This window comes from Brassica napus, chromosome C9, assembly GCF_020379485.1.
Source record: "Brassica napus cultivar Da-Ae chromosome C9, Da-Ae, whole genome shotgun sequence".
Lineage (NCBI taxonomy): Eukaryota > Viridiplantae > Streptophyta > Magnoliopsida > Brassicales > Brassicaceae > Brassica > Brassica napus.
The window spans coordinates 39,677,975-39,750,063 of record NC_063452.1 but is presented as its reverse complement, the minus strand read 5'-3'; the positions used below and the strand labels follow the sequence as shown (position 1 = coordinate 39,750,063).

Here is a 72,089-nt window from a genome sequence, read left to right as displayed (position 1 = left end):
ATTAAAATTATTAACTATTAATTAGATAATCTTAACTTTATAATTAGATTCTAATCAAATTAGATTTCTAATTCAGTTAAAAGATTAATACGATTGAACTGAATCAATCTTATAAATATATTTGTATATATATATATATATCAACACTTTGATATAATATGGGTATTTTAAATACATATTTTATTTACACAAGTAATCAGCTATTACATATGCACATAAAACTTCAAGTCACATACTTGCATTACGTGACAAAGTCAATAAAATATTCGAGAAACAAATGCACTAATTGATAATTTACAATGAACGAAACCGTATATACTATTATACACGTTCGTTCACAACGAACAGTTTCGTTCAATTATACTAATCAGATTTGATCAAATCAAACAAACTAATTAACAGTACTAATCGCACATGTATATCTTTATACACAGATTGTTTATCTAAATTATTTCAATATTATACAAGCAGGCTCTGATGCCACTGTTGGAATTAATACCGGTTTATAACTATTTATAAATCAATCTATGAATTCGGTTTGCCTAGAATCTCATGTCAATACTGAAATAAATCTAGATCTTAGAATCTCGAATATACCTGGAAGTTTTGCAGCGGAACAATAAATAAAACAGCCAAGGTTTCAAGCACTCCAAACGTCGTGCCTCTACCGGTATTCACACGCACACAGACTAGATCGGAACGGGATGCTAGTGCCGCAAGATCTTCTCAACGAACAATTCGTCTCCTTTGATTTAATATTTAGGTTACGGCCAAACTCAATCATCAACACAACACCTTGTGTCATTATATAATGCACGTACAATAACCTAATTAAAGGTTAATGGGCTGAGCCCAATTTAAGAAGTGATTACATTAATCATTCTTCTCATATATGTGCAGACGAGCATAACACATATATATATATATATACATATAACATTTTATATTGTATATAACATATTACTTTAAACCATAAATATTATTGATCTAGTCTGCTTGGGTGTGTGACCTTTTAGGATCATATAAAATTAGTAACAGATTCTTAACCCATAGACTATAAGCGGTTTCTAGCAAAACATTATAACCACCTAATTTTATATGATTGTCAAACCTTGACGTTGCGACTTTAACAAGAGTAAGTACAAATGATTTTAGGACATTCCCAACATCTGGTCCATCTATATTGTATGAAATATGTGAAGAAGGGAGGGAAGCTAGAAAGATGAAGAAAGGGATGATTGCTTTGATATAATGCTATATTAAACTCACCTAATTAATCTCTGGCGAGTGGAGGCTAAATGTTACGGAGACGGTTATAATCAGACGACGGGGACCGGGGAATATCAATTGACATATGGAAACTAAGAAGAATAGTATTAATAGAAACTATAACTAAATAAATGGGCCTCTGCAAATATCTTAGCCCATTTAGTTGCAGCATGCAAACATCTCTATTATTAAAAGAGAAGTACCCATTAAAAAATACTCCTAAGTTTTCTAACTTATTTACACTTCCATGCCACTGAGAATTAAATTAAACTACATATTTTAATGCTTGTCTTTTCCAGTTAAATTAATGAGTTTTCCTTAATCAAATCTCTATTATTAAAAGAGAAGTACCCATTAAAAAATACCCCTAAGTTTTCTAACTTATTTACACTTCCATGCCACTGAAAATTAAATTAAACTACTTATTTTAATGCTTGTCTTTTCCAGTTAAATTAATGAGTTTTCCTTAATCAAATTTAGACTTAATGTCATTAAATAAACCTACCTATTTTAATGCTTGTCTTTTCCAGTTAAATTAATGAGTTTTCCTTAATCAAATTTAAACTTAATGTCATTAAATGAACCTAAAAATACATCATATTTAACGTAACTTATTACGTACGAGTACGGCCCAATAATGAACTTGAATTTTATTTTTACGAAAACGTGAATCAATTGACTTATGTAATGTTTAAAATATATTAACTACAATATAACAAATGCATATAACCTACCTATACTTTAGTTTGAAATGATCATGTTCAAGTTTTATATAGTCAACTTACATCATGCATCGATCGATGTGCAATATTCAAACCACCTATAATTTTCGTTTTCTTTATAGGATATATCAACCAACCAATCATCCCATTGATTTTCTAGGCTTTATAAAAAAACAAATCAATAAATACAAACTCAAAATCCAATATCTTCTATTGATCAAAACAGAATATCTTCAATGTCGTATCTTTAATGTACCTATTAAATATAGAAACTGTAACCATAATTACACTAATTATAATAATAGATTTGATTCCAACCAATTGATCTATTATTTCGGTAATTGATTTGCTTGCAGAAGAGGAAACAATAAATTTAAAATTTATAAGAATATAAAGATATAGAGATTCTAACCAATTGCCTATATTTGCGTATGATTTCCGCATAATAAGCTTCAAATTGAACATTGAAAAAGATAGAGAGATTTTTTTTAATCTTTTACCGACACAAACTTAAACAAAACGAAAGGTTAAATGTAATTTTTTTTTGTTACACTTCCCGGAAAAAAACGGTTACAACAAGAGCTTTCATAATATGGCCTTTTAACATATTAATGTTATGGACATTTAATAATTATCTTGACGAAAAACAAAGACTATAAATAATTTATTATTAATAAAATTATGAAATTATTTACAATTTGATGACTAATTCATCGCCCTTTTTTATATGTTAAATTTTTCTATAAACATGTATAACTAATTTATAATCTTTTATACCATACTAAGTCATAATATAATATTTCTTCATATTTTACATTAATAACCATTGTTTTTATATATCGTCTACAATTCTCTAATTACGTCTATTTGTTCAATTTTTTATATGATATCAAATATTCATCGTAAATAGATGATTTAAGATGCCAAAAAAAATATTTACTTGGTGAATATAATACATCAAATATTACAAATACATTATTTAATTAAATAAATAACCAAAAACCGAAAATTCAAATCCGCGCTGGCGCGTGGATCAGGGTCTAGTCTATATTATTAAAAGAGAAGTATCCATTTGAAAATGTTCTTACTTCATTAATTAAACTCCTATTTTTTTACTTGTCTTTTTCAGTTGCATTTATGAAATATCCTAAAACGAATAAAACTACCTAATTTATTACTTATCTTTTCAGTTAAATTAATGAAATATGCTTAAATGAATTTAAACTTCCTATTTTATTGTTTGTCTTTTTCAGTTACCTTAACGAAATTTTCTATTTTATTGTTTGTCTTTTTCAGTCACTCCAAACTCAAGCTGACACAAGAAAACCAAGACGAGCACGGATCCAGCCGTGGTTCCTTCACCGGTGAGGCTTTTCTTCCAGGGAATAGAGTATATCGAAGGGAGCTAAGGAGAACAGAGAAGAAACAAAGGGGAAACACAAAGTATTAGTAAAGAAGGGACCACCGACAGCGGCGGTGAAGCCCACGTGCCGGAGAATATATTTGTTCAAAAGCTGTGGTTGAGAAAAGAATAAGATAAGGTGAGAGAAAAGTCGATTGTTTTAACTCTTATTCTTCTAACAAACTAATTTATATCTAATCAAATACAGAATTAAGAATGAGTAAAATGACTCTCCTAGAGCAATCAAAATGTGTCTACAATCATGAATTAAGTGACATGAATGAGAAGCAATGTTAATAGAGAGTCCCACGACAAAGTCCTAAAACAAAAGAACAAAGATGACATAATATTTCCCTTATCACAGATTTAGATTTTGGACACAATACAAGTTACTTTATTCCACTTATATTATGATTCGACACATACTCTAGGCCTGAGACTTTTATCCGAGATCCAGATTCGATTTGAGATTCGATCCGGATCTGATCCAAAAATCCGGATATCCGGAAGGGCCGAATCCGGATCCGGATAGTAAAATGTTGGATCCGTCAAAGCCAGATCCGGATCCGGATATCTTACTTTTTTAGTCCGGATATCCGGATCCGTAAGTTTTATTAATAACTATTTCAAAAATAGTAATATCTATATATAAAAATTAATTTTATTTAATATATTTTCATTTTTATAATAGTAGATATAAATTTTATTTAAATTTTGTAATATTATACATAAAAATAATTAAAAATATTATATATATTTTTATTTTTAATTATTTTTAATATTTTATATATATTAATATTATTTTTTATTTATTTTAAGGATCCAAATCTGGATCCGGATATCCGCCGGATATTACAATTTTTAGAAGGATATCCGACACCCGGATATCCGAGAACCCCGGATCCGGATAAGAATTGTAAAACTATTGTTCCGCCGGATAAGGATCCGGATCCAGATATCTTAAAATTATCCGGATAACCGATCCGTCTCAAACCTAACATACTCTATAGTTTTTCTTTCAATAAAAAAGAGGAATTTTTTTTTTTTTTTGTAACACTATAGAAAAGAGGAATATTAATAAAGATTTCAAATAAACGAGTAAAAGAGGGAAAAAAGAAAGAATCTGCGTGATCTTTAAAAGACGAGGTGGCATTACACAGAAGCTGACTATGATTTGGGAAAGGTGAAAAAGGCATACGTGTCGTAAAATAAATGGTTCGCAGTGGACGTCATTGTACGATAATTTGACACGCCGATCGAAGAACACTATTCTTTGTCTATGTAATAATTATTATTACTACCTCCGTTCCTGAAAGTAAGATGTTTTAGATTTTTTTCTTGTTCCACAAAGATAGATTTTCTATATTGTTAAAGTACTTTTTTATACTTTTGAGGAACATTAATTGAGAATATTTGAATTGATTAAATTTCATTGGTGAAAAATTATTGGAAAGTGTATAATAAAGTAAAAAGTAATTTAAATTATAAACATTTATTAAATTCTTAATAAGCGTGCATACTCTAGAAAATCTTACTTTCAGGAACAGAGGGAGTATTATTCCACCCACTCTTCACACACAGAAGTAAATTATTTTCATTTTCTAATTGCTTAGAGCGTCTTTAAGAGGGTCTTCAACGTGTCAAATATATTTATGTTTTATTGTGAATATTTTAAAATTATAAAATTTGTTTCAAAATATTTAAAGGTTTATAGCTTATTGTATTTTAAGAACTTTTGTGAGAACCCAATTATAAAAGTTGTTCAAAAAATAAAAGTCTCTTCTATTTCCCAAATTTATTTGAAGAAACATTTCTTTTCTAGTAAATTAAAATGTGTCCTTTTGCAATCGATTCTTAATTTTACCAAAAACAGATAAAGTCATGGAGATTTCTTTAATCAAAACCTAGGACTCACTTTTTATTTTTTCAAAAATTATTTTCTCTGTTTAATTGGTGATTAATTATTAAATCTCTGTTGTATTAGTGATCTTTTCTATTAAAAGAGAATCACTCTGAAAAAATCTACTTATACAAGATTGTTAGACTATTTCACTAGACTATTAATATTTTGGTCTTATCTTAAATTTATACTAACAATATATTACTATATATTTCTTTAACAATGATTTAATCAATTTAATAGGTGATATAACTAGATTTCCTAAATTTTCTAAGATTTGCCTTAAATAAAATATTTTAATTTTTTGTGACATGAATCAAAGCCATCTGTGATACTTATATATTTGTCGATCATATCTACAATATAGCCTAAAAGATAATTAGCTATATATTAATTAATAATAAATAATACTCATTTCGTTCATGTAAACAAAACATTGTGAGATTCACGAGTGGACTATCATTATTTAAACACATGACATATAGACTATGCAATCAGAAAATATTTACTTACGGTTTTAACAATTTATGGTTCACGACTTCACATAGTTTTGACTGGTAAAGCTAAAAATACACATATCAGACACATATCAGACCTACTGAATACACAAGTTTAACAATATTGATTTTTATATTTGTATATAGTCCATGGAGTTTATATTAAAATGATTTACAATTATATATTTGTCAACCTTAGAGCAGTGTCCCTAAATGTGTATATATGTAGAAGGATAATCCTAAACTCTAAATCCTGAAAATAATAAATACATATACTGGTGTATAAAATATATGGTCAGTGAAATTTTGTCTATCTTAATATATTTACAAAATGGTTAAACTAATTCCCCTTAATAAAATGGTTCAAACAATATAGGTTCGTTAATACTTCACATCCACGCAAGGTGCAACACCGCTATAACAATCACAAATGTTTTCATCTGTTCAATAATATAGATATTCTTAATACTGAAAAATGTGAATCACTCAAAAAAGTGAATAAAAATGTGAATTATTAATACTGAAAAATACTGAATCACTCAAATATTCTTATAAGAAATATTTAAATTTATCTGAATTATCTGATATTTCATCCAAAAATAAAAATATGACTTTTAGCTGAATTATTTAAGATTATGCTTAAAGCGAGAACCAAACCAGAACCGAATTGAACTCAAGATTTTAACAGGTTTTTAAAATTGGTATATAAAACAAACTAAAAACCAAAACAACTAAACTAAAACGAGACTCAAACTTATAAATAACTAAACAGTTCATATATTTCTTGAATAAAAAAATCAAAAATCAAAAACCAAAAATCGAATCGAAACCGAACTAAAACCTTAAAAAGAACTGAATCGAAACCGAACGCATAGCTTTAAACATATTAGTGAACTAACAAACAATAAGTTTATCAATAAAAAAAAATTTCGCGCTTTTAACCGCGGGTCAAAATCTAGTTAGTTATTAATCCAACTAGCATCACCAAAAGAAGAAAATAAAAATTCTCTTATCTTCCTACTTTCCTTTTTTCTGTCAAGAAAGAGCAAACTTAGACTTTAGGGCTTGTGGCTCTTGTACAAAAACACAGAGGTAAACACGGAGAAACACGAGATCTATAGCTCATGCATTTTTTCAGAAATTTTCGTTAAAGGGTTTTACTTTCCACACCAGTTTTATGCTTTTGTTCTTTATTTTAGTTGTGCTAATTATTCCGCATCTGTAAAGGTAATTTGTCGGCTGATTTTCATCTGAATTTTTTTTTGTGTTCTTTGGTGTTTCTGATACAAATCTAGATAAATCTGGTCTTGAATCTCCTCAGTTTCCTACATATTCCTCACATTGACTTCTGATTTTGAATCTCCTTGTTTTCATAAGAACCCATTTCTTGGTTTTGTCTGAAAGAAATATCATTTCTTGGCTTTAGTAAGAGTCTCAATCTGAATCTTGGAATTAGTATTGTAGGAAGATGGTGAGAGGAAAGATCGAGATCAAGAAGATCGAAAACGTGACAAGTAGACAAGTCACGTTCTCAAAGCGAAGAAGTGGTCTATTTAAAAAGGCGCATTAGCTTTCAGTTCTATGCGATGCTAAAATTGCCGCCATTGTCTTCTCTCAGAACGGAAGATTATATGAATTCTCTAGCTCCGAGTAAGATTCCTTCGTCTACTTATTTTCAGAATTTACATATGTACTAATTCCAATTTTTCTCTACATATAAGATTGACTGGGTGCCTAGAACTTCTGTAGTGAATAGTTCTATCTATTTCTGTCCACATCGTACCTAGAGATTTTGCAATATACACACGTTAAAGATTTGCCCTTTTTTGCTACCTAGTTTCTGACTTTTCTTAGAAATTCATTATTTCTCAAGTTTTAGTTCTAGATGGTTCCTCTTTTAGTATTTCTGAATTTTATTTAATGAGCTAAAACATAAGGATACCAATTAACTGCCAACTTGAAAAGTTTGACTAAATGTTTGTTCTTCAACCACGAGCAAGTGGATTAGGGTTTTTAGAAAAGAGGTTTCTTGATCAGTGAACATCGTACACCTTGGAACTTAAACAGATTCCCACTTGGCTTCTTAGTTAGAATATTTAGAGAGAGAAAAAATCCGACAGTGTAATTGTAAAACAGAAAATCATATAATATAGGTATATATATGTGAATGAGAAAAGATCATAAATTTTCTCTTGGGCTATCCAAAAACTTTTCTGTGGGTTATTTCACGATTATATATTAAAGTTTGTGCTACTTTGCAAAGCCATCTAGATTTGATACATTTTCCGTAATATAATTTCCCTTTGTTTTAATACGTATTCCGTGCTTAACAACCCCTTGTGCATACTTGGATTTGGTGAATAGAGAAAGGAATTAGATACATATATATATATATATATGGTAGTCTGTATTTATATACTTTTGAGAAAATTCACTTATACATTCACGTTTTCAAAACAAGTTACCATCAAATACATGCGGTGTACAACATATTGTATGCAGTAATAATAAATAAATGACCTTGTGGGCCTTGGTAAGGACCTTGTGGGCCAATTGTCATGCTCACGGGTTCGACGCCAAGCGGAGGCGAACTACCCATTCTGTCATCAAATGCGGTACTGGGTGTTGGGCCTTGTCCCCAGCCCAGGTAAAGCCCTCCCGGGTGAAGTGGACCGCTGCCTAACCGGGCCCAGGGGAATGACCCACGTAAGTGGGGAACCCCTGGATTATCAAAAAAAAAGTAATAATAAATAAATAATATATGATCTTTTCTTATTCCCATTGCACATATATATAGTGATAAATGGTATACCATTTTTAACATACGTACTCACGGTTTGAAAATAATGCTATCATTAATTTACCAGTTAAAATATGAACAATACTTAGGTTCACCCCTATGGTGAATGGTTAAATTCACCACACTCTTCGTAACCAACCAAAATGCAATGTAGGAATATCTTAAAAAGATAATAAAAATAAAAAATTAAATAGCTGAAAAAAAAACAAGACCGACATTAATTAGCGCCATCTGCAAAATTCTAAATTATAAAAACCTAAACTCTAAAAACATAAACCCTAAATCTAAAACACTAAACCATAAACCTCAATCCTAAAATCTAAACCCTAAATCTTAAACCCTAAACTCAAACTCTACACAATAAACCTTAAATCCTAAAATCTAAACCCTAAAGCCTAAACCCTAAACTCTAAACCCTAAACTCTAAATCATAAAATCTAAACCTTAAATTCTAAACCCTAAACCCAAAACTTTAAATCTTAAACCCAAACCCTAAACCCTAAACCCTAAATCCTAAACCCTAAACCCAAAACTTTAAATCTTAAACCCAAACCCTAAATCATAAACCCTAAACCCAAACCTCTAAACCGTAAACCTTAACCTTATTAACTAGCAGATGGGTTTACGGTTTAGAAGTTTGGGTTTAGGGTTTAGGATTCAGAGTTTAGGGTTTAGGATTTGAATTTTTGGGTTTAAAGTTTAGGATTTGAGTTTAGGGTTTAGGATTTAGGGTTTAGATTTTAGGGTTTATGGTTTAGAGTTTTGGGTTTAGATTTTAGGATTTAAGGTTTATTGTTTAGAGTTTGAGTTTAAGGTTTAAGATTTAGGGTTTAGATTTTAGGATTGAGATTTATGGTTTAGTGTTTCAGATTTATGATTTATGGTTTTAGAGTTTAAGTTTTTAGACGGCGTTAATTAATGTCGGTGTTGTTTTTTTTTCAGCTATTTTATTTTTATTTTTATTGTCTTTTTTAACTACTAATACATGACATTTTGATTGGTTATGAACACTGTGGTGAATTTAACCATTCACCACATGGGTGAACCTAAGTATTGTTCTTAAAATATCCATCAATTTTCACTTTTCCACTATATTTTACAGCTGTTTTACAAAAATTAGCAAACATCACTAATACTAAAATTAATTTTCAACTTTTTTTATCATTATTACGTGAAAACTGTACCTTGTTCATCCGATTATTCCGCTAATTTTCATTTCAGCTAACAGTCAAACCCATAACTAATTTAGATAAGACTTCAGTCATCTAATAAATATTTGTTTCTGCGTTATAGCAATATATTTTGATCACAATTCTATTTTTAGTTTATTAAGAATTTTCTATTTCTATTGATTTTGCTGTACTTCGATTAAGCTTATTTAACCATTATACTATTCATGTAGCATATCAGTTATGCCCATAATACTTCAGCTCATGATTTTATCATCATCACTCGATAATCGAAGCATCACCTGTGAGTTACCTTTCAGGATGGAAAAAACGATAGAAAGATATGGAGAGTTTAGTAATGAGTACTTTGTGCCAGGGAGGCCCCAAGTACAACCATACCTGGAGGTACTTTGTGTAAACCAATTCTTGATTTAAGTTTTTTCTTCAATCAAACAAAATTTGATTATACTAAATACTCCGCTTTTTTTGGGATGTGCAGGAGCTGAAGAAGGAAATGGATATAATGGTTAAGAAAATTGATCTCCTTGAAGTTCAGCAACGGTTTGTATCTCACTATTACTACGGTTTATTTAAGCTAAAAATATTTTGTTTGAATCCTAAAATCTATTTGAATGCCACTATATATGAAGGAAGTTAATGGGGCAAGGTTTGGGTTTGTGTTCAGTGGCAGAACTTCAAGAGATAGACATTCAGATTGAGAAAAGCCTTCGTATTGTAAGATCAAGAAAGGTACAATTACAAAACACACACACACCTATTGGAATAATGCCTTCACTGGTTGATTTTGGTACGTAGACTGAGTTATATGCAGATCAACTAGGAAAGCTAAAAGAAATGGTAAATTTTCACTTAGTAAGATATATAGAGATTTAAATTGATGGGATCGTTTGTATGCAATTTTTATTGATCTTTCTTTATTTGATTCTAGGAGATAGAAGTCTTGGATGAGAGAAGAAGGCTACGTGAAAAGGTAATAAGCATACACTCATCACAAGATACATATAAACTCACATATAATCTTGACGTTTCTAAAGAAGTTTAGTTTCGTAGAAAGTCCCATCTCATTTTTAAACCTTTTTCTTGTGAGAAGAATCATGGTTTACTTAAAGATTGGTTGGTTTGAGTTTTGAGAACTATTCAGGCAGTGATTAATGTTTGTTTGAGTTTGCTTTTAAGTTTAATTTCATCGTTAATTAACTTATTGAAAACTTAACGCTATATGCAAACTGAAGGAAAAACCTTCCATTGGTGTTTGACATTTGAGTTCGCATATTTCAAAACTATTTTGCAAATTGAAGAATATTTAGGTTTTAGAAAAACTATAAAATATTGCGGTAAAAACAACTGAAACCTAGTTTAATCCATATATGACCCTCTATATATAGAGAGAAGGGCTTGATTTCATTAAGAGCTAGTTTTTTACTAATCCATATATGACCCTCTATATAACTTCCCACTCTTGATTCTCCTATTTAATCATGATTCGTCTTAGTACTCGCATCAGTTGGCAGTTGCATTGTTAGGAGTGCTTCCTCTATATCATAACATATACTAGTTAACTCTCTTCAAATTTGATTGTTTCACAAACGCTTGTTTGGTTTGGTTGAGTTAATAACGTACAGCAGTGTTTTAGCCATACATGTTACGAAAAAATACTATGTTTTCAGGAAATCAAAGAGAGGTTGCTACGACCACTGCTGCCAGTAACATTTCATACTGAGAAAGGTGAACCCGAAGGTGGTTACAGAACCAAACATTCATCAGAGGTCGAAACCGATGTATTTATTGGATTGCCAGTGGCTCCACCATAATATTACACACTTTCCTTAAGTTTGCTTATAGTTTTATAACTTCGATTTGTTGTTTGTAGATTACCCTATAATTTATGAGCGATATCACCATCTCTTGTGTATAAAACTTGAAATAATTTGACCTGTATAACATTTTAAGTTGTCACTTTATTTTATTTTTTGGAATTAAATTAATGATACATTTTGTTTCTATGCAGATCAATCGAGAGCCAATAAGATGGTAAGTCCATGTGTATTGTGTCAATTTGGCGTCAAAATTATTCGCCCCACAAACTAATTTCTCCAGAAATTGTGTCAATTTGGCGTCGTGTTAGCTCAAAAACATGAGTGAGTAAATGAACTTTTTAGTTAACAAGAGTCCAAATTAGACAACCAAACAAGAGGACAGCTTAGATCTCAGTCTTAGATATTGTCGCGCCAATCGAGACGGTGACCATTTTTCCTTTTCATTTTTGGCAAAAACAGAATATCGACTCTTTTGAATTTAGTGCAGTTACTCATCCAAATTATAACTCATCCAAATGCAGGTTAACACATTTTCAAGACCTAATTTCATTAAAATCTTGTTTTCTAATCTGTTAATTTTTTACAGTTTCTTTCGGTATGTGGTAGACTTTTTTTTTTGCTAAAGTATTTGGCAGACTTAACATTCCCTCGCCGGGGAGCGGTTTACCGTATTTGGTAGACTTTATCACTACAAGAAAACAGCGGCATACTGAGGGAAAAAATCGTCGGTATGTTGTCGGAATAAGGCTATTCCGACGACATACCGACGAAAAAAGTCGTCGGAAATAACTCTTCGGAAATTCATTTTTTCTCGGAAATCCCTCGGAAATTTCCGACGGAATTCCGAGGAACTGAATTTCCGAGAAAACTCCGAGGACCACTAGATCGTCGGAAAGTTCCTCGGAATATACCGAGGGAGGACTTCCTCGGTATATTCCGAGGAAATTTCCGATGGTCCAATCCTCGGAAGTTCCGACGAAATCTTCCTCGGAATTAGCATCAGGAATTTCCGAGGAACGTGGCCCTCGGAAATTTCTGAGGAACGTAGTCCCTCGGAAAATTCCGAGGAACGTAGTCCCTCGGAAAATTCCGAGGAACATTCCCTCGGAAAATTCTGAGGAACATTCCCTCGGATTTTTTTTAAAAATTCCGACGACTTATTCCGAGGAAAAGGTCGTCGGAAATTTCCGAGGGTGCTTTTCCTCGGAATTTCGAAAAAATTAATTTTTTAAAAAAAATTAATTTTTTTTTAAAATTAAAATTTGTGAAATTTAAATTCAAAAATATAAAATTAAAATTAAAACTGAAAACATATTAGATAATTCAAAGTTCTACAATTAAATAAAAATAAAACATTCCGAGTTTTTGGTAAAAAAAAAAAAAAACTACGGGTCTTGAATGTTCGGGAACACCTCGTTCGGGTACATCATCTTCATCATCTCCATCATCTGTTCGTTCAGCCTCTTCTGTGTCTCATAGCCCGCCTGTTGAGCTGCCATCTGGGTCTCCAACGCAGATATCCGATCATCCTTGTCCTTCAGCTGAGCCGTAAGAACTTTTGGATCAACATATGGCGGTGGTGCAGAAGAAGGAGCAGCCGACCGGGAGCGACGACCCAAACCGACCAAACGTCCTTTCTTCTTTGGAACCGACTGAAATATAAATAGCCAAATTTAAATAATATAAATTGATGATAAAATAAAAATCAAGAAATAAATAAATTGAACTTTAAAAAAAAAAGAACTTACCGATTCAACGATTTCGTTGATTCGAAACCGGGACAAGTTGGTCGAAGCCGTCGAAGCGTCGTCCTTGGTTTGAAGCTGAGACACTTCGTCTATCACCTGAGTTTGGACCAGGTCGACCACGTCCCTCACAAGACCGTCATCAATCTGGTCGGTCTTCTTGTTGGTATACACCCTCCTCATTAGGGCGAGATCATCAACCGGCTCGCCATCATTTTCTTCCGCCTTGAAAAAAAACATAAATTAAAGAAACATTAGAAATTAGAAGAAATGCACAATAAATTAAAATTTTGAAACTCAAATAATTGAAGAAAAAGCGGTTGAACTTACCATGCGATCTCCCAGAGTGGCAATAGATTGAGCACCCAAGTTATGCTTGTAGATGCCCTTCCCTTTACGGTCGCTCCTGCGGTTGGTGGAGTTGGTGGAAGAAGTTTCTTTCGTCTCTTCCTTATCCCAATGCGCACACAACTCCTTCCAGACCGTGTCGTTCATCGACTTTGGGACCTTTTAATAAAAAAAAAAATAGTTTAATAAATTAAAAAATAGTTTAATAAATTAAAAAATTGTTTAATAAATTAAATCGAACCTTATTGATTTCCCACTTCTTCTTCCACTCGTGGATCTGCTTCCCATAGTTGTCCATAACTTTATGGACGAAGTGGTGATAGATAAAAAGCGTCTCATCGGAATTCCAGTTGAACTCTTGCTGAAAAAAAAAACACAATTAGTAGAAAATTTATATTAAAGATTAAAAATATAAGTAAAAAATTAGAATACTTACCGCAAACTGACGAAACCACAGATGCTGCTTGTCGGTAGGAAAGTGAGTGAAAGTCGGATGTCCCCTGTCGAGGGCCGAGTACATCATACAGTTGGTCCATGCGCTGATCTCGTTCCCGGATCGGTTGAACCTAATAAAAAGAACAAACGGTTAATAATGAATCCAAATTTAAAGAAAAAAGTTTGACCCCGTCCATGTGGATACGGAGTGTGATAGGGAAGATGGTCACGACCGGGCTGTTGAACCAACTCCGCAACACTCATCACTCCCGGAGGACCCAGAGGACCAGGAGCGGATGCAGCAGCGGGAGCGAGAGGAGCAGGAGCGGATGCAGCAGCGGGAGATGTATGGTAGGAGCTGTGGGGCGAAGGAGAATCCTGAAAATGGCGGGAATCCCGAGACTGGCTCCCCGTACCACCACGACCACGACGCTGTCGAGGCCGGATCTGATCATCATGGGACCTGTAAATTTAAAAAAATATATTTAATAAATATAGAAATATATAAATTAATTTAAAAAAAAAATTCCAAATAATAGTTTTTAATCACAAAAAAAGATTTATAGATATTAAAAATGTTTAATAAATATATAAAAATAGTTCAAATAAACAAAAAATAGTTTTAATAAATTATAAATAGTTTAATAATTACAAAAAATAGTTTTAATAATATTAAAAATGTTTAATAAATATCTAAATTTATATAATATATATATATATATATATTTTTTTTTAAAAAAAAAATCCCAAATAATAGTTTTTAATCACAAAAAAGTTTTATAGATATTAAAAATGTTTAATAAATATATAAAAATAGTTCTAATAAACAAAAAATAGTTTTAATAAATAAAAAATAGTTTAATAATTACAAAAAATAGTTTTAATAATATATATATATATATATATATATATTTAAATCCCAAATAATAGTTTTTAATCACAAAAAAAGTTTTATAGATATTAAAAATGATTTGTAAAATCCAAAAAATCGAATTTATATACAAAAAACATTTTGTAAAATCCAAAAAATCGAATTTATATACAAAAATTGTTTTGTAAAATACAAAAATCGATTTTATATACAAAAATCGATTTTATAAATACAAAAAAAATAAAAAAATTATAAAAAAATTCTATATCAATTCAACAAAACAAATTATTCAACCAAATCACAATTCTAAAACTATTATACAACCAAATCACAATCCTAACCAATCACCCTAACAAAAATCTATCAAAACTACACAAAAACCTAACAAATAGAACCTAAGAGAGTGGGATAGGGTCCTTACGTGATTTGTGTAAGAGAAGGGGGAGATCGCCGGAGATATCGTCGGATTTCAGTGGGGAATCGCCGGAGCAGTCGCGCAGAGGAAGAAGAGAGAAATGGGGAAGAAGAAGCGGCTCGTGGTTATAAAACCTAGGGTCCGACGGATACTATCCGTCGGAATTCCGTCGGAATTCTAATTTCAATTTTCGCGAAACATTTGCCCGGTTAAATGAAAATATTCCGAAGAAATTCCGACAGATAGTAAAATATCCGTCGGAATTCCGTCGGAAAATTCCGAGGAAATACCGAGGAACTAGTGTTTGGGGTTTCAAAACATCGATTTTTTTGCCGTATTTCATTTCTTATACAATTGTAATGCATACCATTAAGGATTCTTTGTATAGATGAGCATAAACCATGAAATAACAAATTTCAAAACGAATTGAAAGTATTCCCTTTACCGTTCATTAAAGTGTATAAGTGTTTCTCTTATGTTGTGGAGATTTCGTTCATACAATCGGAAAAGTGTTTATTATAGGGTAAGGAATAAATTTTTGACTTCATAATCAGTCTAAGACACTTAATAAGGGTTATATAAGTGTTATTCAAACCGCAAAACGTTGTTTTCAGTTTAAAACCCCTATTTCCTCGGAATTTCCTCGGAATATTCCGAGGGAATTCCGAGGAAACCCCTATCTTCCTCGGAATTCCGTCGGAATATTCCGAAGAAATACCGAGGAACTAGTGTTTGGGGTTTCAAAACATCAATTTTTTTTGCCGTATTTCATTTCTTATACAATTGTAATGCATAACATTGAGGATTCTTTGTATAGATGGGCATAAACCATGAAATAACAAATTTCAAAACGAATTGAAAGTATTCCCTTTACCGTTCATTAAAATGTATAAGTGTTTCTCTTATGTTGTGGGGATTTCATTCATACAATCGGAAAAGTGTTTATTATAGGGTAAGAAACAAATTTTTGACTACATAATAAGTCTAAGACACTTAATAAGGGTTATATAAGTGTTATTCAAACCACAAAACGTTGTTTTCGATTTAAAAACCTTGTTTCCTCGGAATTTCCTCGGAATATTCCGAGGGAATTCCGAAGAAACCCCTATCTTCCTCGGAATTCCGTCGGAATATTCCGAGGAAATACCGAAGAACTAGTGTTTAGGGTTTCAAAACATCAATTTTTTTTGCCGTATTTCATTTCTTATACAATTGTAATGCATACCATTGAGGATTCTTTGTATAGATGACCATAAACCATGAAATAACAAATTTCAAAACGAATTGAAAGTATTCCGTTTACCGTTCATTAAAGTGTATAAGTGTTTCTCTTATGTTGTGGGGATTTTGTTCATACAATCGGAAAAGTGTTTATTATAGGGTAAGAAACAAATTTTTGACTACATAATAAGTCTAAGACACTTAATAAGGGTTATATAAGTGTTATTCAAACCGAAAAACGTTGTTTTCGATTTTAAAACCTTGTTTCCTCGGAAAAGCCTCGGAATATTCCGAGGAAATTTTGAGGAAAAACAAATTCCTCGGTATTTCTTAAAAAAAAAAAAAAAATCAATGGTAGTCTGTTTCCGAGTCGTCATCACCAGATGAATCTGAATCTGGATCTTGGTGAAACTCTCCAATCACTGGTTCATCCTCTACGTGAACGACGGCTTTCTCTCCGAAGTCGGTTAAATCGACTACAAGGCCAACTCCAGCTAAATCTTCTGCTGCACTTAAGTTGCCAGATGTGCTTGGTTGTAGTGGGTCTTTCAGCTCAGAACTTCCCTGAACTCGGCCTCTCGGGTTGAGTCTTGTAACAGTAACCCATGGATCATCTCTGTTCCTTACCCGGGGGTACTTGATATAACAAACCTGTAACATTTAGAAAATTATTAGTAAAATTATAAATTAATACACATGATGATGAATCATTCTGAATAATTAACATTTAATTACCTGATCGGCCTAAGAAGCAAGAATGAAAGGATCATAATATTGCAGCTTTCGCCTCGAATTTACTGATGTAACACCAAATGCATCTGTTCTCACACCTCGATCTGGAGTGTTGTCGTGCCAATCACAATAGAAAACAATACAGCGCAATCCAACAATGCCCAAATACTTGATTTCCAAAATCTCATGTATGTGTCCGTAGTATACATCATCTCCTGATGCAGAACAAACGCCAGCATCATAAGTCGTACTCGAACGCCTCCTCTTCTGAGTTGTGAATGCATATCCTCGAGTACAAAATCTTGGATATGACTTCACAACAAAGTTTGGTCCAACGACCATCTCACGTATCCAATCGTCAAATGTTTCACCTCTGGCCAAACCAGCAGACACCTATTAATAGCACATATATATATATATTATATCAATAAATGTGAATTAGTATAAATATGTGATAAAATATATTTTAATTTGTTTAAAGCACTCACATAAGTAAACATTCATCCAGTAAATTCTCTCTGCTTCATTTCTTCTAGTTCGTCCTATGTGGCGTATCTATACTCGAACCGCTTTTCTGCCATGAAAATCCTGTATATGATGACAATAATGTAATTAATTGAGATTTAAATTTCAACTTATTAAAATAAAAATTTGTAAGCTAATTTATTTACCTCTCATATTGAAGAACATCTTCGCAGTTGGTGAGCAAATATGTTTGCAAATGACTGCGCTCCTGCTCAGTAAGTCGACGGTCCTTTGGTTTTCCGCTAAGTCATCCAACGTCTGTGAAAATATCTGGAACCGTAACATGATATGTTGCCCGTTCGCCTCTATCATCATGCCGAGCAGGTCTTCTGTTTTTGGTCTGAACTTCTGTTGGAAAGTAGTACTCGGCAAAGTTTGAAGTTTCTTGATTGATCATCTGTGCGACTATAGAACCTTCCACCCTACTTAAAATTTTCACCATCTTCTTCAAATAGAACATATACCGCTCATACAGATACATCCATCTATACTGCACAGGACCACCAAGTTCCAATTCTCTTGCCAGGTGAATAACAAGATGCTCCATAACATCAAAAAATGAGGGAGGAAATATCTTCTCAAGGTTGCACTGAATCACGGCTATGTTAGTCTTCAAATTTTCAATACCTTCAAGAGTCACTGATCTCGTGCATAAATCGCGGAAGAAACCACTTATCCCTACAATTGCTTCATGAACATTTCGTGGTAATAGTTCATTGAAGGCGAACGGAAGGAGGCGCTGCATCATTACATGGCAATCGTGGCTTTTCAAGCCAGTAAACTTTCCTTCCTTTCTGTCGATACAGTTACGTAAATTTGATGCGTAACCGTCTGGAAATTCCACATCGTTTGAAATCGAATCAAAGAACGCATCTTTTTCCCTCTGCATCAAGTCGGTATATGGGAAAAGGAGCCCTACCATTCTCATCAACATGAAGTTCTGAACGAGCACATATATCGACTAAATCCAGTATTGACTTCAAATTATCCTTTGTTTTACCTTGAACATTAAGGATCGTGTTCATGAGATTGTCAAAAAAGTTCTTCTCAATATGCATGACATCTAAATTATGCCTTAGCAGATGATCCTCCCAGTATGGCAGATCCCAGAAAATACTTTTTTTGTGCCAGTTATGTAGTTCTCCAACAGCATCTACCGGAAAACGCTCATGTCCACCGACGTCTGGCGTCCTTTCTGCACCAAAATCTCTTAGTTGTATCTTCAAATCTTTCCCACAAATTTCCGGAGGTGGATTGTCAAACACCCTCTTGTTCTTCGTAAACAAATTCCTACTCCTACGATATGGATGATCAGGTGGTAGGAATCTCCTGTGACAGTCAAACCAACACGTTTTCCTTCCGTGTTTTAGTTGGAAAGCATCAGGGTTATCTTGACAATATGGACATGATAGCCTTCCATGCGTTGTCCATCCAGACAACATACCATATGCTGGAAAATCACTTATTGTCCACATTAGTACTGTCCGCATTTGAAAGTTTTCTTTACACGAAACATCGTATGTTTCAGCACCTTGAGCCCATAGTTGTTGTAACTCATATATTAGTGGCTGAAGAAACACATCAAGTGATCTCTTAGGATGCTATGGTCCGGGAACGAGAATCGAGAGAAACAAAATGACGGGCCATAGAGAATACTGTCTTCCACTCTTGCCAAACGGACTGAAACCATCAGTACATAATCCAAGGTAGACATTTCTTCTCTCATACGCAAAGTCGGGATACTTTGATTGGAAATGCTTCCACGCTTTTGCATCTGAAGGATGTCTGATCTCACCATCTGTTGAGTGCTCCGCATGCCATCTCATTGGTTGCGCTGTGCGTTCAGACAGATACAACCTCTGCAACCTTTCCGTCAAAGGCAAATACCAAATCCTTTTATATGGCACTGGAACTCTTCCACTCGTATCTTTATAACGAGGCTTTCCACAAAATTTGCATGTAACCCGCTGTTCATCCGCCCTCCAATAAATCATGCAGTTGTCGCTGCATACATCTATTACCTGATACGATAAACCAAGACCAGCTACGAGTTTTTGAACCTCGTAGTATGAACCAGGAGCTACATTATCCTCGGGTAGAATACCTTTTACAAAATCAGCAATCGCATCCACACAGTCTTCAGCCAAATTATAATCTGTTTTAATGCCCATCAATCTTGTAGCAGATGATAAAGCTGAATGACCATCTCTGCAACCTTCGTACAATGGTTGCTTTCCAGCATCCAACATATCATAAAATCTCCTAGCTTGTGCATTGGGTAAATCTTCCCCTCTAAAATGATCATTTACCATCTGCTCAGTACCTACGCCATAATCTACATCCGTTCTAATTAGTTCTTCTAATCTAACTGCTGGCTGAGGTTCGCTAGTACTACCATGTTCATAATCAGTTTTCCCATGATGATACCAAATTTTGTAACTTCGTGTAAACCCACTCAAATATAGATGAGTCCAAACATCCCACTCTTTAATAACCTTTCTATTTTTACAATTAGAGCAAGGACATCTTAACATACCTGTTTTTGCTTCCGGTTGTCGGTGAACTAACCCCATGAATTCGGTTATACCTCGTTGGTATTCTTCCGTAAGCAATCTCGTGTTCGGATCCAAATGAGGTCGATCGATCCAAGAACGAAAATAATTTGAAGAAGACATGTTTTTTTATGAATCAAATTCGTGTGTAAAGAGAGTAAGAGGGAGGATGAAGATATGGAGTGAATGAAGAGGAAGAGGGTTGCTTGTATTTATAGTTGAAATCCTGCCGACGGACCGAAGAAATTCCGACGGAATTCCGACGGAAACGGCTAGTTCATCGGAATTTCCTCGGAATTTTTAAAATCCCCCAACGGCTCTCTAACGGCTATAATATATCCTCGGAATTCATCGGTTTTTTCCGAAAAATACGTTTTTCCTCGGTATTCCATAAGAATATTCCGACGGATTAATATTTCCTCGGAATTCCGTCGGTATATTCCGAGGGAATTCCGAAGAAACCAAATTTTGTGTTTCGTCGGAATATCCTCGGAAATTCCTCGGGATATTCCGAGGATTTCATTTTCCGTCGGAATGTCCATCAGAATACCGCTATTTTCTTGTAGTGTATGAAATTCTTTTATTTTTGAGAAAACTTTATGAAATCTTCAAAACTTACCGGTATATTTAGATTTTTGTTTGCTTTCCTGACATTTTATGCACATTTTGCAGACACTTAACATACTTTCGAAATACTAGGAAGACTCTACCAATATCTGACAGTATTAAGCAAACTCTTCAAGTATGTCTTAAAATTTTAATAAAATCTCCCAAATTGTTAACATATTTTGATTTTTTTTTTTTGAAACAACATATTACTGGCAGACTTTGCAGGTACTTGGCAGACTACATATATATACAAGAACATACTTCAGATAGTTGGGAAACTTTATGTATGTTTCATTTTATATATTTATTTATTATTATTAAAAATAGTTAAATTGAGGAAACAAATGGCATATTTGATAGAAGTAGAACTAATGAATATGAAGAGAGAGAAAAGTATTATATGAGTTCGTAAGCATTTTTACTGTGTTATTGAGTTAGTAAGCATAAGATATTATAGGATAAAAGTAAAACTAATAAAAATTTAGTGTAATATTTATTTGGGGGATTCTCTTTAGTAGCACACAAATTGTTTTTCACAAAATAGCATATAAGGGAAAAAATCCCAAAATAACATTCACTAATTTATTTAATAATAATAAAAACTGATTACCTTAGCTATTTTTAATTTTTTTGTTATCTTATATACTTTTCTCTTGTTTTGTGTAAAACAAATATCATATATCTATATGTCTTACAAATGTTTTTCCTTAAGATGATTTTTCATTTTACTAATTTAACTTGATTTTAAGACCATTTTTATAGTTTAAATAAATGCAGATATTTCATGGTTCGTGAATTTCCATTTCAAAGAGATAAGTACATATATATATACATATATAATATTATGTCTCTTTTATTCATTTGGACTTAACCTTTAGACATACATTATATTACATTAAATGCCATTAGTATTTAACAAAATCATTAGAATTTAATTAAAGATCATTATGAAAACAATATTATATTACTATATGTGTGTCCAAATAATACAATAATTAATATTGTATCCAAACAATATAAAACATAACATTATGTCCTACATTTTTAATAACTTTTTATCTATCTTCTTTTAAGTTATTTGACTAAAACACTCAATTAATTTATAAAACAAATTAAAAAATAAGTATAACTATTTCTGCGGGTTTAAATACTACAAAATTATTTCACTTACTATAAAATTAATGAATTATTTTATTTATTTTTCATAAATAATTAAATTCATTTAAAATTAATAACGATTTCTTATTCGATTCTTATTCTTAGATTGTTTTCATTCTTAAGAGAATATAGTTATATATGCGAGATTATGCTTTGTTAAAGTTGACATCAAATAAGTATTATAAAAATAAAATGTTAGAGTCAAAAAATTGACGTCAAATAAGTTTTATAATTTAAAATTTATCAAGTAAGTATACATCACACAACTAATCAAACCAGTTACTGAGATTTATTAAAAAATCATAACAAAAGAGGTTAAAATAAATAAAAACATAATTAAGTAATATATATTTTAATTTCATTAATATAACTAATATAATTATATAGTTTTCAAATACACTAAAATACAATGTTAAAACATTAATTATCAAACAAATGTCAAAATATATTTATTTTGTGTTTTATTAAAAAAATTCTGGGCTTTTAAGTGCGGATCATAATATGATTTATCTTAAAGCAAGAAATAGAGTCACAATACAGAAGGAAACAGAAAAAAAAAAAAAAAGGAGAAAACATACATAAAAATATTGAACTTTCAAATTAAAGTAAAAAAAATCTTCAACTCATGTTTGAATCAAAAAATACTTTAACTTTTAAATATTAGTCATTTTAACTCTCATTTTTTGTTTACTAGGCCATTTTAGAAACTTGGAAAGTCAAATGTTAAACATGTAAACACATGTTACCTCGTTAAACGTTAATGAAACGCATGTTTTAAAAACTGATTAAACATTAATGAAATGATGCCGTTTTTCATATGTAAACATTTAATCACCTCCTATTTCGGGAAACCTAAAATTTTTAATTCTCTAACCTCTCAATCTTCTAATCTCCAAAACCCAGAGTCATTGATAATGCAAAGGATGGCTAGGACGATGGGGTTACTTTGGGTTCGTCGTAGTGAAAGATCTTAAGTGGAAAGTGTTAGGGAAGCCACGATTGAACAACATAATCAAGTCGGTGAAGAAAGTGATAATGAAGATGATAGTGAGACTAATGAGAATGATAATGAGGCTGATATAATAGTATTGGTGTCGAAGAACAATTTTTAAGTAGTATTAAAAACGACGTCGTTTAGCAAGTTAATAGACGTTTACAGTTTAATAGTTGATTTTTCGAGTTTCTAAAATGGTCAAGTTTATAAAAAATAAAAGTTAAAATGGCTAACATTTAAAAGTTGGAGTATTTTTTAGCTCAAACACGAATTGAAGGTATTTTTACTTTAATTTGAAAGTTCAAGATTTATTGGTAGTTTTCTCAAAAACAAAGAGAAAAAGAGGCCCTTGTGTTTTACAAAATAAAAGGAGGCCCTTTGAGAGAAAAGAGCATAAATCAGTAATAACTTAGAACTTAGATATTTACATATTCAATAAACGAAAGAAAAATATTTGATTCCTTCTTAGCTTGAGACAAAATCATTTTTCTACATCTTCAAAGAAGAAGAAAAAATCCATAAATACACTGACCCACGTTAGGACATTTACAATCCAACTCAATTTTCTACTCCAAACTTCAAAGTGAAGTAAAATATGCTCTAACCTCATTCAATTTTCAATTACAAAATGGAGTTATAGCTAGGTTTACTCCATTTTTGGAGTAATCCTACTCATTACTCTATTTTAGAGTAAAACTTTTTTTCATTAATAGGATGCTCTTTTAAATCTTGAATGATTTTAGTTCATACTTAAATACTATTTAAAAATAATACAATAAAACATGAAAAGAAATATGATATTCTGTAAGAGATTATTTAATAATTTTACATTAAAAAGCATAAATTAATAAAAATACCAAACTAAATGTAAAAAATATAAATAAAATAATTTATTTAGTAATCAAGTAAATCATTTTCGGAACCGCCATGATTGATGAAGTATTGCACAAACGATGAAAATGTACGATTTTAATTTTTTTCTTGCTCAATTTAAGAAAATCATGGTAAAGAAGCTCATTATCCATTATGAAATGCATTAGTTGAGCATTTGTGAGAAAATATTATAATGCTCACTATTGAACCAAAATATGCTATATTATATATATATATAATGATTTATTGTACTTTTTAATAATAATGTCTAATAAATCTATATTATTAAAATTGAAGTACATTTTATCACTATTTGAAAACATGGATATCAATATAAATGAGAATTGTTTGGAAACATGGATATCATTATAAAAAAAGAAGTATAGTGTCATTTTAATAATTTCATTAATATAATTACATTAATTGCATTTTCATATTTCACTCAGTTTAACAATTTTATTAATTATATTATCTTAACAATACATCACATCATTAATTATATTACAATAATAATAATAGTGCAGATTTTTATTTATTAGTTAATCAACATTAACTTTGTGTCAATTACCTTTTTTGTAGTTTCAATCGGTGAAAAATTACGTAGCCAAAATATAATTGAAAGACATGTTTTTGTGATTAAAATAATAACTTAAATCAAAATAATAAAAATTTATTATATTTATTGTCACTTAATTTTTCACTCCAAATATTTATTTTACTAAATAATTTTTTTTTTCTATTTCACTTAATTTAGCCAAACATATAAAAATAGTCTTTTTATTAATTTATAAAGTCAGTTAGGCATGAACATTGACTATCCATTTAGGTACGGGTTGTCCTTTTCGGGTATCATTTTTTTTCTTGAAATTAGGTTCCGCTTGAACATTATAAATTTATGTGTGTATTTTGAGTTGGGTCCTTATGGGTTTGGATGAGTTTGATTCTGATGTATAGAAACCTAAAAATATCTAAATAACTAATGTATCAGAAACGAGTTCAGATATTTGTACAAAAATCATTGTATTACTCTTTCGGTCCAAGTCTTTTGAATACAATTAGTTATATTACAACTCATCTACACTATATAACATTAATTATGAAAACCAATATCAATCTATAAAAATGTAAGAATCCACGCTGGTACGCGGATCAATCTCTAGTTATGTTTTGTAAGCATGACATAGTTGGGGTTAGTTGATAATTTTTTATAAATATATAGTATTAGTAACAATTATTAATTAAATAAAATGTAATCATTTTAGAAAAAAAATTATTTAGAATAAAAAATGGAGTAATACATTGAAATAAAACTCTATTTTATTTTGGTTCTTCACCATTTTAAAATAAAAAAATGGAGTAACGTATTGGAATGCTTTTATACTAGTTCATCAGTGAGGGGCTAAACAAAAGTTGATTTTTAATTAGAATAGACAGAAAAGAAGAAAAGAAGGAAGATTCTTTCTAAAGATTAGGGCTGCGACTCCGCTAATAGCCCATGAGAGGTAAACACGAAGCTTTCTTGTTCATTGTTTCAAGATTTCACTTTCCATTTATTCTCCTTTTGTCCGATTGCTTTTTCTTCACCTTCTTGTGAAAAATATTCCTTATTCATCCTTTTTTTTTCTTCTTTGGTTCAAGCGAATCTCGACAACAGCTCTCAAACGGGCTTTGCGAATTATCTTTAGTTCACCAGATTTTCCCAAAGTTATCATATGAACTAATTTCGGTGTTAGTTTTCTAAATCAAGAAACCATTTCTTGATTTTGACTTTTGGTTTTGTTTCAGTGATCTGTTTTTTTCTTGGTAGACAAAGCAAACTTTCAAACTTTGGTTAGGGTTTCCATCCCTTGAAAGATCTCATTCGTGGGATTCGATTTTGTGAGCACAAATTAAAATGGTGAGAGGAAAGATCCAGATCAAGAAGATCGAGAACACTACAAGCAGACAAGTCACGTTCTCTAAGAGAAGGAAAGGTCTCTTTAAGAAGGCTCATGAGCTTTCTGTTCTTTGTGATGCCCAAGTCGCAGCAATAATCTTCTCTCAGAAGGGAAGATTATATGATTTCACCAGCTCCGAGTAAGATTCTTAATTTCAGATTGATTAATTACGCTAGTCTATGTACTATTCAATAAATTTCTTATGTTGAATGTGTTGTCGAAAATAAAAATTTTGTTGTCGAAAAGGAGTATACTTATGTATTGAATATCTCTCTGACAAAAGTACTAGAGATTTCTCAATATACAGGTAAAAGATTTTGCTCGTTTTTTTGTCTATAGCTTTTTTTTTTGCTTAAGTTTTTTTTGTTTAATAGCTTGTTGCAGTTGACAAAATATGCCTCTTTAAAGTCCATATATAGTTCAACTTCAACATGAGGGTTATCTTATGAATTAATTAGGGTTTTTCTAAATACGGTTTTTTGAATATTGAGCCTTTTATCTGCGTTGGAACTAAGTGAAAATTATTGTATTTATCCAAAATGACTTTAAAATCAAGAACATAAATCAAACCAACAAATCATATATATACGAATCCAAGTGTTGTTGTAAAACAAAAAAAAGACACCAAATGTTAATCCCCAAAATTATAAATTTGTCTACATGATTTTTTTTTGAAGTGTGTTGTTGTTTCTGAGTCCAGGTTCGATATTTAATGCTTCCAGTGGTCTAATTCGTTAAGGTCGGACGACTCACTATGTATGCATAGGGTCGGTTGAGAATACTAAGAATAACATATATATATCAATTCATCAATTGTGGATAATTGATTCATTTGTAGCTAGGTTATGTCTAGACAATTCACATATATATATACATATTTCTTTTGAGAACTGGCATTCTATTATATATGTATACATATATGTTGTCCAACAAAAGTCTAGTTTTTCTAAAGAAATATATGACACATGTGTATGTACTTATAAAGAGCCGTAATGGAATATGATTAGCCATGGGAGAGAGTATTTCACATATTTTCCAACTAAACTCACAAATTAAGCCGTTAATGTCTTGACTCTTGAGAATTCTCTTAGTATCCAGAAGACGATCAAGCGATACGCCGAGTATAAGAGAGAGTATTTCGTTGCAGAAAGTCACCCCATGGAGCAATACGTGCAGGTTTCTTTTCGTATACCTATACTCCTAATTTTTCGTCTCATTACTTACAAACCTTTTGTATTATGTCAAACTCAAGTTGAAAAATGCGTCGGTCACATTTCATTTGATTTTTGTGACACTTGGACTTGGTACAACCACTTTGGGTTTACAGGGACTAAAGAAGGAAATGGCAACAATGGTGGAAAAGATTGAAATGCTTGAAGTGCATAACCGGTTTGTATCTCAGTTGCCTGTTTTCTACATTGTTTATTAACGGCATGGATTTTCAAGTGGTTCCTAAAGGAATTGTGTTGATTTTGAAAATGTGGCTTTCATAGGAAGTTGATGGGGCAAAACCTGGCTTCTTGTTCGGTGAAAGAACTTCAAGAGATAGCCACACAGATAAAGAAAAGCCTTCATATTGTTAGATTAAGAAAGGTAAACATACATAAAAGAAAAATATATATTTAAATATAAAATGACTCGGAACGTTTTTTCATCGTATGATCAATTACTTGTCTTGTGGATCCTATGTTGGATTATTTGTAGGCTAAGTTATATGGAGATGAAATAGAGAAACTAAAAGCTAAGGTTAGAATAATAACAATTTGATTTTGTTTAATTTTTATCCTTTGCCGTGTGATATTTATTGATCTTCTTCTTTGAAAATTAGGAGAGGGAGCTCAAGGACGAGAGAGTCAGGCTTTGTGAAAGGGTATGTACCGTATGGTCCATATCACTATATTACCTATATGTGCATATATAGACATAGAGTCGTCATTACGTACTTATCGATTTACGCATTGCAACTTGAACCCACTACAAAATCAATATAACTTGCGAAGACTAAGTGGAATATGACATATTATGCATGTGTTATATCTTTTCACCAAATAATTTTTTGTTTTATGGTTAGTTACTTAAATATATACGTGAGAATTAGATGATTAATAGTTATTTTCCTTGTGGTCTGGTGGTAAAGGGCTCATGGCTGTGAGTTCTGCCATCTAGATTCGAATCTCGGCCACCGTCGATTATAATGGAATAAAAAATGCAGCTTTCTTGGATGTCTTCGGCGGGCTCCCCGACTCAGCTCTGGTGGACGGTCATTAGGTGCTAGTCGGGTCTCTTTCGAAGACATCGGGATATCAAGGTCATCAAAAAAAAAAAATTTATCATGTTCTTATGTCAGGTTGGAGAAAGACCATTGGGGACGCCATCAAGCAGCGAAGAGAAAGAGGATGTGGAAACTGACCTAGTCATCGGATTTCCGAAGAGCCGACGGTAACATCTTTCTTGTTCGTTTAACATGAAGCTACTTATTATCTCAATTAATGTCTGTAAATCAATAATGTATCAATCACATTTATTTATGTATAAACCCAAAATAATGTGTCAGTGTACTAACTATACTTTTCTTTGTGGATGTATGGTTTAATTACTTGTTTCTTTATAATTATACTATATCCAGATTTTTGTTGAAGGTTTGATTTTATGGTAGTTAAGCAGTTGATGTATTATGGACACACACCAATTTAAAATTGTTCTTTGTGTGAAGAATAAATATAACAGCTCAGTGCTCTCATTAATTGATCGACGTCCCCTAGCTACTCCTTACTATAGAAAAAACAATCAACTAAATATGTCCTTTGTTATAAATCAAGTGATGAATATCTTTAACCGGTCCGGTCCATAACTGGCTCAAACCTTAAAAGAAAGAGACATAGCCGAAACCCTAGAGAGAGGAGAGAGAGGCGGCCGCATGCCTTAGAGGAGAGAGAGAGGCGGCCACAAGCTATAGAGAAAAGGAAACCCTATTTCTTTTTCCTTGTATATGTAATCTTTCCATTTATGTATTTAGTAGTTATCTTAAATCTAGTTGGATTAGGATTTGTACTCTTTCCTTTTATCTATATCTTGTAAACCTTATATAAGAGATGTTTTATTCATTAATGAAACATATAGAATTCTCATTCTTTTACAACACGTTATCAGCACGATTGTTCTCTACAATTTAAGCTAAAATCGCCAATCCCTTAAACCTAACCTAGCCGGCGACTTTAACCTAATCCCGACGAACCCTAATTCGTCCTAGCTCGCGTTCCAACTCGTCAGCAACCGATCAGCTCCATCCCTAAGGTGTTCCTGATCCTAGACGACCTCAGCTTCCCACTACAAGAAAACAGGGGGATTCTGATGGCCGAAATCGTCGGTAATTCGTCGGAATCGGTCTATTCCGACGAAATTCCGACGAACCCGTCCGTCGGTATCGTTTCGTCGGAATAAAAACGTTCGTCGGAATTTCGTCAGAAATTCCGACGACTTTCTGACGAATACCAAGAAACGTCATTCCGACGAACTTCCGACGATATTACGATGCGGCTACAGAAGACCGGAGTTCATCGGAAAACTACAATTCCGACGAACGTGGTTCCTCGGTTTATTCCGACGAACTGTAGGCGTCGGAATTTACCGACGGACAACGGTCGTCGGAATATACCGACGAACAACGTTCGTCGGTATATTCCGACGAACCACGTTCGTCGGTATATTCCGACGGAAATGGGTTTGTCGGTAAATTCCGACGGATATATGTCCGTCGGTATATTCCGACGACCGTTGTCCGTCGGTATATACCCTTTTTTTTTTACAAATTAATTTTGCATTTTTATATATTTTTTGATATTAATAAATTTAAAAAATTGGAAATTTAAAACTAATAATATTATAAAATTTAAATTCATAAAAACCGAAATAGGAAAAAAACATTCATAAAGTTTAAAATTCATACAAACCGAAATAGAAAAAAAAAACATTCCGAAAGTTTTATAAAGCCGAAATAAACTAAGAAGAACTCGAAGACATCAAACGATCTAGCTTCTGCATAATCTCGGTGTTGAACTTCTTCTGGGATGCCAACTCAGCAAGGATAGTGGCATTCTCCGAACGGATAGTGGCATTCTCCGAAAGGATAGTGGTGTTCTGCTCCTCCAATGCCCCAATCCGTTCATCTTTGTCATGTAGCTCCTCGAGAATCATGGGATCGGCATACGGAGCTTGCGAAGAAGATGCCGGATACGAAGAAGCACGACGGGCCAACCCAACTAAACGGCCTCCTTTCCTTTTAGGAACCGCCTACAAAAATATTTAAAGTAAGTAAATATGGACAAGTAAGTAATCGACATTATAAAAAAAAATATTAATAAAAAAAATTACCTTTTCAACCATCTCATTTATTTGCAATAGAGACAGGTTGGTTGAAGCTCCCGTGGAGTCGCCGTCATCAGAGAGAGGCTGAGATTGAGAAACTATCTCAGCTTCCACCAAATCAACTACACCTCTGATCACGGGGTCCTGAATTTGACCCGTCGTCTTGTTAGTGTGAGCCACCTTAATGAGTTGGAGACGATCAACGGGATTACCGTCATTTGCTTCGATCTAAAAAAACCGCCATTATTAGCCAAAAAAATATATAAAATATTTATTTAAAAAATATAAAGATAAATAATAATAAAAAACTTACAAGTTCATCCTCCTTAGTAGACATGGAGCAAGCGCCGAGGTTGTGCACATACATACCTTTCCCGCCACGATCGCTCTTCCGGTTCCTGGAGTTCCTAGAAGACGTCTCTGCAGTGTCTTCCCTCTCCCAATGAGCTATCAACTGCTCCCACACCCCCCCGTTGATGAACCGTGGCTTCTTGTTCTTCTGCCAAACTGTCTTCCACGCGTTTATCTGCTTTGTGTAAGAGTCCATGGCCTTTTCGTTGAATTTCTTACGGACTGTTTCCGTAAGATCGGAGTGCCAGTTGAACTCTTGCTACAAAACAAACACAATTTAATAAGTAAATATATGTAAAAAAATGTAAAAACTTAAAAAAATGAAGGGTTACTATACCGCAAACTGACGAAACCACAACTCTCGTTCGTCGGAAGGGATCACACTCCACTTTGGATATCCAAAACGGAGCATGGAGTACATCATCTGGTTGATGCTCCGGCTAATGCCATTTTTCGACTTGGTGAACCTTTAAAAAAAAATACAAGTTAGCAAGTTAATTAAAGCAAAAAATATAACGGTACAAATAAAAAAAATACTAACCAAGTGCTATGGCCTCGTCGTGGGTTGGGTTGGAGAAACGGGAGATGCTCTCGACCTGGTTGTTGAACCAATAGATGAACCGGCATGACCCCCGGATCCTGTTGAGCAGCAGCGTGAGGGGCAGCGTGAGGGGCAGAGGGAGCTGGAGCGGGAATATATACCGGAACCGAGTCATGAGACGATACCGATGCACGGGAACCGCTCACCGAACTACGTCGAAGACGGGCTGCGGGGCGGGCTTCATCCTCGGCCCTAAAAAAAAAAATTAACCCATCAAACATATTTTCATTTATATATTTACAAAAGGTTTTATAAACGTTTTAAAAAAAACTATTAAACCTTTTATATATATATATATATATATGTATTCAAAATTATAAAAAATTTATAAATATAGAAAAATGTTGTTAAAAATTTATAAATGAAGAAAATGTTGTTAAATATTTATATTTTTAAAAAAAAATGTTGTTAAATATTTATTAGTGGAAACTTAAAAAAAAAATATTAAAAATTTTAAAATTTACTATACATGATTTACATATATATATATGTATACAAAATTATAAAAAATTTATAAATATAGAAAAATGTTGTTAAAATTTATAAATGAAGAAAAATGGTGTTAAATATTATATTTTTTTCAAAAAAACGTTTTTAAAAATCAAAAAACGTTTTTAAAAATCAAAAAACGTTTTTAAAAATCAAAAAACGTTTTTAAAAATCAAAAAACGTTTTTAAAAATCAAAAAACGTTTTTAAAAATCAAAAAACGTTTTTAAAAATCAAAAAACGTTTTTAAAAAAAAAAAAAAACGTTTTAAAAAATCAAAAAACGTTTTTAAAAATCAAAAAATGTTCCAAAAAAAACTAAAACAACAATCCTAACTTATATATCCTAAACTATCCATTCAATCCTAAAATGTTCAATCAAACAACCTAAAATCCGAGATCAACTTCCAAAACCCTAAACAATTGAAAAAAAAAAGGTTTGGGATGATTCTTACATGATTTGGGGTTTGGGGAAGAGATAGGAGGGTGAGGAGAGGATTCGCCGGTGAAGAGAGGCCGGAATCGCCGGAGAGTCGCCGGAATCGCCGAAATCGCCGGAGAGGATTTGAGAGAGGGAGAGGCCGCGGAGATAACGAAGAAGAAAGGAGAAGGGTTTTTATTTCCGCGGATTCCGACGGACACGGGTTCGTCGGTATTCCGTCGGTATATTTAAAATATACCAAATGCCGATTCGCGAAAATTTTCAAGCGGTTTGGTTCTCCCGGGCTAATTGAAATTCCGACGGAACGTGTCCGTCAGTATTTTCCGACGGACACATTCCGTCGGTATTTTCCGACGGAATTCCGACGACTTAGTGTTTAGGGTGTTATTTTCAAGTTTCTAAATGCAAAATCCAAACCTTTGATAATATATATAGTATTTGCATAAAGATTTAACAATAAAAATGTTTTATAACACGATTTTACACAACAATATTTTTTGTAGTGTAAGCTTATATAAATATGATTGTATAAGTACATAATGTTAAGATGAGATGTTATGAAAACAATGATATGCATACATAAATATTTTAATGAGTTGTTATATTTGAACGGTTGCGATCTAATACTATACTAAACACTTATTATGTGTTATTTTCATAGTTTTGGCATCTAAATTTATAGATTTTTATGATTGAAACTTTATAGAAAAACATGTCGTCGGTATTTCGTCGGAAAATACCGACGACATTCCGACGAACTTGTCGAGTTCGTCGGAATGTCGTCGGTATTTTCCGACGAAATACCGACGACCTTTCCAATTTTCAATGAAACCCGTTGTCGTCGCTATGTCGTCGGTATATTGCGAGGGATTTCCGACGGACCATTAAAAAAAAAAAAAAAAAAAAAAACTAATCAGAATCTTCTGAATCTTCATCAAACTCCCCAACCTCGGCTTCCGGCTCTGAATGTACGACAGCATCATGTCCAAACACAGTCAAATTCTCAACGAGTTGAACATTTTCCAAATCTTCAACTGCCTGGGCGTTGCTGGTAGACTCTGGTTGCAATGGTTCATCATCATCAGAAGTTCCATCCACTCGTCCTCTTGGGTTGATTTGCGTTACAGTAACCCATGGATCGTCTCTGTACGTCACCCGAGGGTAACTGATGTAGCACACCTATACATATCAATTATACAAAGTATTAGTTCAATATATAACATTAATTAATTATATTGGTAAAAAATTATGAATATATTGACATACCTGATCAGCTTGCGAACCAAGAATGAAGGGATCATAATATTGAAGTTTCCGCCGCGAATGAACTGATGTAACACCAAACGCATCAATCTTCACTCCTCTATCTGGGGTGGTGTCATACCAATCACAATAGAATACTACACAACGCAATCCAACCATTCCAGGAAATTGGATTTCCAATATTTCTTTTATGTTGCCGTAGTAGACATCGTCACCAGAAGAAGATGAAACACCAGCATCATATGTTGTCTTAGAATGACCTTTCCTTGTGAATGCATATCCTCGCGTACAAAATTTAGGATATGATTTGACCACATAGTTTGGTCCCTGCACAAATTCGCGTACCCAATCATCGAACACAAGACCTCTGGCCAAACCATCATTCACCTATAAAAAAAAACATATATGATTGCAAAATTAATTAGTTTATATATATTAAATTTAAACTAATCATTTGCATAGGGTAATAGGATATATGACTCACATAACTACGAAGCCACGCAGCAAATCCGTTATCTCTAAGTTGTCGAAGCTCATCTTCTGTTGCATGCCTGTGAGTCATACGCAACTCCGCCATATATACACTATATACAAAAATATTATCAATATGAAATAAATTTATTGAATATTAATCTAACAATAAATGAATAAATATTTTTACCTCTCATATTGTAGAACATCTTCACAGTTGGTGAGCAAATATGTTTGCAAATGAGCGTTCTCAGTGTCCGTAAGTCTCCGCTTCGTGAATTTTCCACTAAGTCGTCCTATTTCCTTGAACATGCTTGGGACAGTAACATGATATGTTGCTCTCTCCCCTCTATCATCATGCCGAGCAGGTCTTCGGTGTTTTGTTTGCACTTCTGGTGGAAAATAATTTTCAGCAAAGATTGCAGTTTCTTCATTGATCACCTGTGCCACTATAGATCCTTCCACCCTGCTTTGATTTTTGACCATCTTCTTCAGATGATGCATATAACGCTCAAAAATATACATCCATCTGTACTGCACAGGACCACCAAGTTCCAATTCTCTTGCGAGATGAATAGCAAGATGTTCCATTACATCAAAGAATGATGGAGGAAATATCTTCTCAAGGTTGCACATGCTGACTGGTGCGTTTGTCTTCAAATTATTAATTATTCCCTCTTCAGTCAATACTCTGCTGCATAAGTCACGGAAAAAAACACTAATCCCTGCAATTGCTTCATGAACATTACGTGGCAATAATGCTGAAAAGGCAAACGGAAGGAGGCGCTGCATAATTACATGACAATCATGACTCTTCAAGCCAGTAAACTTTCCTTCGCTTCTATCAACGCAGTTCCCCAAATTTGATGCATATCCGTCAGGAAATTTCACTTTCTCTGTAATCCAATCAAAGAACTCTTCTTTTCTAGCACCATCTAGCCGATAAATGGGAAAAGGGGCCGTACCGTTCTCATCAACGTGAAGTTCAGAACGATCACAAATATCGACTAAATCCAACCTTGACTTCAAATTATCCTTCGTTTTACCTTGGATGTTAAGGACTGTGTTCATCAGATTATCGAAGAAGTTCTTCTCAATATGCATGACATCTAAATTATGCCGCAATAGATGACTCTCCCAATATGGTAGATCCCAGAAAATACTCTTTTTGTGCCAGTTATGTAGCTCTCCAACCGCATTGACTCGAATGTTTTCATGTCCACCTACATCTGGCGTCCTTTCTGCATCAAAATACCTAAACTGCTTCAACAAATCTTTCCCACTAACTTCCTCAGGTGGACCATCAAACACCTGCTTGTTCTTCGTAAACGAAGTCTTACTCCTGCGGTATGGATGATCAGGTGGTAGAAATCGTCTGTGACAGTCAAACCAACACGTTTTCCTTCCGTTCTTTAGTTGGAAAGCATCTGTGTCATCTTGACAATATGGACATGATAGCTTCCCATGTGTTGTCCATCCAGATAACATACCATATGCTGGAAAGTCACTTATTGTCCACATAAGTACTGCCCGCATCTGAAAGTTTTCTTTGCGCGAAACATCGTATGTCTCAAAACCATGCGCCCATAGTTGTTGCAACTCATATATTAGTGGTTGAAGAAACACATCTAGTGATCTTTTAGGATGATCTGGCCCGGGGACTAGAATTGAGAGAAACAAAAACTCTCGTCGCATGCACAAGCTCGGCCGTAAGTTGTACGGTGTCACAATAACTGGCCATAGAGAATACTGCCTTCCATGCTTTCCAAATGGGCTGAAACCATCAGTAGATAATCCAAGATAAACATTTCTTCTCTCTTCCGCAAATTCTGGATATGTTGACTGGAAATGTTTCCAAGCCTTTGCATCTGAAGGATGTCTAATCTCACCATTTGTGGAATGCTCTGCATGCCATCTCATTGCTTTTGCTGTGCGCTCACACTGATACAACCTCTTCAATCTTTCCGTCAAAGGCAAATACCACATTCTTTTGAATGGGATCGGAACTCTTCCCCTCGTCTCCTGATAACGAGGTTTCCCACAAAATTTGCATACATTCCGTGTCTCATCCGCTCTCCAGTAGATCATGCAGTTGTCAATACATACATCTATCACTTCATACGGTAGTTGAAGACCTGCAACAAGTTTCTGAACCTCGTAGTATGAACCCGGTGCAAGGTTATCCTCAGGTAGAATACCTTTGACAAAATCAGTAATCGCATCCATACATTCTTCAGCCAAATTATAGTCTGTCTTAATACCCATTAATCTAGTTGCAGATGATAAGACTGAATGACCATCTCTACAATTTTGATACAAAGGTTGTTTTCCTGCATCCAACATGTCAAAAAATCTCCTAGACTCGGGGTTTGGTTCTTCCCCTCTATAATGATCATGTACCATCTGCTCAGTACCTACACCATAATCTATATCCGTTCTAGATTCTTCTAACCTAATATCAGGCTGAGGTTCACTAACAGGCTGAGGTTCGCTAGTACTACCATATTCATAACCAGTTTCCCCATGAAGGTACCAAACTTTATAATTACGTGAAAACCCTTTCATATACAAATGAGTCCAAACATCAAATTCTTTTATAACCTTATTATTATTGCAAGAAGAGCAGGGACATCTTAACATACCACTTTTTGCATCCGGTTGCTGTTGAACAAGCCTCATGAATTCTCCAATCCCTTGAACGTATTCTTCCGTAAGCAAATTGGTGTTCGGATCCAAATGAGGTTTATCCATCCACGAACGATAATAAACTTCTGAAGACATGATTTTCACGGAATTGTTATGACTAAAGAGAATGAAGAGAGAATGAAGTGTGAATGAGTTGAATGAGGAGGGGTTGTATTTATAGGAAATTGCTTACGGACCTCCGACGACTTTCCGACGGAATTCCGACGGATGTAAAGAAGTCCGTCGGAATTCCGTCGGAATTGTCCAATCCCAAACGGCTATACAACGGTCATATGTATTTGTCGGCAACGGTCACATGGTTCGTCGGAATTCCGTCGGAATATACCGATGGAATTCCGACGACTTTGCTATTAATCGGAATGTCGTCGGAATTTCGTCGGAATATACCGACGAACTTCCGACGACTACAACGGTTACATTTTTTATCGGAATGTCGTCGAAAAGTCGTCGGAAAATTCCGACGAACCGTATGTCGTCGGAATTCCGTCGGAAATGGCCGACGGAATTCCGACGACTTAATTTTTTTGGATTTGGTCGGAAATTTGTCAGTATTCCGTCGCAAATGTCCGACGACCTTGGTGTCCGTCGGAAGATCCGTCGGAATTCGGTGTGTTTTCTTGTAGTGTCCGTTCGCATCACAGCCAGCTCGTGTTCCCGATCAACCAACTCGCAATCCCGACCAGCCGCTTGCAAACCCGATAGGAAGCAGACGCGTCCCGTCCCGTTCAGCTCGTATCCAACGACAGCCAGCTCGCGTCCGTCCGTGTGCAGCTCGAGGTCCATCCGTTCTCTTTGGTGGTCCGGTTTCAACCCTACAAACAAAGGTATACCGATTAATCTAAGAACATAATGATCAAACCCTAAAACCCTAATCCATTATTATGGAAATCCAATGTTCTTGATAAACCCTAAAAATTGGTATAATCTAAAACTGATCATCTTATAATCACTAGATTGAAATCGATTCCATTAGAACATGTTGATTGATTGTTCTGATCTGAATTATGAAAACCCTAAATCTTAGAATCGAAAACTCTAAAACCCTAAAGCTTGAAATCGATTTCAAATTGTTCTTTCTTGATTGAATGATTGATGATCTGAGTTTTAAGATTAATAGATTGATTGAATCTCGAAACTAAAATCTTAAGGCCTTGAAACCCTTAACCTCATGTTGATAAAATCCGCCACTTAAATGTTTACAACCCTAAATCTCGTTTTAAATTCCTAAAGGCCTTGAAACCTTAAATCTCACATTGCTTAAAATTTGAATGATTGATTTGAGGTTTAGGATTGATTACATATTGCATGAGAGTTAGGTTGCTAGATTACCAACCTTGAAATTGGTAAACCCTAATTGATATGCAACTGAATGATAATATTGAATGCATCTAAATTGATTATCCTTGTTTGCATTATATTCTGTTATGGTCGTGTGATTTTGCTATGAACCATACCGAACGGCCGTGTGGCCTAACCATTCCGATGCACTGTTCATACTCGCGGCCTTGTGCCCTTGATAGATCACATTGTGTGCATCATGTGATTGAAAGCCGTGTGGCTTAATGCATCATAGCTTGGCCGTGTGGCCTAGAGAGACACCATATATGAATGGTCGTGTGACCTTGCTTGCATATCTCATGAGCCGATCTCTAGGATCGTTGTATCACATTACATGGCCGTGTGGCCTAAGCATCACATATAGAGCTAGCATTCTCGACTTGTTTTGCACCATGATCGAGTAGTAAAGTGTTTTGGTCGAGAGACTTATGAAATCATATGCACTGATTATTTTGAATTGGTTGCATCCTAAATCATGAATTGATTGATAAAATGGTTTCAGATGCCGAGATTTGAGCCTTTGGATTATGCCATTCTAAATCCCTCTGGAGAAAATTATCTAGAATGGGCAATGAACACTTCAGTTGTCCTGAAATCAAGAGGACTCGGAATGAGTATCATTCAGGGTGATTATGCAACTAGAAGTGAAAAGCTAAGAGCCATAACAATTATGCGCCATCATCTCACTGAGGATCTAAGAAATCAGTACCTAAATATTGAGAATCCTCGTGACCTTTGGACAAAATTAAAATCCAGATACACAATGGTGTTATTACCAAAGGTCAGGCATGAATGGATGAGTCTCAGATTCCAGGACTTTGAGTCTGTGGATGAATATCATTTTGCATTGTCCAAAATCGTTTACAAACTGAGACTATGTGGTGAAGTGGTAACAGAGGAGGATTTACTGGAAAAGACCTTCCTCACAGCCGATCCAAGAGATCTATTGTTACAACATATCTATAGAGAAAAAGGTTTCACCACCTATAATGATCTGCTCTCGAGCCTATTACTAACTGAGCAGAGTAATCAGTTGCTAAAAAGAAATAGTGAGATGAGATATCCTGAAGCAAATAAGACTGATATGGATTAGGATGAATCCAAGGCAGCCGTGTCCAATGTAATTGATGGTGTGGCTGGCATGTCTATTGACTAAAGAAAGATCTCGATATGCTAATTGTATTTTAAATCTTTGATTTGTGTTTTGCTTTAAACCTAATTGTTATTCACGATTTTATATATAATAATAGAATTGTTTTGAGTTCATTACTATTATATCTTGCCTGATCTTACTTGATAATGTGAATGATTGATAAAGAAATCGCCTAAAAGGCATTATGGTACGGTATAGTAGCCTAGTAAGAAATCTATGGCTAAGGAATTGCCTAAAGGGCATTATATACACTCAAGAATGTATGACCCATTGCGTTATAATAAAATGGTTTCCAAATAGAAACAATGGGCAAAAGGAAACAAGTTCCTTCAGATTTAAGAAAGAAAGAAAACGCCTAAGACCCTTTTAAGAAAGTGGTCAAGACTATACCTATGTAATCTACTGATCAAAACTATGCTACAGATCAGTATGATAAGAGGCAAGAGCCGTGGTGATCATACTGATATATCCCACAAAAATTATACACTTTATGGCAAGACCGGATTAGCCATCCTAGTCTAAAACTTGATGCAAAGATTGATATTGAGAAGGCACAAAGAGTTATCCCATAAGATCTCACGTTGTAAAACATGTACACAAAGGGAAATTCATTAGGCTTTATTGTCCTAAGCATCACAAAATTATAGTATGTTCATGAGGGGTAGAGAGGATAAATCCGTGATACATGATCAATACTACAAATTCGTGAACAAATTCATGAACCATGGTCTATGACCATGATATAAACGGCTTGGCCGTGTGCAGTCCATTACCTATAAGGTTAGGGACATCATGGATTTACATGTATATAAAGTGAAAATATATCAGGCCATATAAGTGAGCATAGATATTCCCATCTCAGATTGAATACGGGTCATAAACCAGACATACACCATCTTAAGAGACTTTGAATAAACCACCACAGACATATGTGTCGTCTAAGATGGAACCTCAGAAGAGGATTGGGAATATATGTTGGATAAGAGTATGACTTTCTCCCACGACTTCTAAGAGACCTTGAGCCAAATATGGGTGATCAGAAAGTGGTCAGGTACACGGATTGTATGATCAATGAATCCGACTATCCAACATTAAAAAGAGAAAGCTATAGGCTGGTAAAGAGTAAAGAATGATAAGAAACAAAATGGTATCAACCATCATTGTCTTGGCAAAGATCCTCGAATTAGAATTATAGACGTCCAAAGAAAGAAAAGATTATACATAGCTAGCTAATCGAGATGCCAGACACTGACCCGAAAAGAAAAGAAAAGAATGACTAAGTCATAACCAGCTTAGCACCAAACGAAATCTGATGTCCTAGAAAGAGACACAGTCAAGTTGCTACAGAGTCTATACAAGATAGACCAAAGTGTTCCATAAGATAAGGAACCTCGGAAAGAAAAAGAGAAAGGTGCATAGAATACAAATCCGAGGTCATAAGGAAACCAGACCAGACATTGAGAAAAGGCTGCGCAACTAAACATCTAAGGTACCAAACCATGTAGTTTGGGACGCCAAGCTACTAGGTAACAAAGGTCCTGGATAATGAAATCTCAAATCGATTAAATTATGTCTGGAACACAATGGAACCATATATATAAGTGTCGACACATAAAGATATATTTGTACATAAGAGAGTAGCACTTGAACATAAAGATATAAACGAGGATCAGAACCCACGAAAGAGTACTCATAAAGAATAAAGAATAGATTGAAAAGATAAACGTGGGGTTTAAAGTATCTATAGAGAAAGATAGGCGTATTGGCCACATACATATATACAGAATCGCCATCTGATATAAACCAGTAAAATAGATGGGCCTTGTGAGGAAAAAGAAACCGTGAGATATGGTACATGATCACGAGGTCTAAAGGTGTTCATGTTTCCTACTAACAACATTCGATCATAGCTTGTTACACAAGGATACTCACAGAGACCATGTAACAGATTATAAGGAGATAAACTCCTATGTGGTGGATGATGCTACACAATTTCGAAATTGACAAAGGTCTGGTCATAAGAAAGAAATTAGATTGACATATAAAGATATAGTAAGCAGCATATGGATCACTGGATAAATGACAGCATTGTTCCTAAGTTGTTCATGGACTGAAACAAAGCAGCTGCATATATATTATATAAAGGAATTGTATAAGGACAATCCAATTCAGTTCACATTTACAAAAGAAATTCGAAATTTCCTTGCGTTTAATTTATACTAAACCTAAAAAAGGTTAGTAGACTGATACAGGTTATCTATTAAATCTGTAACACTAGCATGGACCGACTAGATTGTAGTACGGGCTAGTAGAAACGAAAGATCAGCCATCAGGTTGCAATCTGACATCAGATCCCTTAAGTAAGGATCCGGCATAGCAGAACAGTTTGCTGCTGCTGTATAAGGCATCTATTTCCACAAGACTCTGTCATTAGGCTGAGAGGAGATGTTTAATCTATTCTTCTCAATCGGATACAAATGTGTTATAGTCCATAAGCTCGTGTAGTCGAGGTCCATGACCTAATAATATATATTCATTGTGTGATATGATCCACAGCAACAGAGGTCATGAGACGACATCAATATAAGGATAGGACTGCAATGAAAAACGAATATGGCATTGCCTAAGGCAATAGAGATCGATGACCACATGTGATATTCATGAGTGTATTTGGCCACAGTGCCATAGTTAGATAAGATTGTAAAATTCATTACAACACTGATCATTGATTAAGTCATGATCTTGGACACTCATGAGACAAGTTATGAACATGTATAAAAGAAGTTTATGACTCATCATGGATCGATCAGATTAGTGCATAGTCGATGGTAGTATAGAGAAAACTCATACAGTCTGTTACCTATCAATCAGCATTTTAACATCGTCATAGGCGGCTAATAGCCAAAGAGAGTATCCATGAGGATATTTTTGGTCGAGGACCATAGTCCTACATGTCTGACCAAAGTATAGAGTGGTCTATAGCAAAGGTTCACTTCTTGACCATGTACACACGATGTCAGAAGACATGAGAAAAGACCGGAAAGATCAAAGTGGTCCAATTACGGTTTGGTAATAAACTTGGCCGATTTGATTACTCCCTTCCTGCACGTCCAGGAAAGATCACGCATCAGATGCGTAGACTAAAGAACCTACACTGAGGTTCACATCAAGGGAAGTAGTACGTGTTGTACTCTTTTTCCCTCATCATGGTTTTGTCCCACTGGGTTTTCCTGATAAGATTTTAATGAGGCAACGTGAAGCGTATTACAATCCTGTATGGTTATGACATCCAAGGGGGAGTGTTATAAATCAAGTGATGAATGTCCATAACCGGCCCGGTCCATAACCGGCCCAAACCCCTGAAGAAAGAGACATAGCCGAAACCCTAGAGAGAGGAGAGAGAGACGGTCGCATGCCTTAGAGGAGAGAGAGAGGCGGTCACAAGCTATAGAGAAAAGGAAACCTTATTTCCTTTTCCTTGTATATGTAATCTTTCCATTTATGTATTTAGTAATTATCCTAAATCTAGTTGGATTAGGATTTGTATTATTTTCTTTTATCTCTATCTTGTAAACCTTATATAAGGGATGTTTTATTCATTAATGAAACATATAGAATTCCCATTCTTTTACAACACCCTTTTAGTTGTAGTATAATTCGATATCATTTAACTCTTTTTATTAATAATGATTTGAGGTATTCAATTTATTTATAAAACGTGTAAATGTTTTGTATGTATCTTTTAGTAATACAGAATAGTTTGTGTATAAATAAAAAATAATAATTTTTGTTTTATACAAAGTTGGTAAATTTGTATGGTACTATGGTTCATTAATGTATTTGTTTTGAGCTTTCCCCTATATGCTTGCTATACATACAGAAACATGATTATCATATAAAAGAACAATTTTGCTACATCTTTCATAATATATTTTTTTGGCATCAAATGAAAACTTTATTAATTTGCTATTCAAACAAGCAAGCTTCATGAGCTAGCCTTGGAGGAGCCTTATCATCTAAGAAACTGAAGTTTTGAGCGAGTGATCGACATGCCTTTGCGAGAAATTCCGCACGGACATTATCAGATCGAGGGATAAAACAAAAAGAAAAAGTTGTGAACTCTGAGCTAAGAGAGTCAATCTCATCAAGTTCTGGTCCAAGAGCTAGCCAAGCCTTTGGATCTTGTATAAGGCGTACCAATTGTTGACAGTCTGACTCGAAGCACTCCTTGGTAAGGCCATGCGTCTCATCTCTTTCATTGCCCAGCTCAATCCTTCTGCTTCAGTGTGGAACGATGTTGTTGTACAATATAAAATAACTGTATTGCACCAGCCGGGAACACATCTTTCATAATATAACAATGAAATTACACAGTTTTTGTTGAGATGTGATTAATCAGTTGAACTTATTTTAAAGAGTCAAAAGAGAATATTTTTTGTTAAACCATGATTGTTTTTTTCGAACGATATTTTCATTGAAAAAAGGGTCCAATTACCCCGCAATGGAGACATAAAATGCATGTTTCGCACGAGTATCAGCTACAATGTTGATGTTGCGAGGTATGAAAATAAAAGAGATAGAAGAAAAACAACAAAATGGCTCATAAATGTCTTGGAGAATCCCCACAAGTTCCTTGATGAAGTCTTTCTTTTGGATGACTTTGGTTAGGAGTCTGAGTTGTCGGGAAAGTTAGCAATGCTCAAGTCCCGAGCTACCCCCAATCCATGTATAATAAGCTAGTGATTTTGCCATGAGTGGTGAAACAACAAATTCCTCAAGTTTGCTGTCTTGAGATATGCAAGGTCTTCGTTGGTCAGAAAGGCCCATTCCAACCCTGCAATCAATCCTGATTCATTCCACATCGCATCAGTACATACCATTTTTTTTTAAGAAGATAGGTTTTTGTGGGGTTGATGTAACCATTTGTTAAAAGAGATTAGTGGTCAATTATCTTTCTTTTTTTTTGAATAAAATGTTAAATTTGATTCAAAGAAAAAATGTACTTTCTTACAGCAATAGCCACTTTAGCATATTAAAATTGCAAGCAAAAGACCTAATAAAGAATCAAGCTTGTACAGCTTCAATCCAAAGTTAGAAAGCACAATCAAGTCTCCTGTCTTGTGCTTTAATGGACATAATTATGTTCTTGACCAGTCTGTCAATCATGGCAAAGAGAACTTCAGGAGATCGCGGCCTCTCACCATGTCTGCGGCAGTTTCTCTCACGCCAAATCATGTAGATTGTAGCTTGAAAAACGTAACGAACAAGGAAGCTCCTGGTTCGATCCATGTTTGGTTTTTGTATGAAGAGCACGACATCAATCCACTCTTCTGAGTAACCATTACCCATAAAAACATTCATCAGCTTGTACCATAGTGATGAGGAGTAATCGCAGCCGAAAAATAGATGGTTTCTCGTTTCCAGCTGCTGCATACATAGAACACAGGTCCCATCAATCCCAGCGTTCCAGGCGACCATCCTATCTCCCGTAGTGAGTCGATTACAAATAGCTATCCAAGTACAGAACCTGTGCTTTGGCGTAGCATTAGTGAACCAGATTCCTCTGTGCCAAGAGATCTTTTCTTTTTTAGTTGTGATGTGATTCCAAGTTTCTGAAGTAAGAAACTGATCTTTGTAAATATCTTGTTTCCCTTTCCAAAGGACAACATCCTCCTCTTCAGAATGAGATAAAGACTGGAGCTGGTTCTCAATTTGAATCAGACCCACAGAACGATGAACTCTTCTTCTACGTTTTATCCTCGCAGTATGCACCGTATCATGTTGCCGTATTCCCGTATCGATTTGACCCCTTGTTCCCAACATATCCATCAAGCAGCCTAAAGGAGACCACTGGTCGTACCAGAAAGATGTCCCTTTCCCATTATAAACTACAACTTTACAGAACTCTCGAGCCAGCCCTCGAACTTTCAAAAAATTTCGCCACATCCATGAACCTTTTTGATCATTATCTTTGACCGACCAAATAGACTGATTCTTAAGGAGTGTGGAGTCAATCCATCTGACCCAGAGTGATGATTTGTTAGAGATTACCCTCCAGAAGAGCTTTAGGATGGTAACATTGTTCATATCTTTTAGTGAACGGAGACCAAGCCCACCTTCTTCTTTAGGGCGACAAACCTCTTCCCAACACAACTTTGCTTTCCGAGGGTTAAGCTCGCTACCTGACCATAGGAAGGCCGAACAGATCTTGTCGATTTCTCGAATACACGCCTTCGGTAGACGAAAATCTGATAACCAGAAATTGGAGATGCTCCATAGAACTGAGCCAAGAAGCTCAAGTCTACCGGCATAAGATAAGTACCGGTTTTTCCAGGATCCTATTCGCGTTCTTATTGTCTCGATGAGAGGTTGGTAATCAGTAGTATTCATACTTTTGGTGGTAAGTGGTAAGCCGAAGTAGCGCACCGGAAGTTTATCTGTTTTGAAATGAAATTTATTCTCCAGCTCCATCTGGATGTCTTCTGTTACCCCTCCCAGGTACATGGTCGACTTTTCCATACTAATTCTCAGGCCTGAGTATTTTGCAAACTTGTCAAACACGTCAACTATTCCTTCTACAGATCGTACTTTCCCATCTGTGACTACCATAAGATCATCTGCAAACGTCAGGTGGGTCAGATTTAGACTTTTGCATCGAGGATGATAGCCAAAATTTTGAGTGCTTGCCGCCTTGTCTAGAAGTTTAGATAGAACATCTATAACAATAACAAATAGGTACGGAGAAAGAGAGCATCCCTGTCTAAGTCCCCTCTTGCTCTGGAAATAACCAGACAGCTCTCCGTTAACTTGAACTGAAAAAGATGGCGTTGATATGCATAAAGAGATCCAGTGGATGAACTTATGAGGAAAGTTCATAGCGGTGAGAGTATTAAGGAGGAAAGGCCATTGGACAGAGTCAAAAGCCTTGGAGATATCAATCTTGATGGCACATCGAGATGATATATTGTCCTTATGGTAATCCCTGACAATTTCAGTAGCGAGCAGGAGATTTTCAATCAAGAGTCTCTCACTAACAAAAGCTGACTGGTTTGCTGATATAAACTGGGGGAGAAGGCACTTTAGTCGATTCGCAATAATCTTCGATATGACTTTGTATAGAACATTACATCAAGAGATCGGTCTGTAGTCCTTCATCTCAGTAGCTTCTGTTTTTTTTGGAATCAAAGCTAATATGGTTGAATTCACTCCCTTGGGAAGGAATCCTTTCACAAAGAACGCCTGAACTGCAATAACAAACTCAGAGCCAGTGATATCCCAGGTTGCTTTATAGAACTCAGCATTGAACCCATCAGGTCCCGGCGACTTATTGCTAGGCATAGAGAAGAGCACATCTTTTATCTCATCATGCGTTACTGGCTGCACCAGACTTCCTGCATCCTGATCCGAACATCTAAAAGAGAGGAGATCCTGCAGCTGCGAGACATCCATTCCCGTGTAATCCTCAGGTTGATATTGGAGGAATTCTCGGAAAAAACTCTGTGCTTCCTCCTTGATACCATTATCATCATTCACTAACCTTCCATCTCGACAACGGATCTCTCTAATCCCATTAATTGCTTCTTGGGTACCAATTGCTCAATGATAGGTCTTGTTGTTTTGATCCCCAATTTTCAGCCAATGTAATTTCGACCTTTGCTTAAGGAAGTTTTCTTCAAGTCCAGCAACAAATTCCCATCGTGCGAACGCTTCACTCTCTAGTTCTTGATTTTGAGTCGTCGGGAACTCAAGATTTTGTTTCTGTTTTTTACATAGATCCTCATGAGCCTCTCTAGATTTTTTGACCAAGTTTCCCATTCTTTCTTTGGCCAGGGTTTTGATTACTGGTTTCAGTCTCTTGAGCTTTTTTGAAAAACGAAACAAGGATGATGTTGAGAGGAATATTGGTCCTGTTTCTGTCCAGAACGTTTTCACCGTGGGCAAAAACTCTTCAATGGTAGTGACTGCATTCACAAACTTAAACGGCTTACGTTTTATGTGATTCTCTGGCACTGCAAGATGGATACGGCATCGCAAGTGGTCAGAGCAGCCACCAGCTTCAAAAACAGAGTAAGCCTGACGAAACTTTTGGTTCCATGCATCATTAACGAGCACACGATCCAGCTTCTTCGATATAAGATCATTTCCTCTTTTATTACTCCAAGTAAGAGGAGGGCCATGGTACGCCATATCTACCAAGGAACAATGATTAACCATGTCCTGAAACCTCCTCATTCCCATGGTTACCGCTGGAGAGCTATCAAACTTTGAATGCTCAGGCATATCTAAAGTTTCATTAAAATCTCCAAGAATTATCCAAGGCTTAGGTCCAATAATTGGAGAGTTATGATGATCACATAAGTCTTTCCACAACCCTTTCCTTTCTTCTGCTGTGTTTGATGCATAGACAAAGGAGCAAAAGATCTGCTCCTGGATCGATTCAAGTTTAACCGAACAAGTGACCAGTTGACTACTCTTGAAAAAAGGAGTGAGTCTCACATTGTTCTTCCATATTATCCAGATCCTACCCAAACGATGATGCTCATAGTTTGTTAGAATCGACCAATCTCTGAATATAGATCCCACCAAAAATGGAACTCTACCTTCTTTTACTTTTGTTTCAATCAAACAACCAAAATCAAACTGCCTCTCTTCGAGCCACTTCTTTATTACGGAATGCTTAATAGATTTATTTAAGCCGCGGACATTCCAAAAGAAGCATGACATATCAGTGTTTTTTGGAGGAATGTTTCCTGCTTGTGCCATTAGGTTTGATATTCCTAGACACAGCAGACTGAGAGCTTACACGAAGTGTTACTCTCGCTGGTCGGGCTGGCTTAGAAACCTTCCCGTCCTTTTTTGGTTGCAGGTTCTCACCATCGTGTTGCAGAATTTCTCCCTCCTCTGCATCATCCACTAGGTTACCTCTAGATAAATTATCAACTTTCACCACTGATTCCTGAGTTGTGCTTTGCTCATCATCATCATCTGCTTCTACTAATAGTTGAAACCGGGATGGAGAGATTACTGTTTGAGCATCATGCTTCTCTACTGATCTTCCAACTTTGCCCAGCGAAACACTCGACCAGTCCTTCTCTGTCTCCATGCTTACTTCAACCTCAGAGTTTGCTTGGTCACGTAAACCACCTTGCAGTTCACAGCTTCCACTTTTTCCCACTGTAGGTTCCTCATCTTCCACTGATTTCTCTATTTGTTTTTCAACTTCTCTCCCCGTGACAGCCTCAGAAACTGTCTCTACCTCCTCCACAACCTTAGGACGGCGCAATATCTCAACTGTTTTCTCCCCTTGAGGTTCCCCTTCCTCTCCCATGTTTTGTAAATGGGTATCAGATTCCTTACCCTCTTCAGTTTCTTCCTCTGTTTCATTCATTACTTTTTTGCTGCATTCTTTGTCCTTATGTCCCCATTTCGTGCAAAGAGAGCACTTAATAGGAGTCCAAGGATAGGTGAACTTAACATCAGCATTAATCCCAGACTTGGAACAGAACCGATAACCAGACGGCAGGGGGTTTGTCATGTTCGCATTCACAAACACCTTGGCCTCCTCGAAGTTTGAACATAACTCTGTTTCTGGATGCAATCTCACCGGTTTCCCGATAGAGCTGGCAATAAAGCCAAGTCCCTTCCAAGAGTACATGCTATATGGAACGTTTTTCATTGTAACCCACATGGGTACAATCTTCACCTCAGTTTCTTCATTCTCTTTTTCTGTCAGTGGAACCCATTTAGAGAGTATCATCGGGATGTTCGCAATATTCCACACTCCACGCCGCAGGACACGGATCCTAGTTTGTTGATCACAGATCCTGAACTTCACCGTTCTTTCGTTCACGGCATACACATCGATCTTAACATTTTTATTTCCTAGAGGCCATATCTTGTTAACAAGAATATGGATCTTAGCCACGTGAGGAGCAGGATCCAGGAACGTTCCTTCAAGAAAATCCTCCCCGGGGACTGTATTGACGAGAAGATCATCAGGTATCTCTACCGTCTGAGTACCGTCTACATCTTCAACTTTAACGTCGTGCCTCATCAGAACATGTTTCTGTTGAACCGCTTTTACAAATGACTTTTTACCAAACTGCATAAGCCTGACTTGTAGCCTCATCTGCGACCTTCAGAGGTGAGCCCTCCGGTACCGGCGCCGCCATAGAGCGAGCCTTATGACCGTCACACCTTGAAAAATCTCAAAACCCTAAAATCTCCTACAGAATCACCCTCAGAGCTATTTTAGGAAACTCTGTATCCGCTTCCAGTGGTCACTTATCTAACCAACTGATAATTTGAATTCAGTGATTCTGATCAATATAAACAAACCCGTTAAGTACCAAATATGTTACATTATTTCAAATATCGCCTAAGAAATTAATATTCGTTTTGATTTGGGATATTGGCCATGTTCTTTTGCATGTCACGACTTACAACTTTATTAAAATTATTCATTCAATAACACTAGATTTTAAAATAAAATTTATATCATCATTCGAATAACAATAAATTGTGTTGATTGAATAACACCACTTAAGACCATCTCTAATGATTCGTTCTATTTTTCCAAAATAGAGTAATTCTTAATAGTGTTGGATTTTACTCCAATGATATTCTATTTTAGAGTGAAAACTAGAACGATAAACAGAAAATAAATGGATTAATTACTCTATTTATAGTGTAAATCTATTTTTACTCTATCACAAAGTGAAAATAAAATAGTACTAGAATATTTTTACTGAACAATAGAGTGGGTGGGAGATGCACTAGTTACTCGCAAATCATATAAGAAACAGATAATCCTTATAAGCCCATACATTTAAACCACCGAATAACTAAAGTCTTTTCTCCGATGTCGTTTAGCTTCGTCTCCGCTGAATATTCAATTCAGACACCGTTTCTCGCACGAGCGCTTCAACAATATCCCGCTCAAACTCTGCGACGATCTCTTCTCCTTCTTCTTCGAGCTTCTCTATCTCTAGAAGACTATCAATATCCACTGCAGCAATCTCTCGGATATTCCAACAACGCTTATTGCTATAACTCGCAACGACGGAACAGAGCTTGCCTTTTTCCTCCCATCCATGATAGTTCCTCGCTGCAGCTTCTGGACCAATCTCCTCAGTTTCATTCGCTTTTATTCCAGCTTCTTCGTTTATATCTTGAGAAGGTACACGATGTACGTGTTTCTGAGGAGGTTTTGTGACAAAAATGTTGTTGTCAACATCACTTGACTTTACTATTTTCTTGAACTTCTTCTTGTGTAAGGGATTGGTAGCTTTAGAGCCTGTTGTAGATTCAGACAAGAAAGCCTTGTTTCGAGTATCTGGTGTCTGAGAAGGTTTTAAGGGACGTTGAGTGAACCTTGTCTCACTCTTTCCCTTCTGTGTTACTCTGTTCTTGCTCTGTTTCTCTCCAGAGGGTTTTGACACGGGAACAAGGATCACCTTCGTTGTCTTTGGCTCCGGCTTCGGCTTATGTGTGGTTTGTTCCGGTCTGAAAGAAGATGAGGTGCTTGGTTTGTTTTCTTTATTTGAAAACCTGGTTCTTGGTGAGCAAGAAATTGATGTGTCTCTTCTAAGCTCGTTAATGTCTTGTAATGGTCTTGCTTCTTTGTTCTTCACCGAGTTTGTAATATCCATACCCACGACTCTTCTGGTGACGACTCTCTCTTTGATTTGTTTCAGAATCTGCCTTGGACTCTGAATCTCCTCTTGATCTTGCTGTTTCAGCCTTGAACAGCCAAACTCTTCACGCTTGTTCAGCTGGAGAGAGAGGCGATGGATGTCGAAATCAGATTTCCGAGCAGAGGAGACTCTGGGACTCTCCGGTAAAGATCTGGTCCCACCTAAGCGTGTGCCTTTCTTGGAAAGTCTATGGCTTGTGAGACGACTTGTTCCATGATGGGCCATTGTCTGAAGACTTGGGAGTGGCTTGTTAAGGTCTGTTTTCTCAGGAAGAAGATCAAGACCCATTAGTCTAGCCACCAAGCTTGGTGTTTTGCTGCCTGGTGAGTTGCACATTTCAGATGAAGAAGTGGTGGAAGTATCACTCGCAATGAGTCTTGAACTCCTTGTCCCTGTCTCTGTTCTCACTCGCATGCTTACCTGTAATTTTCAAGGTCCTTATTAGATACATTAGCGCAATAAAGACTAATTAGTAAAGTTAAATCCATTTTTCCAAAATGTTTGACTTACAGGAATGTTCAAACTTTGTTTGTCCTTGTAGACTGTTGATAGTGGAGACTCTTCTATTAACTTCAAGCCTACAAATTTCACAACAAAAACAACTACTATCTTTAGTATCTTCTGCTCTAATCATCTCCCAAGTGAACTTATGTTTTGAGAGAGAAGGAGCAAATACCTTTTGACCTGGAAGGAGAATCAATGGTGAGATTATGATGAGAAGGGAAGTAGAGATGTTGGAAATCAAACAAGTGATAAAAAGCAGCCATGCATCCATTTGCTTTTCTCTTTGACTTAGTGGAAAAGATTGCTCCACCTCCTTGGCCGCAGTTTCGTCCCATTTGCAGTAAAGAAAAAGCTTACTACAACCTTCAAAGCTTTAACCTTATTTCACCTCTTCAACACAGTGAAAAGTGACTGTCAGATAAAAGTTTACAAAAGAATCAAGAACTCTGCCTGAGCAAAGAATGGTTTTTGTATTTGTGCAAGTCTCTCTCTCTCTCTCTCTCTCTTACATTGGGAATCGAATAGAAGAAGGTGGTGAAGAATATTTAATGTGACAGAAATGTTAGTATTTCAAATAGTTACTGATAATGAAGTTGCAGATAGTTAGGAGTGTAGTGTATTTATTAGATAACGATGGCCACGCATCTCTCTATGAACAGCCAGCTTGAGTGTTTACAATATCATTATCCTCCCACACTTCATATGTCTCTCTCTTCTAATTTTTGAACTTTAAATTTTTTTGACAAAAAAAGAATAAATAAATATTTTTAATTATTCTTTGGGATTTCAAACTCGTGAACCCTTTTTCTTTCTTAGCATTGTATATTGGAGAATTTTTTTGGGCATACGTAACAGAATATTCTCACTATATGTAAGCAGTTTGTTTCATGGTACCAAGATATAGATAGTTAGGTTAATGTACAATACATCACCACTATTTTTCAACTATTGTAGAGCATCGATGACTTTGTATTTTCGTCTCTGTCTCCTCTCATTATCAATATTTTGAGTGTTTTGGGTTGATCCTTTTGTTTTCTTTGGGACACAAGTTCTATTACTCTTTAACATTCACACCAAAAAAGGTTCTCTTACACATACTTAGATATAATAAATGATGTGTTTTAGCCTTTTAGGCTCTTTTGCTAGGTGTATATAAAAATCAAAATGATATCATCAGTTCGTCCCACTGTACTAGTATTGAACTATTAATGATCGAATTGAGAGCGTTGACAATAGTTAAAGCTGTGTCTAAATCATATTTAACCTTTGAATCTAGTTAGGCTTTTAGAAAATTTTATTATTTTTCTAAAAAGATTTGTTCAAGTCATAAACTTATGTCTCTTATTAGATTTTCTTATTTTTGGAAGTTGAACTATTTTTACACAAAAATTTTTTGTCTGATTTTAAATAGTCATTTAGCAAAAAGTTACATGCTTTTTAGTAGATGATTTATTTGCTTTATTTTATTTTGATTACGATGGAACAATGGTGCAACGCGATATCATTTTGTTTTTTTTCCTTATATATATATATATCTATATTATTATTTGAGAAGTGAATTTTTTCACTTGTCATCTTTTCTAGGATAAATCATTAGTTTACTTGTCATCTTTTCCATAATTTTAGTGAATTTTCTTATATGAAATCTTTTCTAGAATAAATCATTAGTTTAATTAATTATTATTATTTAAAATTTTATGTTAATATATATATTTATCATGATATTTATGATAATTAATAATCATTAAATTATTCTACTGATATATATACTTATATATTTTTTAATATATTAGAGTAAATTTGCTTACTTGTCATTTTTTCCATAATTTTAGTGAATTTTTTTGTCATCTTTTCTAGGATAAATCATTAGTTTACTTGTCATCTTTTCCATAATTTTAGTAAATTTCTTATTTGAAATCTTTTCTAGGATAAATAATTTGTTTAATTAATTATTATTATTATTTAAAATTTTATGTTAATATATATATTTAGCATGATATTTATGATAATTAATAAATAATAACTTATTCTACCGATATATATACTTATATTTTCTTAAATATATATCTAATATATAGTTATCATGATATTTAGAACATTTAATTAATAAATATATATTAACAATTGTTATTAACAATATCTACCTAGAATATCATAATTATGTTTATCTTTTATTTAATTTATGATTTAATGACTAATATTATAGTCATTTTCTCAGATTCTTATTGAAAATATTAATAAAATTTATATATAAGTATATTAATATTTTAATTAATCGGTTTCCTCGGTTTTTTCGGTTGGAAAATGGTTAATATACTGAACTATATCCATATATTGCGATTTCTTAAAAATAACATATATTCGCTTTATACGGTACTATCAAATTCAAACTATTTTCTCTATTTCTGATCGATTCAGTTTTAAATGATTTGTTTTTATCGGATTAAACACCTCTAGGCTATTTTTATTCTGTTGACATTTTATGGGCTGTAATTGCTTATAACCGTTTCAGTGCAACTGGATCTCTTTTCAGTCCAAATATGATAAGTGTTTAATTTCAAATCTAAGTTTCGTAATTTGATTGTTACTATAGAAAAAAAAGTTTTCAACCAAAATCCACATCCCATAAATAAAATTATGAAAGAAAAAAACATAATTTAACACATTGATTACCAATATGAATATTAAACTTTTGTATTTATAATATTAATTTAAAATTATATCTAATTTAACATTTTTAATAAAAATAATATCATAATTAAAAATTGTTAGATATATATATATTATTCCGCACAAGGTGCAGGAGATCAATATAATACAAGTAGCGCAGCCTTACAATGGCTCTAATTTAAGAGAGCCAGCCAATGCTTTAATAGTATAAGAAGAAGATAACTTTCATTTTTGTAATTGCTAATATTTTTATGATTAAAAGTGGCAATTTTGAGAATTCTGCGTTACAAAAAGTTAGGAATTTTATGTTTATATGTGTACAAAAATTAGATATACCATGAGAGAATGATTCTTAACCAACGTTTAAACAATGAATATATCATATACATAACTTTAACAATATTAATTAAGAACTAGTGATCGACCAGCGCTGGTGTTTTTATTCAAATTTTATATAAATATTTATTTTTCATAATTAATGTTATATATTTTAATATTTACTATATAACTAACTGTAAACCGGATCAGTCGGTCGGACAATGACTCACTTTTTAGCCAGTTCCTAATTATGTTAATAACATGATTCGAGATAATCCGACAAAACCAATCAAAATTGGTCAAACTTGTTAAACCGTGATCCGATTCAATATTAAAATCCAATTTTCACAAATCTAAGTTCAAAAAAAGTTACAAAATTAAAAAATATTTAAAAACTTCATATTCTTGTTAATACTTATTTATACACATTAGTTTTAAAATATTTTTATATTATTTTTAAATTCTAACAATGATATAAAGTGTTAAAAACTAATTATATAGTTATATATATATATATAACATATTAAAAATAAATTAAATATATTAAAGCTCCGTTGGACCGGTTCGAGAATTGACCCAATTATTATACTGAGTCAATATCTAGTTTAGTTTTCACATGATTGAATGGAAGGAAACTAAAGAAAATGGAAAAGGATCCTCAAATTATGTTTAGATTAAGGGTATGACTGGTTTTTCCGCTATCACCCGCAAACGTAGCTTTTGCGGTTGGTAGCGGTTGTCGGTGTTTTGCGACAACCACTCAAACCACTCTAAACCGCTTCAAACCACTCTAAACCTCACAAATTCAAAAGCTGATTCCAGCTAGTTTTTGCGGTTGCGGGCGGTTGCAGGAAGATGAATTTTTTTTCTTTTTTTAAAAAATAATATAAATACAAAAATAAAAATATGCAATAAAAATTTAAATTGGATTTTTTAAAATACTAAAATATATCTATTATATTTTAATTAATATTATAAAATTTTAAAATAAAAATATTTTCTATAATTTTAAAAAATTTAAAACTATAACTTTCTAAATATAATTTTTATATTTATTATAATATTATGATTTTTTTATTCTTTATAATTATATAAAATGTAAATATTGTTAATTTATTGTTTAACCACTCCTGTATTTGGTAGTTAACCAGTCAAGTATCCCGCAAACGCACCAATTTCTAACCGCAGAACCAGTCGTACAGATCTCTTAAAACCGCTAGAAACCGCAACCACCTGCATCCACAAACTCCCGCAACCGCAACCGCTGCGTTCGAACCAGTCATGCCATAATTCTATTATATCAGCTTTGGACATAAATATTATATCAACTTTGAAACCATGAATTATTTGCCACTTGCGGCTTGCCACAATTCAAATAATCAAATATTCTTTCTAATCTATCATGTTGTATAAACCCTTCACAATAATGTTTTAGAAGTTTGCAGGTATTAAGATCAGGGGCGAATCTAGACTAGTTTTGTACTGGGTGCATCATTAATAAAAAGTAAAAATACATGCAAAAGAGAGCATCGAATTTGGACATTGTGGGTGCACATGAAGCATTTTATCATTTTACCTCGGAAAGTTTTCGAGATTTTGTGTATAAATATACAAATTACAATATTTTACTGGGCGCACATGCCCCCATAGTTGATCGACTGCCTTCGCCCCTGATTAAGATGGTTTGTTTTATGTATATGAAGGTGTGGTGCAAAAGGCAGAGAATATCTATACTATAAAATAGAAGTACAAATATAAATTTAACTTTTAAATAACATTCTAAAAAATTCTAATGCCATTGAAAACAACCTAATCCTATCTTTTAGCATTTATTATCTTTTTGTCAATTCAAATTTTTTAAAATACTACAGGAATTTTCTAAATTTTTTACCAGTTTAACCATATCACGGGTTGACAACAACTTTTTAAATCTTAACAGAATTTTAATTAACATTTTTCATTATATCTAAACTAGCTTATATTCGAGTCACCAAATTCATCGGTGAAACCGCATGTCTAAAATAAATATGAAAATATTGATTTCATCTAATTTAAATAATGTAGTTAAAAATAATGAGCAAGTGCTGGTCGAAAGATAAAATAATATTACAATACAAATCAAAACAATTAAAATAATTACATCAATATATGCTTTCTATTTATTTGTTGGCAGAAATATAAAATGCATACTGAAAAATATAAGTACATAACATGTATAATTTCACATGTGTAGTTAATATATATTTTTGACAAACAAAAAAAAACTCACGCATTAAAAGCACGGATCAAAATCTAGTATTTATTAAAATTAAAAGAAGAGTGTATTTATTTATGTATTGCTAGTAAATTAGGAATGTTTTATAGCTGTTTTAAATAATTGTTTTAAATGAGAAAGGGCTAATTAATGCTAAAATCTAGGAATCGATATATTTTTTCAGTGGCACAAGTTGTAAATAATTAGGTGAGTCAAGGGTTAAGTCAAAATGGCACTTCAACTGGGGTGATTGGTTGGGCTTTATCTCCCTACTTTAGCTTTATTTATTTTTAAATTGCTAAATTTTATCAATCATGTTATAGCTTTACTTTTAAAAATTAAAGTCTACATCAAGTTTTTAGCAGATTTTACCAATCATGCTTTAGCTTTATTTTTAAAGCTACAACAAAAAAAGTAAAGCAAAACTTTTTCTTATGTATTTTAGCCAAAAACACTTTATCTTCTTTTTATAGGCTGTAGAATCTGTAAATGAAAAAATAAAATCTATAATATCAAATAAATTATATAATCATAATAAAAACTTCTATAAATATTTTAATTTTGAATTTGAGTGTTTTTAAATTATTAAGATATTTAAATAATATAAATATTATTTACATATCACATTTTAAATTACAATAAATTTTGATAATTTATTAAAAAATATTAATATAAATTATTTTAATTGATATAAAATAATAATTTTATATATACAACACATATTTCATATATTTTATTTTAAAATATCTACAGCCTACAGCTTACACCTACAACAAATTTAACAACAGCAAAAGTCTCTGCAGAAAAAGTCTACAGTAACAACTTTACAGCTACAACCGATTTATCTACAGCTAATTATCTACAGCTAAATTTTTAATGCCATAGTCGAACCAATCATCACCAAGATGTACTAGAGTTGGACCCGCCCGACCGGGCGGGTGTTTTTTTTACATAATGTAACTAAATAGTTTTTTACACCATTATATAATCTATAAAAATTATAATAAATTAATGGTGACAAAAATACATCACATTATACATATATTATTGTTACACAATTCCACTAATAGTAAAAGTAAAATGATTTATATAATTGTAAATGCAAATATCACGCAAATATTTATTTTTATTTAACTGGTATCATTTTTATTTACACGATACCGAGCTGGCTAGTGGTAAAGGAAATGCTAGTAGTCTTTCATTGGTCGGGTTTGATACGCGTTGGAAAGAATTATTTACAACATTTGGGTTACCAATAAAAAAGAGAAACCACTTTTCTCAAGTTTTAGAAATATACTTTTGTTTTCTATAAATAATATAATAATTATTTATTTTTTCACGTATTATGTATTTTTTATTATGACATTACGCATAATAATTAAAATATATATATTTTAGTTTATTTTTAGTTTATGTATGTGCATAATAGTTACACATACATAAACTAAAATATATATGTGAAATAATATTTGAGATGTTTTGATAGGTTTTTGGTCATAAATGATAAATATATTTAAATTTCCAACCCGTTATATAAGTAGTCGTAATTTTTAGTTTCTCAACCCGATATATAAATATTCATCATGCATTTTTAGTAAAATATTTATATTATACTTATTAAAATGAGTAATTTGTTAGAATGAGTAATTACATGTTTTGTATTTATATTATTATCAAATTAATTTTATTTTTACTTATTGACTTTAACATTTTATTATATGAAGGATTTTTATTTTATATGAACTTTTTTTTAGAACATTGTTATCTTGTCTAAATGTTTTTCTTTACATAAAAAACTTGAAGAATATTCTTTTGAAACTTTTCCTATTACAATTTTCTCATAAGAAAAAATCTTAGGTGTTTTTAATTTTTTAAATATTAATACTTAAATGTACATGCTATTACCAAATCTAATATTTCAAATCCTTACTAAAGAAAAATAATTTAAGGTAAAATTCAATTGAACATATGTAATATCATACATAATTTAAAAATAATTTTCTAATAGCATTTTAGTTATATATATCTAAAACAATATCGTCAATTAAATATATTAGTCAAATTGGTTATTTAAAAAATTTAATCAAGTACAAATTTAGAATTATCAAGTAAAATAGATCTTTTTTAATATGTTCTCATTATTAAGTTTTTATTCTCAAATACGGCATATCCTTTAATTTTTTTAAATCTTGTTAATTGATTTCATTAACAATAAAATTTTGAAAAATGTAATAAATATTATTTAATAGATGATAATACCCACAAATTTATGGAAAGAGGTTTTCTATTTTACATATTATGGTTTCTAGTATTAATGTGCATTAAGTGTAATATTTATCATGAATTTGTTGTGGAATAGGTTTAGAAAAAAAATTAATTTAGATTTAAGTTTATTAATTATTTCAATGGCATTGTATTGTAATTAAGTTGTAAGTCTTAGGGTTATTTCTTATTTGTACTTCTATTTTAATAAAGTAGATACAATGTTTGAAAGTATAAGAAAAATGTTTTTGGGGGTTAATTTGTGGAAAGGACAATACAGTGTAAAATGTCAGATTCAATTTGTAGCATGGGTATGTATGTGGGAGGGTTTCACATGATGGATACTTATAAGTTATAAATGTAAAAAGATTGTACACAAAAATTGTTTTAGAATTAGCCAGGCTGATTTGCCTTTGTCAAACAAAGATTCTATTTTTTATATATATATCATATATATATATGTATTATCATATATATATATATATATTCATCAAACTTTTAAGCTCAATCAAATGTGAGTTCTGAATAAAATTTTTTTTTTTATCTTTTAAAAGTGATCAAGAATGAGTTGATGATGATCCTATTTATACGAAATTTTTTTCAGTGCCTAAATGATTAAAAACAAAAGGCAATGAAACATGTTTTGGGACGTGAGCGGGAACCCTTTAAAACTGGCTCGTTTTGTTATGTAATGTTGGTGCCTATTTAGTTCAAGCACATATCGACCAAAGTTCTAAGTCAATGTTTAAATCCAAATAAACTTTTTATTCTTCATGTTGTCCATGATGGAGGCCATAATCGTAGAGGTCTTGCATTGACAATTGTATCATTTTTAGAGTGTTGCCTGAACACTTTCTTCCATCGCATGCAAGGAAGGTTTGGCAAAATTCAGCTCAATCATTTGTTGGGTTTGCGGTCTCTTTATTTTTGGCTTAAACAGAATCAATACTCTGGGCTGATGCACAGATATTAAACGAACATGGGATAGTACCACAAGTAGAGGTTACGACTCTACCGTCAATTCCAGGAAGATCGTGTTTCACAGATGGTTCCTGGAAAGAGAATGATATTTTCTCCGAACAGGGTTGGCTCAGCACTTTAGAAAGATTTGATGGGCTCATTGAGGCTAAGAATGTTCGGGTTAGTCTTTATCCTCTTCATGCGGAGATGGAGGTGCTACTCTGGGCAATAGAATGTATGAGAAACTTACGTCAATTTCAGGTCACGTTTGCAACGAATTGTTCTCAGTTGGTGAAGATGGTTTCGGAACCAGAAAAATGGCCAGCTTTTGCAAGTTATTTGGAAGATATTAAGATCCTGAAAGAAAGTTTCCTCCGATCCCAATGACGAAAAGTTCAAAGGCGGATAGCCTAGCACGCAGTGTCAGGAAGCAATCGTCTTTCATCGTTCACATGTATCAAGATCTTCCGGTTTGGTTCACAGAGTCAGTATAAATTTATATAAGTTGATGACAAAAAAGAAAGGAGGATCGTTTGTTATTCCTCCGAAACTAACGATGTAAATAATTCAAAATTTTAAATTGAAAACATGCTACATCAAACAATTAGCGACAAACTACTAAAAAAGTATACTATATACAATAAATATATATACATCATTCATTATACTATAGAGAATAATATATTACACAAATGTGGCAACCAGTGATGACAAATAACTAGTTACATGCCACTGATCATATATTAGCTACGAACTTTTTTGTTTGATCATCTAGTGTTATTATAGAGGACAAATAAAAGATTACAAGTTTGGAATACAAAGATGGCTATCTAAACTGTTATCGAAACCAGCTAAATACCATAGTCAAATACCAAAGGAAGAAAGCTATGCCCAAAAGACAGGGAAGCAAACTACCAGTCTACCACTAACAGAGCTTAAACAAAGAGATCAAGGGACAAGAGGCTTTAGCCAAGAATCTAAACTCTAACCATTGGTATCAGCTACGAACTTACGTACTTGAATTTTATCCATTGGTATTATACTTTTTCTTTTTGAAACACTTGGTATTATACTTTAGTATGGCTTTTTATTAAAACTTTGGCCACCTTCTATTATCCTATATAAACGAAGAGTTGCTCATGATGGATTTGCATACATTTATATGAATTTGAAAATTACGTAATTGTCTTTCCAAAAACGTATACTACAAGAAAACAACGGTATTCTGACGGACATTCCGACGGAAAATGAAATCTTCGGAATTTTCCTAGGAATTTCTGAGGAAATTCCGAGGAAACCCAAAATTTGGGTTTCCTCGGAATATACCGACGGAATTCCGAGGAAACATTAATCCGTCGGAATATTCCGAGGAAATTCCGACGAACTAGTGATCGATCGATGCGTTTTTGGACATATACCCATCGATCGATCACATTGTTACGCTTTGGTCCATCTTAGTGATCGATCGATGCGGTTTTGGACATAAATCCATCGATCGATCCGTTTATAAAAAAACATTCGAGATTTTGAAACCCCAAACACTAGTTCCTCGGAATTTCCTCGGAATATTCCGAGGAAATTCCGAGGAACACTTGATATCCTCGATCGATCGATGGGATAATCCCATCGATCGATTACATTGTTACGCTTTGGTCCATCTTCGTGATCGATTGATGCGTTTTTGGACATATATCCATCGATCGATCCGTTTATAAAAAAACATTCGAGATTTTGAAACCCCAAACACTAGTTCCTCGGAATTTCCTCGGAATATTCCGAGGAAATTCCGAGGAACACTTGATATCCTCGATCGATCGATGGGATAATCTCATCGATCGATCACATTGTTACGCTTTGGTCCATCTTAGTGATCGATCGATGCGTTTTTGGACATATATCCATCGATCGATCCGTTTAAAAAAAAAATTGACGTTTTGAAACCCCAAACACTAGTTCCTCGGAATTTCCTCGGAATATTCCGAGGAAATTCCGAGGAAGGAAATAGGGTTTTTAAACCGAAAACAACGTTTTTGCGGTTTGAATAACACCTATATAACCCTTATTAAGTGTCTTACGTTCATTATGAAGTCAAAAATTTGTTCCTTACCCTATAATAAACACTTTTCCGATTGTATGAACGAAATCCCCACAACATAAGAGAAACACTTATACACTTTAATGAACGGTAAAGGGAATACTTACAATTCGTTTTGAAATTTGTTATTTCATGGTTTATGCTCATCTATACAAAGAATCCTCAATGGTAGGCATTACAATTGTATAAGAAATGAAATACGGCAAAAAAAATTGATGTTTTGAAACCCCAAACACTAGTTCCTCGGTATTTCCTCAGAATATTCCGAGGAAATTCCGAGGAACAATATAAATTAATAGAAATACATGCACAGGATATTCTTTTTCCTCGAATTAATGAAAATATTCCGAGGAAATTTCGACGGATATTTAAGTGGCCATCGGAATTTCCTCGGAATATTTTCATTTAACCGGGCAAATAAGCTGCCAAATATTTCGGGAAAATTGAAATTGAAAATACTGAGGAAATTCCGACGGAAAATATCCGTCGGACCCAAGGTTTTATAAACTCCAGACGCATCTTCTTCCTCATTTCTCTCTTCTTCCTCTCCGGCAATCTCTCTCTCCTTCTGGCGTTCTCCACCTTCTTTCGCGACGAACTCTCCGGCGAATCCTTTCCATTCCCTTACAAATCATGTAATGACCCTATCCCACTCTTTTAGGTCCTATTTGTTAGGTTTTTAAGTAGATTTGATGATTTTAGAAGGTTTTTGATAGATTTTTGTTAGGGTGATTGGGTAGGATTGTGATTTATTGTGTAATAAGTTTAGAATTGTGATTTGGTTGTGTTGAATTGATTTAGAACTTTTTTTATAAATTGTTCATTATTTTTGTATTTACAAAACGTTTTTTCTATATAAATTCGATTTTACAAAACGCTTTTTGTATATAATTCGATTTTTGTATTTATAAAAGATGATTTCATATTTATAAAAGTATTTATATTTATTAAAACTAATTTTGTATTTATAAAACATTTTTTTTTTATTTATAAACACTATTTTTTTATTTTTGTATTTATAAAAACTATTTTTAAATATACAAACCGTTCTTTGTATATAAATTCGATTTTTGGATTTATAAAAGATGATTTCATATTTTAAAATTAATTTTGTATTTATAAAATATATTTTTTTTATTTATAAACACTATTTTATTATTTTTTGTATTTATAAAAACTATTTTGTATTTATAAAAAGATGATTTCATATCTATAAAAATATTTATATTTATAAATCTTATTTTGTATTTATAAAACATTTTTTTATTTATAAACACTATTTTATTATTTTTTGTATTTATAAAAACTATTTTGTATTTATAAAAAGATAATTTCATATTTATTAAAACTAATTTTGTATTTATAAATTTTTTTTTTTATTTATAAAAACTATTTTATTAATTTTTGTATTTTAAATATGTTTTCTATTTCAATATTAATTTTATATTTTCGAATTACAATTTAAAAAAATAAATTTATAATTTTTTTTTTTAATTTTGGAAATATTCCGAGGAAGTTTATCCCTCGGAATATTCCGACGACATCTTTCTCGGAATATTCCGAGGAATTTCCGACGAACTTGTGGTCCTCGGAAATTCCGAGGAAATAGAGTTTCCTCGGAATTCCGTCGGAAATTTCCGAGGGATTTCTGAGGAAAGATGAATTTCCGAGGAGTTATTTCCGAGGACTTTTTTCGTCGGTATGTCGTCGGAATAGCGTTATTCCGACGACATACCGACGATTTTTTCCTTCAGTATGCCGCCGTTTTCTTGTAGAACTGAACCTCTGTATTACTTAACAACAAAGACGCAAGAAGAAATTGCTTAAAATAACTTAAGTTAGCTACCATTTTTTAAAAAAATACTCTTAATCGAAAATAGGCATGGGCATTCGGGTCTTCGGGTCGGGTTCGGGCCGGTTTCTTTTGGGTCCGGGTCTTTCGGGTCCTAAATATTTAGACACAACAGGTACTTAGAAATTTTCGGTTCGAATTCGGGTCCGTTCTTATCGGGTCCGGGTCGGTTCGGGTCTATAATTAAAATACCCATAAAATATCCGTAATTGTTTTTGGTCCATATCGGGTCCAGGTCGGGTTCAGATATTTAGGATCTGAAAAGGACATGACGTACCCAATTCCATCAAATTTAGTTGATATTTGTCATATATATCTAAAATTTCACAAAATAACTTAAATGAAACTATTAATAATTAAAATAAAGCATTTTTAAACTCTAAATTTTATATTTTAAAGCTTCATATTACTTAAAAAATGTTACAAAATAATAACAAATGTTGTTAACAAAAGACATTTCAACTAAATCATAAAATAATATATATATAATAGAACAAAAAAACATCATAGTTTTAGATATACATATTTTTAATTTGGGTACAAATCGGTTTTTATCGGGTCGGGTCTATTCGGGTCATGTCTAAAAAAAAAATTTAGACCCAAAAGATATTTGTAAATTTTTGGTTCGGTTCCGGATCGGGTATTTTTGAAACGGTTATGGTTCGAGTTTTCGGGTCCAGGTTAAAATGCACAGGGCTAATCAAAGATATTATAACATTTGGGTTTAGGGTTTAATGCTTATTGTTTAGAGTTTAATATTTAAGGGGGGGGTTGAGTTTTGTAAATTTTGTAATTATGTTTTTATAAATATTTTTAAGCATTTGTAAATGATTTAGGAAATCTAATTTAATATTTTTATCACAAATTTAAGTATTTATGAAAATGGATATCCTTTAAGACTTGTGGTAAAATTGATATCCCTCCAAGACATAATGTGTCTTATAAGTTTTTTATCAAGTGGATTATTGTTGTTATTTTCTCAGTTTAAAAGCATTTCATCCGCATGATTTCTACTAAGTATATCATCAGTAAAGTGATAAAAAGTAGAAAAGAGATTAAAAAAAGTTTTTTTTATAAGAACATGTGAAATTTTTCTAGAAACTCTTCAGTCACATGTCTATCTGTGAGTAGAATTTTAGTTAATTTCAACTGTTTTATCAAATATACTGAAAAATAATATTCTGTAACTGAATCATCATTTTGAGTTTCTGGCTATTCTCTAAAACATAGGCAGTCACTGCGTCTCATCATTTCTTCTCTGGAAATTAAATGTCATCTGATTAACTGTCAAATGTTGTTCTATCTTTGTCTTTTCTTTAATTCCAGATTAAATGTTGCTCTACCTAATTGACGACATTTTTGAAAGACCACGTAATGAGCATGAGAAGCGTTATTAACTAGATCCCATGTGCCAAAAACATAAGTTTGAGACCTGTTGTTCTAGCCATGCTTATATATCTAGAAAAAAATAAGTTTTTTTTTTTTGCTTAATAGAACAAGATAAGTTTTGTGACATGTGTAATATCTGTATACTTAACAAATCACAACCCATTAACGTACGGTGTCTTATCCATAACCGCAATGTTTTATTTTGATGAAACTAGAAGTGCTATTTTAATTAAAAGATGAGTCCCATTAAATATGTATTTATCTTTGATTAACAAAACATTTTCTAAACAAATCCAGAGCGCTCGAAGAATTATTTGAGTGAATGATACCGTTGAATCTATTTGAAAAAAATATTTGTCTCCACGTCCACCAACCAGCATGTCACTAACATTAGTCAGCATCGACAGCTGACCATTGGCGATAACGAAAAACGTTAAATTTATAAAAGAGATGACACAAAATATTGCAAAATGTAACGATGTTTATAATACTTAAGGCTCCGAATGGTGACTACGGTTTGAGCGGTGCGGGACAAACGGTTCAACTGCGGTGCGGTTTTAACAGTTATAAAAACGTATAGATATATAGTATATGTAAAGATTTTTGTTACTGTTAACTGCGGTGCGGGGCGGGGCGGTTGTAAACATTCGAAGCCTTAAATATGTCCCGAACGAATTTGTTACCCCACTATTTGTTACAATCTGTCAGTATTTTACCATAACCCACGTAAAGCAGTAACTAATATATAGAATAGAATTTGTCCAAAAAAAAAAAATATATAAAACCAATGTCAGTGGAGAATTCTCTCCTTCGAGTTCTCAAAATACATATATGTATAAAGTTTAGATATTCGGCTGGATTTTACGTAATTATTAGAAACTCATAATAAAGGCCCTCTTCGTTTACGTGTCGCGCGATCTGCCACATGCGACATGCGACTAAGATTACGTTCGTTTACGTCTCGCGCGACCTACGATTTGCGACTTGCGACTAAACTTGTGACCTGCGACTAAAACTATGTTCGCGACCTGCGACCAGTCGCGCGATCAAAATTTTCTTAATTTTTAGTCGCTGTTTTTTCGGGCGACTTGAATGGGAACTCGCGACTGGTCGTGCAATCAGTAGCGCGATATCAAAACGAACAACAACTCGCGACTTGCGACATGCGACCAATCGCAGGTCGCATGTTACGCGACAGCAAAACGAACAACAACCTGTGACCTGCGAGCAGTCGCAGGTCGCACGACACATAAACGAACATAGTTAAACTAATAATATTTATATATACATATGTATATATTTTGAGAATTCCAGAATTCTAAGGAGAGAATACATGTAATAATGTAGCCCTATGTTAATAATTAGGGTTTTGAGGTTAAATCAAATCTATCGACCTCAGACAAGAAAGGTTTGAAAACGATACTGATAGCTGCCCATTGCTAAATTTCAAAAAACAAATAAAAATATCCCACTTGGAGGAGAAGGAGATGTGCATCAGAGTACTTCTGGGGTCAGATCCCATAAGTGAAGACCCATGTCATTAACAATTAATGGGACCACTCTAACTTAATAAATTAGTGATTAATTGTATAATATATAGTTTAGGAGGGCATGGGGGCAAAGCATGATTTGTCTCGTTGCTCAAACCGTGTCCCAATAGTAGAAGGGTTGTTTTGTAGGAAAGTCAGTGTTTAGAGTATTGTCGAGGGCAAATCAAGATAAAAGCTCCGTCACTGTACTGCAGGTTTCGCGATGGTCCTATATATTTCATCCCGCCATATTCGCGTTTCAATAACTTTTGAACAGATCCTATTCCTCGTGTTTTATGTTACAACAAAACAAAAAAAAATTGAAAGAGTGGTGTACATCATCATTATTATTTATTTTGTTTTCTCCCAAATATTAATTGGTGCATATTCGATATTTGGAACCATATACTTCATTTCTCGTCAGAAAAATAAAACATAAGGGTAACCAATCATACATTTAAGTAGTGCCTGCCCTAAACCATATATATGGCACCTAAAGCTAACTAAGAAAATAATGCCTCACGTTTGAAGGGGATGACGTTTAAACTCGTTACCTCTAAGAGGCATAGACAAAAGCTCAAGCCACTATACTAAAGAGTAAAGGAGCTAAATTTGGAGTCTTAAAACTTCTGATTTATGGGTTTTAGCATCTTAAGCTTCTTTAAAAACAGCAGATTAGTAATTGGAGACTCAACAGTTTGACCTGTATATTCGAGACATAACCTGGTCTGGCCGGATCCACAGACAGTTAAACCCAAAAAAGACTGCGAATAACTGGCGATCCAGGATACGGTTCACAAGAAGACTTGAATATATTTAGATGAGTTGATTTCGAGACCTTAATGCACCTAGGTTGTTTGCACTGGAAATTTTGGGGATTAAAAATCGCTTTTCTTAGCTCTTTTCTACTTTTTTTCTACAAAGATTAAGACGATTGGGGATCAATTTTAAGACGAACCATTTTAGAGTTTGGACGAGTTCGGTTGGGTGAGCCACATCAACATTCGACAAGCTTACTTTCGGGTTTGGATTCATAACCATTGCATCAAATCCACAAAAATCCATCTCACTTTTCTCATGAGATTTCAAAATGATGAATCTAACGTAAAGACGAGAAAATGACATTAAAACAGCATGCAATGGAATCAAAAAGTTAGTAGTTAGAGAAGATCAGACATATTATAAATGAAACCATATGAGATGAAGACACGAGTAGAAGAAATTAATAGAGACAAAGACACATTCATGTTTTTTAACTACAAAACAAAAACTTGTTAATACTAGAAAACAAAGTTTATGAGTGGACTGGGTCTCAGTTATGGACTCCCTGGCTGACACAGATCGGTCACAGTTTCACTTATTCCTAGAGAAAACACTATTATTTGATATACAGAGGAAGAGGAGGAACGCATTTAAGTATTCACTGTTACTCTTTTGACCCTTTTCATTTAGAGTTCATTTACAATACTATTCATCAATCTAACATCAGTTCCAGTTATCTCTGGCAGGTTTCTATTAATATCTACACAACATTTATTTTTAAATTCAAATATTATGATTACTAGTCAATATGAAACATACCATTAGGTTCATTATCAATCAAAACCCAGTCTAAACATCTTAGACTGGTCTCAAATCAATAACAAAACATTAGAACCTAAACTCAAAATGATGATTAAAGAAGCCAAGTATAATTGAATGATTTTTCTTTTCAGTAACACATACGAGTAAATGAGAAAGGTCGCAGTAGCTGCAGGAAGCTACATGTCCATGGATGCTAAAAGATAAAGAGACATTACCTGGTTACAATATATGCGATTAGAAAAGGCGCCTTTTCGGATGTATATAATATTTCAATTTTTAAGTTCTAACATCGACATCGAAACCAGCACCAGTCCAACCTCCTCTGCCTTTGTTGTTCATGATTCCAATTCCTCTTCCCCTTCCTTGAATCTGTGGTTTCTTTCTTGATTTTGATTCTCCTTCCGCTGTGGCTGGTCTCTGTCCATGTTCTTTACCTCCCTCTTCCTTCCCTTCAGTTTTTTTCCGGGTGAGTCTGATTAGCATTGGCTGCTGCTGGTGAGCTACTGTCTAGTACAGATTTAGTCTCCGGTTCATGGATCTAATATGGAACACAGTCAGAAATATTTAACATCTTTCATGCATCTACTTATCGCCAAGCAAATAGAACTGATACTCATGCACCGTTTGCGAAGAATTAACCATTGTTAGCAACATATTCATGGAGGAATTGATCAGTGCTATATTCTAAGGATAAGTTGAATTATGAGAAACAAATGGAATGTAAACTAGAAGGAGAGATTGCTTACTTGCTGAACAGAAGTAGATTCGGATTCAGTACCTCTAGTCTTCTTTTCAGTTCCTCAAGTCTGGCGTACTGCGTATTGCTGCTTTCTTGTACCTGTGATTACAATTTGTTTACAAAAGACTGAGTTGAGTGCCTTTCAATGGCGAAAACGTAACTCCTACAATCGTTTTTGATAAAGATATGTACCAGACGGTTCAGATCTTCACAAAGACTCTACTTTATTGCCTCTTCATCCTTGACAACTTTCGATGCTGCTTCAAATGCCTTTAGGAAGACAAGTAACTTATAAATAAGAAGTCCACACATATAAGAAGAGACTAATCAAGAATCTCTAGACTTCTGTGGTAGGGTTAAACAATCTCAAGAACATTTGAATGCCTACAGGTCATAAGACAAGATGAAATGGAAAGTAAAAACCAAGACAATAACTGAAAACCACTTATTTAGTCGGGTGGTTTTCGGAAGAAAGTATGATTTACGAGGCCTAGGAATGATAACTGAAATATCAATTCACATAACTTGTTTTTGCTACTTGCATCATAGCTAAGACTGTTAAATCTCTAGGACTACAATAGAGCACAAAGAGGCAACAGAAAAGCTTTCAGCCACCTAAAATTAACTCCATTATGCCAAGAAAAAACGTTGAGAAACATAAATGAAAGAGAGAGAGAGAGAGAGAGATAAACCTTTCTGGCTTCATCTTCCCTCAACTTTGCAGCATGGATCCACTCAGTAGAGAGTTCAATTTTCTTTCTCAAGTGTTCCAGTGCTTGAAGATGATGATCCAAGAAGAAGAGAGTAAATCAAACCAGCCGTTCCTTGCATGATGGAAACCACTAAGAAGTGAAACTTGCTTTATTTTTGAGTAATTCTCCTCGATGTATCTAAGCACCAACAAAGCTCACTAACAATAAGTTTCATAACCATCATCTTCTCAATAAACAAGTACATCCAGCAGCATCCATTTTCTAAAGAAGAGACAGATTCCCAGTATTCTCTAACCTAGAAACGACACAGTGAGAAGAATGCTACATTGATAGAGAGAGAGAGATCTCAGATTCGCAATATGCACACTAGAACCAAATCAATCAAACATATTAGAGAAACAACTGCTTACTTCTTCAACTGAAGCTGCTCTTCCTCGATTATCTGGTTTCGCAAGGAGGAAAAGAAAATCAGAAACCACTGAAGAACAATACATAGATCGAGAGAGAGAGAGAGAGAGAGAGAGTAATTGCCAGGATTACCTTCTCTGTGTAGGCAATAACAGGAGCTTCTCTTGCAAGTCCATCTCTGCCTTCAGCTTTGGATCCGAAGCCATCATCTACTCCTTCCTTCTTCTTCTTCTCCCTCGTAATCAAATTTCTTCACATTATTCAGACTCTGGATCCAGGAAAGTGCTGTGCGTGCTACTGGATGAACGTGAGAATTCTCGTCCCGTATTCTTCTGACGGCGAAACAAATGTTTAAAGTTCGTTAAATTTTCACCCAAGCCAAAGACTCAACGTTCCGTTCTTAACGCCGTTATTACTGTGGAATCTCGGTTATGTGATTCCCATTTCCAAAAACATCAAATTTGACTTTCAATACGGAGGTGTCACGTGCTACTCACGTTCTGTTCAACCCTAAACCGGTTTGACTAATAACTAGTACTTCGCTTCGGTATATACGCCCTCCTTCCCACGAGTTTTGTTCAGCTAACAAAACGGCAAGCAGTTTAAAACCAAAATTATCCTCGGCAACAAGAAACGACAAGCAGTTTAAAACCAAATCAAAACTCCAGAAGATCAATCAACAAACTAAAAACACACACACACAACATTCTTGAGTTCCTACAAACTGGGAAAAAGATAGAAAAAAACACAAAGATACAGTGAGAAAGGTAGTGAAGTGATTCACTCAAAAGAGACTTTATGAGCATTTTCAGGAGCCAGAAGATTTGAGAAGCTCTTGAACAGCATCCATGGTGGGCATCGCTGGAATAGCTCCTCTCTCTGTTACTGTGATGGCTCCACAAGCGTTTGCGAATAGAAGCGCCTCTCTTAGTTTCTTCTCATCCTGCACATTTCACAAAATGTACGTACCTTAGTTCACAAGCCATAGAAGAAGATAAATGGAAGGAAAAAAATGAAAGAGATAAGTAAGTAAGTACAGTGAGAAGAGTGAGATCAGAAGCTAAGCTGTTCAATAGACCGCTCACGAATGCATCTCCTGCACCGGTTGTATCAACCGCTTTCACTTTCACTCCACCAACTCTACCTTTAAACTCCTACAAGATAATAAATCTACCAAGAATAAGTAACCCAATATATACAACCTGAGTGTATGTAAAATGATAGACAAGCAAACCTTAGTGTAGTATCTACAGCCATTAGGTCCTTCTGACACAACAAGAAGCTTGAGATTGGGATGAAAGAGCTTTTGCAACACAACTTCATCACTATAAGGATCATCTCCACCAGTCAGGAATGTAATCTCGTCCTCACTGATCTGAAAAAACTCCCAGACAAGACTTTGTTTGTCATCTTCAGTACTAGTAATGATCTGAAACGTGGGAGTGCAAAAAGATCATCCTCATACCTTAATAACATCAGCTAGCTCCCAGATGCTCATGATCTCTTTCCTTGCAGCTTCCTCTGATGGCCACAAGGGTAACCTCAAGTTGGGGTCATAAGACAAGAGACTCCCTGCGGCTTTAGCGATTTTCATAGCTGCAAGATGAGTCGAGCGGCAAGGTTCCTTGATCAAACTGATTGATCCGTAATGAAAGATCTTGGCCTGTAAGAAGTCACTGGACTTAGTCCTCATTTGTATAAATATGGATCAAAAGAGGGATCTCCATAATCTTTACCTTTTGGATTAGGTTCTTGTCAAGCTCAGACTCCGTAAGAAGCATATCAGCACTCGGGTGTCTGAAGAACAGAAACTCCCTCTCTCCGTCAGCTCTTAACGTAACAAAGGCGAGAGCAGTACGTGCTTTGTGGTCGAATCTCATCCCAGAGTTATCCACATTGTTCAGCTTTAGAATCTCAGCTAACATTT

The 72,089-nt window shown here is 33.9% G+C and overlaps 6 protein-coding genes across 7 annotated transcripts in view; 2 read left to right on the top strand and 4 right to left on the bottom strand.

The window, feature by feature from the left end:
- The first annotated feature begins 7,255 nt into the window (after positions 1-7,255).
- On the top strand, positions 7,256-11,787 carry LOC106423672 (MADS-box protein AGL71). Its single transcript, XM_048770171.1, is given in 6 exon segments — positions 7,256-7,440; positions 10,080-10,164; positions 10,259-10,320; positions 10,410-10,509; positions 10,709-10,750; positions 11,448-11,787. Coding segments are annotated over 6 exon segments (615 nt in total). The 5' UTR covers positions 7,256-7,258; the 3' UTR covers positions 11,592-11,787.
- A 13,650-nt stretch (positions 11,788-25,437) lies between these two features.
- LOC106376989 (MADS-box protein AGL72-like) lies at positions 25,438-29,330 on the top strand. Of its 2 annotated transcripts, none has more exons than XM_022713825.2 (8): positions 25,438-25,577; positions 25,861-26,151; positions 27,104-27,188; positions 27,340-27,401; positions 27,506-27,605; positions 27,717-27,758; positions 27,841-27,882; positions 28,150-29,330. In XM_022713825.2, the coding sequence occupies exons 2-8, from the start codon at positions 25,970-25,972 to the stop codon at positions 28,162-28,164; spliced, it is 528 nt and encodes a 175-aa protein (XP_022569546.1). In that variant the 5' UTR covers positions 25,438-25,577; positions 25,861-25,969; the 3' UTR covers positions 28,165-29,330. The 2 variants fall into 2 exon arrangements, with proteins under 2 accessions (XP_022569546.1, XP_013672589.1); XM_013817135.3 differs by having other exon boundaries at positions 25,439-25,577; positions 28,360-29,330.
- Positions 29,331-47,904: 18,574 nt separating this feature from the next.
- Positions 47,905-49,648, bottom strand: LOC125593483. The gene has a single exon (XM_048770170.1). It carries the CDS (start codon positions 49,316-49,318, stop codon positions 47,915-47,917), a length of 1,404 nt encoding a protein of 467 aa, XP_048626127.1. The 5' UTR covers positions 49,319-49,648; the 3' UTR covers positions 47,905-47,914.
- Positions 49,649-49,839: 191 nt separating this feature from the next.
- Positions 49,840-51,981, bottom strand: LOC106423648. The gene is made up of 3 exons (XM_013864425.3): positions 51,562-51,981; positions 51,396-51,463; positions 49,840-51,305 (listed from the first exon to the last, which is right to left on the bottom strand). The coding sequence occupies exons 1-3, from the start codon at positions 51,722-51,724 to the stop codon at positions 50,058-50,060; spliced, it is 1,479 nt and encodes a 492-aa protein (XP_013719879.2). The 5' UTR covers positions 51,725-51,981; the 3' UTR covers positions 49,840-50,057.
- Positions 51,982-68,409: 16,428 nt separating this feature from the next.
- Positions 68,410-70,504, bottom strand: LOC106423688. Its single transcript, XM_022703929.2, is given in 10 exon segments — positions 68,410-68,759; positions 68,761-68,840; positions 69,049-69,065; positions 69,068-69,140; positions 69,234-69,311; positions 69,734-69,816; positions 69,882-69,931; positions 70,165-70,196; positions 70,295-70,341; positions 70,344-70,504. Coding segments are annotated over 10 exon segments (669 nt in total). The 5' UTR covers positions 70,372-70,504; the 3' UTR covers positions 68,410-68,578.
- A 241-nt stretch (positions 70,505-70,745) lies between these two features.
- Positions 70,746-72,089, bottom strand: part of LOC106423687 (probable fructokinase-7) — a 2,191-nt gene continuing 847 nt past the window's right edge. Inside the window, exons 3-7 of the mRNA XM_013864456.3 lie at positions 71,899-72,089; positions 71,628-71,825; positions 71,397-71,537; positions 71,200-71,316; positions 70,746-71,105 (exon numbers count right to left, since the gene is read on the bottom strand). The exon at positions 71,899-72,089 is cut by the window's right edge and continues 22 nt beyond it. Coding sequence (XP_013719910.1) covers positions 70,971-71,105; positions 71,200-71,316; positions 71,397-71,537; positions 71,628-71,825; positions 71,899-72,089 — 782 coding nt within the window. The 3' untranslated portion in view covers positions 70,746-70,970. The remainder of the gene's footprint in view (positions 71,106-71,199; positions 71,317-71,396; positions 71,538-71,627; positions 71,826-71,898) is intronic.

Coding starts and splice junctions, on each gene's coding strand:
- LOC106376989 (XM_013817135.3), top strand. CDS start 25,970: ATGGTGAGAGGAAAGATCCAGATCAAGAAGATCGAGAACACTACAAGC. Junction 27,402..27,505: donor ATGCTTGAAGTGCATAACCG/GTTTGTATCTCA, acceptor TGGCTTTCATAG/GAAGTTGATGGGGCAAAACC. Junction 27,883..28,359: donor GAGTCAGGCTTTGTGAAAGG/GTATGTACCGTA, acceptor TTCTTATGTCAG/GTTGGAGAAAGACCATTGGG.
- LOC125593483 (XM_048770170.1), bottom strand. CDS start 49,318: ATGAGGCTACAAGTCAGGCTTATGCAGTTTGGTAAAAAGTCATTTGTA.
- LOC106423648 (XM_013864425.3), bottom strand. CDS start 51,724: ATGGGACGAAACTGCGGCCAAGGAGGTGGAGCAATCTTTTCCACTAAG. Junction 51,464..51,561: donor TTCTCCTTCCAGGTCAAAAG/GTATTTGCTCCT, acceptor TGAAATTTGTAG/GCTTGAAGTTAATAGAAGAG. Junction 51,306..51,395: donor AACAAAGTTTGAACATTCCT/GTAAGTCAAACA, acceptor TGAAAATTACAG/GTAAGCATGCGAGTGAGAAC.